The sequence below is a fragment of the Cricetulus griseus genome, chromosome 2, assembly GCF_003668045.3.
Source record: "Cricetulus griseus strain 17A/GY chromosome 2, alternate assembly CriGri-PICRH-1.0, whole genome shotgun sequence".
Taxonomy (NCBI): Eukaryota; Metazoa; Chordata; class Mammalia; order Rodentia; family Cricetidae; genus Cricetulus; species Cricetulus griseus.
Window position 1 is genome coordinate 368,576,796 of NC_048595.1, and position 60,635 is coordinate 368,637,430.

General features: G+C 44.6%; 2 protein-coding genes across 4 annotated transcripts; one reads left to right on the forward strand and one right to left on the reverse strand.

Moving 5' to 3' along the window:
- Positions 1 to 11,198: 11,198 nt before the first annotated feature.
- Positions 11,199 to 31,725, reverse strand: Trip13 (thyroid hormone receptor interactor 13). The gene is made up of 13 exons (XM_027400154.2): positions 31,472 to 31,725; positions 30,399 to 30,564; positions 26,865 to 26,994; positions 24,406 to 24,461; positions 23,685 to 23,775; positions 22,007 to 22,079; positions 18,916 to 18,979; positions 18,085 to 18,171; positions 17,742 to 17,848; positions 16,662 to 16,815; positions 14,381 to 14,493; positions 13,284 to 13,353; positions 11,199 to 12,120 (listed from the first exon to the last, which is right to left on the reverse strand). The coding sequence occupies exons 1-13, from the start codon at positions 31,561 to 31,563 to the stop codon at positions 12,025 to 12,027; spliced, it is 1,299 nt and encodes a 432-aa protein (XP_027255955.1). The 5' UTR covers positions 31,564 to 31,725; the 3' UTR covers positions 11,199 to 12,024.
- A 34-nt stretch (positions 31,726 to 31,759) lies between these two features.
- Brd9 (bromodomain containing 9) lies at positions 31,760 to 56,467 on the forward strand. Of its 3 annotated transcripts, none has more exons than XM_027400151.2 (16): positions 31,760 to 31,917; positions 32,497 to 32,711; positions 32,890 to 33,022; positions 34,540 to 34,600; positions 35,112 to 35,256; positions 35,938 to 36,048; positions 36,629 to 36,804; positions 38,801 to 38,933; positions 40,292 to 40,367; positions 41,763 to 41,858; positions 43,652 to 43,784; positions 45,826 to 45,937; positions 48,383 to 48,421; positions 49,269 to 49,371; positions 52,549 to 52,716; positions 55,845 to 56,467. In XM_027400151.2, exons 1-16 carry the CDS (start codon positions 31,866 to 31,868, stop codon positions 55,943 to 55,945), a joined length of 1,854 nt encoding a protein of 617 aa, XP_027255952.1. In that variant the 5' UTR covers positions 31,760 to 31,865; the 3' UTR covers positions 55,946 to 56,467. The 3 variants fall into 3 exon arrangements, with proteins under 3 accessions (XP_027255952.1, XP_027255954.1, XP_027255953.1); XM_027400153.2 differs by having other exon boundaries at positions 36,692 to 36,804; XM_027400152.2 differs by having other exon boundaries at positions 31,761 to 31,917; positions 36,689 to 36,804.
- Positions 56,468 to 60,635: the final 4,168 nt, after the last annotated feature.

Sequence of the window (60,635 nt, forward strand, 5' to 3'; positions counted from 1 at the left end):
TGTGAGGTCAGAGATTAGTCACTGCTCCATGATTTGGATGCAACACCCTTCAGGTAAAGGGACAGGAGTCAGCAAGGTTTGAGAGGGCCAGTCAGAGCCCAGTTCTTCTCACAGTCAGGTCAGATGCAGGCCTCACTGGGGACTGCGAGAGGTTCCCAACACCACTGTCTGGAGCAGAGAGTCTGGATTCGTGCTTGATAACACCTAGCTTCCCAAGGCCCCTGATGACTGAAGCACTGAGCTCTGTCAACAGGCATCAATTCCAGTTCCCACAAAGAGGAGATGAAGGATCTGACCGGTAGTTATTTACAATGTAAGATCAAAGCTTTTGATCATTTAAAACTGATAACTGGTCATTTATTGGCTGGAAGTACAGCTCCCAGCACTTAAACTCTCTTCTTGCATGTAGCCAATGAGCTCTTCCTCTCTGGAGTGTGTGTGTGTGTGTGTGTGTGTGTGTGTGTGTGTGTGTGTGTGTGTGTGTGTGTGAGTGGTATAAGTGAATATATACACAGGAATAGCTTTAGTATGGTTCCAGAAAGAATGGAGGCTGCCGTGACATTGGTGGCTGGCTTCTTGTTAGAAGTCCTGTCTCCTTTGCAGGATGTGGCGCATTCAGTTTCTCCATTTGCTAGGCCAAGTTCAGTAATAGGTTGTGCTTCATTTTCACTCTAAAATTTGAGCCAAACAAAAACTAACCAGATTACTTGGCACTTGTTCTCCAAAAGTGAAATACAAGAAAGCATTTCTCCCAGCAAAAAATAGAGCCCTGCCCTGAGTCAGCGCTGAGTCCAGGAATTGGCTTTTTGTTGGTGCTTATGTGGCTCTGACTCTCCTCCTCAACACTGAAGACCTGAGTTCTGTTCAACCAAAGTCGAGAGCCACCTGAGCTATGTTCCTCAATGGCAACACACTGGAGCTAGAGGTGGAGATGGATTCCTCTCAGCCAGACAGAGTAGCTGGGGAGAAAGGTTAGAGGGTAACCGTTGCTTTGTTGTTGTCATCTGATCATTACTGTTAATTCTTAGATCTGTAGATCTGCCTGGGATGTAGACAACGAGGCTGAGCACATGAACACAAAGGCCTCACTCACATAGACTGACTGATCCCACACCTATGTAGTCACCATGTGCAAACGCTACAAGTGCTCAGTAATATGGGTATGTAGCTGTCACATTCTTATAGTTCAGCTATCCTTACACTCTGAAGAGGAGACGATGGCTGAAATACAAGGGGCATACTACAGACTCAGGACACAGGACCAGAGTGAGTATGATGGTCATACTATCTCATACCCAACACCTCATTGAAAACCCAGCTATAGAAACATGATACCCCAGAGATTAGTCTATGTTGAGTCTACCAGAAAAGAAAACACACAGAGCCAGAAACAGCTACCTGGTAAATCATTGTCTCTTACTGCACTCAGCTATCCTTCCAGAAGCCCCCTATGGAAAAGATCCTCCTGATGAGATGTGGCATAACTTGAAACTGAGTGTGACCTGAAGTTCCTAGAAAAGACCCATACCTTCATTCAATATTGTACAAGAATGACTGGCCAATTTAGGATTTTGTGATTGTAGAAAGTTGAAATATTGAAGAGTTGGAGCAGTGGTTCTCAGCCTGTGGGCATGTCACATGGGTAGCGTATCAGATATCCTGAATATCAAGTATTTACATTGTTCACAACAGTAGCAAAATTACAGTTATAACGTGGCAACAAAATAATTTTCAGGTTGGGGGTCACCAGGATGTGAGGAATTGTATTAGGGAGGCTGAGAACCACTGATATGGAACAAAACCATTCTGGGGACTCTCTAGTCTCCTTTAAAGCCCCCTCCATTGTCCACTGCTGTGTCTGATATAGACTCTTTGCGACTGTGAAGTAAAATCTTTTGAAATGTAGTATCTTAACAGGTCACCAGCTTCTTCACTGGTCCAACCTGATGTTTACACCAACGTATTTGAAAAATACCTTGATTTATGACTTAAACTTTTTTTTTTTTTTTTTTTTTGGCAGCAGGTTGGGAGTGGGAATCCATGCTCTTGGGTCATGGTCTCTTATTTGGCACAAGAATGAACTCTTACTCCCTTTCAGGTGAAAGTGGTGTTTTGCATCAACATGAGTGATCTGCTTTAAAAGGGAGAATTGGACCATTTGCTTTGCTGATGTTTTCCTATCTGGGAAAAGAGCCAGTTCCTGAAGTCCACACCCTGCCCTCCAGAACCAGTTGGTGTACAAATGTTTGACAATGGCTTGCTGTTTCAATTCTGAGAAGCAGCAGCATCCTAAGTGTGGGCTCAGGCAGCCTTCTATCTCCTTTCATGACACGTGTGAAGGAGCTAAGACCATGCACCCCAAAAAGGCTCTGCTCTGGGTGCAGACCATGTGAAACCCAGAAATGACAGCTGCAACCCTGCCACTTCCCCATGGTCCCATTCTAAGAAAAGGATGTGACATTCCATGAGGGGATGCCTGAAACTGGCAAGCATTTTGTTGTTGCTGTTGTTTTCTAATCAGCAAGGACCAACCCATTCTGTTAAAATCACTTACCTTCTTTTAGTCTTCCTCAAACCTTGCTGGTCTGATTCGGCATATGGGCATTCTACTAACTGTGCCTTCAGGGCTCCATTTCCTTATGAAAGCTCCTATGCTTCAGGGGCACTCTAATGAATACACTTGCATGTTTGGCTTGGTCGTTTGCTTTCTTAACCCAAGTCTCCAGCCACCGGAGTTTCTAGGTGAGTGCACGTGTAGGTGGATGTGCTAGCGGCATTCCCTCCGGACACTGAAGACTTGAGAAGCTCACACTCCAGAGTTCTAAACTGTCTTATAGTCAACATCCTTTCGTAGACACCACTGATATTCACCAGCACTCTGTTTGTCCTGGGCAAATCTTCTAAGCCAGTGGTTCTCAACCTTCCTATCACTGTGGCCCTTTAATGCAATTCCTCATGTTGTGGTGACCCCCCTCCCCCATAAAATCATTTTCGTTGCTACTTCATAACTGCAGTCTTGCTGCTGTTATGAATTGTGATGTCAACCTGATATGCAGGATATCTGATATGCGACCCCTGTGAAAGGGTCATTCTACCCCCAATGGGGTCATGACCCACACAGGTTGAGAACCATTGTTTACATATATGGATATGAATTATGTAGTTCATAGGTGGCTATTAGCAGAATGAGAATTTAAGGTATCTCAGAAGAGGTTGCTGGTTTACACACATTTAAAAAAAACTAACAAATCAATGTAAAATAACATTATGTTAGAAGGACTCACTAGCAGCTAAACCAACTCTGGGCAGTTTTGGCCCCACAAGAAGTCAGCTGCCATTCTGGCTCCCTAGAAAAGGAGTGCTTGTGTTGGCAGAATGAAGGAGTGCATGCAGCAGCCAGGAGGAAGGGGAGGGAACAGCATTTTGGATCCAAAGCTACGTCTGCTGCCCACATGAAGAGTGGATCCCAGGCTGGCCATGAAGAGAATCATCAGCTGATGGATACCTCAAAGTCACTGGTGGCATCTGCCGCACCCACCCTGGGATGTATAATCTGCAATCTTGGCCCTGTTTTCCAATGAGGGTCAGCAGAGACCCACAAGAGGTTTGTATCAGATCCCAAGGATGTGAGTGTCAGGGCTATGGAATGTCTTGAAACCCAGGTTCTGTGCCCATACCCCAGGTGAGGCTGAATGAAGTACCTGAGTTTAATCTGCAGGCTAACTAAGCTGCCCTTGGTGACTTCTAGAGATGAAGAGAATGTGGAGATGTCAGAGACCAGCTATGCAGCTGCCAGAGGAATGAAGGACACAATGTGGAAGGCAACAGGTATCACTGGGGAACAGTGGCCACCAGGATCCTGAGGGGATTAAGAAACATGGTATCATGGCCCAAGCCTGTAATCCCAGCACTCAGGAGGTAGAGGCAGGAGGATAACACCAAGTTTAAGGCCAGTCTGGGCTGCATTTTAAGTTGTAAGGCAGTCAGAGCTACATATTAAGTTCCTGTTTCAATACAAACAAACAAAAAAGGGAGTAAATGAAGTGCTTTGTACTGCAAGAAGCTTGGAATATTGTGGCCCCTGAAGCCAACAAAAAGGCAAAGCAAGCTGTAGCAGGCTTTTTCTTTTAGGCCACCAACCAGCTCCCAGATCAAGACACAGGATTTATAATTAGTTATGAATGTGGCCTAGCTTAGGTTCATTATGGCTAGCTATTTTGGCTTAAATTAACCTGTTTCTCTTTATTTACCCTTTGCCTCTGGACTTTTTACCTTTCTTTCTGTCTGTCTTACTTTCACTGCTTCTTGTAGTTGGCTGGCTAGTGGCTGCCTGGCTTCTTGCTCTGGGTGTGTCCCTCTCTTCCCCCGCCCCCTCTCATTTATCTCAAGCCTAGATTCCTATTTATTCTCTCTGCCTGCCAGCCCCGCCTATCCTTTCTCTGCCTAGCTACTGGCTGGCCATTCAGTTCTTTATTAGACCAATCAGGTGTCTTAGGCAGGCAAAGTGAAACAAATACAACACAAATTATCTTTACATAATTAAACACACATCCTTACACTGTTAAGCAAATGCAGCATAAACAAATGTAACATACCTTTATGCAGATAATATCCTACAGCATAAACAAATGTAACACACCTTTGCCTAGTTAAAGTAATATTCCACAATGGGAAGCACCCTTCTACCAAGCAATGGTTCCCAAGTGCTGAAATTCCTTTCACTGGAGAAATACGATAGACCGAGGACCTCCCCTGAGCTTTGGTAGGCTCTTTCACAATTCAGGGTGGAAGCTCAACCTTAGGCATTTGTTCTGACCTCTTAATGACACAGCTGTGAATAATGGACAAGTCCTTCAAGAGCTAGTGATTCCCCTGACTAGGGAGTGTGAATTCTTAACTCCTGAGTGGGATGCAAGTGAGATAAGGAAGGGCCAGGACACTGGCATAGAAAACTTTAGTTCTTAACCATACTATTTAATGCTTCCTGTTGCTCGATAAATAAAAGACCCAGAGATTGATATTGGGGTTCACATTTCAAGCAGAAGACAAGAAAAACAGAGCAGCCAGGCATTAATTCTCACTCTACCTCAGACTGAAATGAAATCCTGGCTCCACCAAACCTCAGACTGAAGCCTCTCAGCATGGCTGGAGAATCCTGAGACTTCAATGTCTTCCTATCCTCCATGTGCCTGGAGAATGAATGCCTGATACTGACTACTGAAGTCCCTGTTTCTATCTTTTATACCCCTCTAGTGCTGGGACTAAAGGCATGTGATCCCAGGTGCTGAGATCATCTTAGCCTGAGTTGTTTCTCTTTAGGACTAGATCGATCTTGTACAGATCTGGGTGACCATGGATCACAGAGATTCCTCTGCCTCTTAAACCCAAGTCCTGGGTACTACCACCTCCTAGCTTCCGAAGGCTGCTGGGACTGAAGGTGTTGATCATCACTGTCTGATCTCTATGCTTGAGGCTGACATTGCTTTCTGAATGCTCAGGCAAGCTTTAATAAATCATAAATATCACCACACTTTTCATCTCTAGGAAACATTGTTGAATTAGGAAAGAAAAACAACCAACAATCAACCAATCGATCAAACCACAACAAAAAACCAAAAATCATTGCGAATTTTAACAAGCTTTGGGAATGTAAGGTCATCACAAAAATTCTTAAAATGCTGAACACTTTCCAAGTATTTATTGGCTAATTGTATTTCTTCTTTTGAGACCTGTCTACTGCATTAGTCTTTCAATTGGATGAGTTGGCTTTAGGTGATTAATTTTTGCTGGTGTTTGTGCACATGCACACACATATTTGTGTGTGTATACATGACACAGAAGACTTGCCCTGTACCACTTTATACCAAACTGACACAGGCAAATTTAATCCACCATAGTCCTTCTGATGCTCTTATGCACTAGTGTTGGTGCTGCTGAACACGGTCACTCTGAAAACTGCTTGGGATTGTCTAGAGAAGCTATCGTGAATATGCTGAAGGAGCTGAGGGAAGCATGAACACAATGGAAATAAAACCTTACTAAAAAGAGTAAAATATCCAGGCAGTGGTGGCACATGCCTTTAATCCCAGCACTCGGGAGGCAGAGGCAGGGGATGTCTGTGAGTTCGAGGCCAGCCTGGTCTCTAGAGCGAGTGCCAGGATAGGCTCCAAAGCTACACAGAGAAACCCTGTCTCAAAATACAAAACAAAACAAATCAATCACCATACAACTTAATATAGCCACGTGGAAGCCAGGCTTGGTAAACTTTGCGGCAGAAAAGTGGCAGCAAGTGAGTGATACCCTGAGACAAAAGGATGACCTATGAGACCTTCTTAGGGTCTAATCCTGTCAATGGAGACAGGAGAGAGGGAAAAAGCGGGAGACAGACAGGTGGTGGGAAAATGAGCAGTTCTCAAATATACACAAATGGACAGTGAATATTTTTAAAGTGTTCAACATCCTTAGCCATCAGGGAAAAGCAAATTAACACTGCTTTGAGATTCCATCTCACTACAGTCTATCATCATGATAATGACTATCATCAAGAAAACTAAGACAAGGGCTGGAGAGATGGCTCAGAGGTTAAGAGGACCCGCTGCTCTCCCAGAGGTCCTGAGTTCAATTCCCAGCAACCACATGGTGGCTCACAACCATCTGTAATGAGATCTGGTGCCCTTTTCTGGTGTGCACATATACATGGAAACAGAATGTTGTATACATAATAAAAAAAATAAAGAAAACTAAGACAAAAAAATATGCCAGCAAAGGACATTCATTCACTACCAGTGGGAATGTAAATTTGTGCATCTACTACAACTCAAAGTAGAACTACCACGTGACCCAACTATATCAGTCTTGGGTATACACCTGAAGTCAATGAAGTCAATGTACCAGAGATGCTTGCACATCTATGCACTATTCATAACCAAAAATAGAACCAGTTTAGTCATCCATCAACAGATGAATAAAGAAAACATTGTACATATACACAATGAATTTTATGTGCCCGTAAAGAAATTTTTTTTTAAACCCAATTCAGTGGCTGCCCTTTAAGCAACTGCTGTCCTAATCAGCAACTGCAACTATGCTGCTGGCAAGGGCTGGGAATTCTGTTCCCTCATGCACCAGTGTAAATGGAGTTCTTAAGTAATAAAAACCAAGAGTCAGATATAGAGGAAAATGCTGAGTGATCAGAGAGAAGGAGCAAACAGCAGCACACCTTACCTCCTTAGCATCTCAGCAGACAAGAGAGCAAGTTCCTGTTTCTCCCTGCTTATATGCTGTTTCTGCCCAGCTTCCTGTCTGTCTGTACAGACCTCCAGACCTCTATGGTTAACTAGTGGCAAGCTCCATTCTCTGACCCTCAGACAGATTTTGTTACGATGATAAATCTTTCTGCCAAAAGCCGCCTGAGCCCTACTGCCACGTGTGAGCTTTACGCCAGCCGCCCGCCTGAGTTAGGGCCCAAATTAATACAGAGAGACTTGTATTAGGTACAAACACTGCTTGGCCAATGACTAGGATTCTCATCTGTTAGCTCAGTCTTAATTATCATAAACCTATATATTTTATAAGACTTATCTTATCGGACGCCTTATCGGCGTCCCTTCTTGCCGGTGGATCACATGGTTTTCCGAGACAGGGTTCTCTGTGTAGCTTTGGAGCCTATCCTGGCACTTGCGCTGAAGACCAGGCTGGCCTCGAACTCACAGAGATCGCCTGCCTCTGCCTCCTGAGTGCTGGGATTAAAGGTGTGCGCCACCAATGCCCAGCTGAGCCACTACACTCTTATTTGTTTTGTTTGGAGACAAGGTTTCTCTGTGTAGTTCTGGTTGCGGAAGGGAAAAGAGGACACTTCCTATTTCTCCTTGGTTAAATATGAGTTTCCTTGCTATGTCACTTCCTGCCTGGATCACCACTTCTCTACTACATTTTCCAGAATCCTTTTTGACTCCTAGTCCCATCTAACTTGCTGTCTCATTGGCCAAACAAGTACTTTATTTAACAATCAACAAGATAAACATACACAGAAGTACTTTCCCCATCAAGGTTTTATTTGTACAAGCAAGATATCACCACACACCAGCTCTTCAAAGCCACTAAGGGAAACTTTATCTAGATCTCTACTCCTCTAAAGAAATCAGGATTCAAATTCTGCTAGCTCAGAGAGTGTGACTCGCAGGTAGCTAACCTTCTCTCCTTGATTGTGTCTCCAGAAAACCCCACCAGATCTTCCTAATAGCTCCCACTTAAGAATACTCTCCACACCTGGCTCCTCCCTGCCATTTCCTGTCAGCTAGTTGCTGACTCAGCCTCCTGACCACAGGTTAATTTTATTTAATCAAATGGAACATGTTTTTGCATTGTAAACAAAAGCAGCAGAAAGAAATGTAACACACCTTCAAAGAATATTTTACAAGAAAAATTAAACATGGCATTTACAGGAAAATGGATATAATTGGAAACCATTATGTTAAGAAAAACGCCAATTTCAAAAAGATAAATACTGCATGTTTTTTCTCATATATGGAATCTAAATAAATGACATATGTGCATATATGCATGTATTCATGTTTGTAGCTTACAGAATTAAAAAGTATAATAAAAACAAAGCCTCAGTCATAATTAATAAGTCAGGTAACAGAGAAAGAAGGAATCCAGTAATAAATTATGATCTGGTGACAAAAATGTCAGTCACAAAAGATAATTCAAGTGGTAAAGGTTTTTGTTCACAATAACTCTAATCCTGAGTCATTAATGACAAACAAATTAGTCACAGGTAATCTCTAGGCTAGTAGATAGGTTAGGTTTCTTGTTGGAGTTAAGTGTAACTCAGGTGATAAGACATTGAACATTTCAGTCAAAAGTGTCAGGTGATATCAAGAGAAGGAAGCTTTCCAGGCACAGATAACTTGACTGATAAAGGAAGTGTCTGGGGCTTGGAGGATCATAAAAGGCAGAATGCATACATAGCATGCAAATAGACCTAGATCCCATTGATAGCACCACAAAGTGGGGGGAGTGTTAAGTCATAAATAATAATTCATTTGAGAAAAAAGTGTTTGTTACAAAAAAAAGAAAAAAAAAAGATAAAGTTCCAATCACAAAGGACAACTCAATTCAAACATGGGTTCCTAAATAAACCAAGAGGCAAAGAAAAGTTTCAGTCACAAGTGACAATGCAGATAACAGACATAGTAGGTTCTAGGTTCAGTGGTTAAGAGTATTTGCTGCTCTTGTAGAAGATCCAGGTTTAGCTCCCAGCACCCATAGGGTGCCTCACAACTGTCTGTTCCAGAGGTCTGACACCTTCTGGCCTCTGCTGGCAGCAGGCACATGCATGGTACACATGCCCACATTCAGGCAATCACACATACATATAAAATACTGGAGGGAAGAGGAATTCATAAGCAAGATGCTCAGGCAACTTACAAGATTCCCATCTCCATCTCTGAGTTTATGGAAACAGCAAACAATTTCTAGTGTAACTTCCTGCAAGTTGCTCAAGAAACTCTAATGATACAGCCATGATCAAGTGGGGCTCTGAATGGTGATAGAGCTGTCTATGTCACAATTCTTCTGTAAGTTATCCCCCCAGTATTTGGAAATACTGATTTCCAAAGCTGTATTTAGATAAGATACTTTCTTCAATCATGCCCAGTCTGGGGTGAAAAGATGTTTGCTCCTATCTCCCAGGAAAACTCACACAACGCATATAGATGACCATCCATGCCCTTGCACTGAACACATAGGACCAGGAGGAGGAAAAGGCTGCAGCTGATGCCTGGGCTGAGACCCCCCTCCCCCCCTAAAAGTGCTCACCACTTCCTCCCTGGTCCTGCCCATTTGCAGAATGATACTGCCCTCTGCTGGTCTGAGAAAGAACTGTAAGATTGAGATTGTCAGACCAACTCTTCAGAAGGGCTCTTCCCTATCCATGCCTCCCCACCTCCTGTCCTTGCTCTTCTATCTAGTACCCTTCAGTCCATACTCTCACATCCTAACCTCTCTTCTCCTCAGTTCCCAGACCTCACCTTTCTCCCTGGACACTTGGATGCTGTATGCCTTAGTAGTATGAAGATTGTCCTTGAAAACTCTAGCTCCAAATCCTAGAGTATGGAACAATCCTCCCTCATCCTTTCCTTACCTTTGTACCTTCAGATCCCATTCATTGTCTCAGGTTGTGAGGAAGTGTCCAAAGGGTTAGGATACATCATAAGGGCTGGCGAGAGTGGAAAATGAAGGGGCCAGTAGCAAGCCAAGACAGGGACGAGGTCAAGCCAAACATGTTAAAAAAAAAGGTATGTCTTTCCATGCATTGTCTGCATTTGAACAGGTTACACACGTACCCCCAGTATCTGCTATGGTCATCAGGTATCTGCCCATTAGCACAGGTATTTACTCTAAATCATTTTCAGGACATTTCCTAGTCTTGCCAGGTAGAAGCAATCGCCCTGATTGCTTGGTCCTATGTTAGAGCTAGTCTTCAGGGTCCTGTCCTGGGTCCTGGGGACAAGGAGAAGCTCAGGAGTCCCCAACCACTGCTGGACTGCTGGTCCTGGTTCTGAGATGTTACCCTATTCATGATAATGACTGAAGCTTTCCAATTCTCTGTGTTTTTGTATCAAGACCATGCTGTTTTCTTTTGAACTGACAATTTCCCTTTTCAAGAATTTGTGTAGAGTTTTTGTTAGCTTTATTTTTTCTTTGCACTTTGTTAGAGTTAGCTTCTAAGGTAAGAGAATGGTTTAGAAGCTTCTCTTCACGAATGAGAAGAGTCAGAACAACAAAGGACAAATTTGTTCTAGAAGGAGGAAGAATACTGGAAATCATGAAACAGAACAGATCATCTGGAAACCCTGAAAAGCACAAATCAATAGGAAGGATGCAGAGAGAAGCAGGAAGTGGACCACTACCCCAGCCATAGTTCCATCCCCAGCTTCCCAGGGCAAAGTGAAGCCAAAGCACCCATGGGAGCCCCAGGAATCAATGTCTGTGTCAGGAGGTAGAGTTGAGTTGACATGGCCTGTGGTGTCTCAGAAACACTGCTCCTAAACTGAAGCAGTGTGGGTATGCTCCTGCCAATGACACAACTATACTGTGAGGTCCTTGGAACATAGCACATTTAATGTTGTGTGAGCACACCAGTTATTATTGAGTTATGGTCATAGCATTTGAAAAAGGTATCACAATAAAAATGAGAGCATTCTGTAAACAAGTTTAATATTTAAAAAAATCCCATGACAAAGGCAGCACTCCCTTTAAAAGTGGCTTCATATACAAGCATCAATGCCAAGCTACTTTTAGCAGAAGAGGAAGTAAAACATGATATTTTGTGAGGTGCAACACTTACTGACTTATTTATATTTGCCAACATGAATTTTACTTGAAATATGAAGAACATTACTGGAGAAATAAAACACTAAGCAGAAATGTCCACACATTGCCTGCTTCACTTGCCCATACAAAGTATGCCCTGCTCCTGTGAGCATGACATCTGATCATTGTCAAAGAAGTCCTTACTTTCAATCCTTTTCTCAATTTCTATATCATAGAAACCCACCTTTTCCACCCATTACATAGGATCTTGCGCTAAGTGAAGCAGACTCAGGCCAGAAAGTAACTGCTCTCTTCCAGCTTGAGCAAAGGATCTACCTTTTCAGTGTTGTAACTGTGTTCTTACTAAGCATCTGTTGTTCTGGATAGCTATTTTGACCTCCCTCTATTTAAACAAATTTTGTTTTCTGACAGATTAGAGTCAGGATGACAATCAACATTTACATGGGTCTTTACATAGACACAAACAGAATCTGAACTTTTAAAAACAGTGAAAAAGACAGGCAGCTTGCCTTTAAATACGCATTAAAATAACACAAAACAGTCCTTCTTTTGACAAAGTTTGCCCACACCTCTGTCTGGCTTGCAGACCTATATGGTTTAGTGTAATTTCTGATGCACCACGGTGAGGTAGGTGGTGTCACCTACTAGTTGTCCATTGCAAACCACAGATATGGATGCCTGGAATCAAACACAAGCTGAAAGCTTCATTTTCTCCTCAAACTGCTTGTCCACTGCCAGAGACAAGGCCTGGAGGAAACCCTCGATGGTGACGCTAGGAGCCTGAAAAGACACATGTTATTAATGAGTGGACCTGGGCCTCAGAAGGGTTACCTGACAGCTACTATCTATACATTTGTGGAGTTAGGAAGAGGCTCAGCTCTCTCTGGGCTAAATAAGCCCATGACCTCTCAGGCCTACAACAGGACACCCAGAGGTGGTTTGTAATGTAAAAGATAATGTAACTTGCTGTTTCCTATTGGTTAGAAAAGGCTACTGGAGTAGGTAGGTGGGACCAGTAGTCATCCACCTGTTAAAAAAGAAGAGAATCTGTTGGGAACAGAACGTAGGGCCTCAAGGCCTGCCATTTTGGAACCTTTCCCAAAGAGCTCACCCAGTGTCCTGGAGCTGAGGCACAGCATTACTGCTTTGTAACTGAGAATCACTACACAGCTCAGCACCAAGCTCTCCCCTCTGTGTCAAGCATTCATGTTCATGGCCCACGAGTGTTTCCTTGGTACTGAAGACCACACCTAGTATAGCAGCAGCAGAATGCCAGATAATGGATTTCAGATAAATGTGTGGCTGATGGGCTTGTGCTGGAGGACTGGTCCTGGGCAGGTAAGGGAATGACTCTAGGTCACTACTGGTTGTAAAGAGAACCCAGACTCATGGGGCATAAGTCTTGAGGAATATGAGGTAGGCTATAGACACAACTTTCCAACACACCACAGTACGTGTGTGCCTGTGAGTTATTGCAAATATATATATGTGAGCCATTTCTTCCCAAATACCCACTGCCTATGATGGGTAGTGTTGTCACCTGACAGAGTCTAAAATCACCAGGGAGACAGGCCTCTGGACGTGTCTTTGGGGAGTTATCTCGGTTACATCAATTGTGGTGAGAAGACTGGCCCACTCTGTTAGCATCAGGCCCTGGTTGATATCCTGGACTATGTAAATGGAAAAGGGAACTGTACAGCACCATTTCTTCATTGCTCATTCTCTGCTCCTGATTGTGGATCAGCAGCTTCAAGTGCTTGCTGCTTGGATTTTCACACCATGATGGTCTGTACTGTGAGCTAGAACAAACGCTTTCTCTCTTAAATTGCTTTTTAAAGAATATACCGCAGCTGGAAAAGGAACTAAGATGCTACCCCAGAATCCTGTGAACAGTGTGGGTGAGAGATCTAGGTATCCGGTACATAGGGCCAAGGGAAGCTTACCTGGATATAGAGTGCATGAGCCAGGAAAGGGAGTTTCCTCAGGACCCGGCCACTGAGGCCCTCGCTCTTCCTGCATAAAAAAATCATGTTCACGGATGTCAACTTCATATACAAATACACATGGTTCAGGGATAATTTCCCTCTTTGAGGTGAACTGTGTGACCCTGGGTATAGCCTTGGCCTCAAAGACTACTGTCCTCAAACAAACAAAGCTGAGCAGTGTTGGTGCACACCTTTAATCTGGGCACTTGGGAGGCAGAGGCAGGCGGATCTCTGTGAGTTCCAGGCCAGCCTGGTCTACAGAGCGAGTGCCAGGACAGGTTCAAAAGCTATACAGAGAAACCCTGTCTTGAAAAACTAACAAAAAAAAAAAAAAAAAAAAAGAAAGAAAGAAAAGAAAAGAAAAAAAAGGACTGCTCTCCTCTCTATTCCCCAACATGATCTGTCATCTTTGATTTGGTTCCTGCTCCAAGTGAGAGACTCTAGGACCAAGTGCCCACCTGGGAGCATCAGGTGTAGCCTAAGACACTGTGGCACAAAGCTGCCAGCAGCCAGCAGAATCCCCAACCAGGCCACTATGTCTTACGTTTTAATGAAATATCTAAAGTGTGTTTCTCCTTCTCGGTGATTTAAGTCTCTTCTCTAGCAACACTACACTCTTCATGTTAACTCAAAATCTTCCACATGTTTCATGGCTTCTGGATAAAATCCAAACTGACTAGAAAGTAAGTTTCACAGCACAGCCCCTCTGCCTCTCCAACACCGCCACATTGATCTGTGAGGAATGCTCCATGAAGATGGCTGCCAACACAGCACACTGCCCAGCAGCCTCCTCATGTTCTGCAATTATATATATAGCCTGTCTTTTGAGCCTCTATGTCAGACTCCTACCTTAGTCACCAAAGTTATTTTCCTTCTTATTTTCTTTCTATTAGTTGCAGCCCTCTGCTGCCCCTGCCAGCTACTCATTCCTACTTTTGCAGTGCCCTGATAGCTCACCTCCAGAGCCTTCTCTGGCCTCCAAAGGAAATCATAGTACCTAATTGCAAACCTCAGCAAATGATTTTTCTTAGGTAAAAAATTACATCAGTTTGTACCTTGAAATTTCACTCAAAAGGAGGCTTAGCTTTGACACGTTATTTTCAATGAAGCCAATCATTTCCAGCTCTCGGAGGGTCAGCAGCTGCTGACGAGGATATATGATCTGGCACTAGGGAACAAAGGCAGAGTAGTTATGACAGAATCCACATAAGAGAAGGTTCAGGCACCATGAGCAGAAGGGTTAGTTCTTCCAGAGCTATCAGAAACTTTTATGACTTATAGAAGTCCAAAACAATCACTCCAATACAGGCACTAGAAAACAGCTCTGCACACTCTTAACATACATATCTATGTTTCTTCAAAGATCAGTATGTAAACAATAAAATACAGCTCAGATACCAGTAGCAAGCCAGATGCTGAGTGTTTAGCCATGTTTAGCTTTGTTTCAGGGCTGGGGGGCACTGAACTGTTGCCTTAGTTCCAGAAATGTGTGTCAAGTGTACAGGAGCAGAATAGGAATGCAGAGCCAGGACCACAGCTGTCTTCAAAACAACAAATAGTCTTGGTTTGCTCCTCAGTTATGATGAGTACAATAACAGACAAGGCAGTAGGTTCCTGAAGCTCTCCCTCAAAGGGCTGCCCTGAGCTGTCAGTGTGGCACTGACTGCTGCCACAAAAATCCTTTTTCTGTATAATTTGGAGGTTTGTGGATAAAACAGGAAACAGGTTCTTGTCTGGGATTCTTACCTCTCTGCACAGCCAGTGAATTTATATAGGCAGGCATACATCACAAGAGCCCAGACTGCAGGCTCCTGACAGAGTGAGATTCAATGACAAAGTATCTGCCTTCAGGACCTGCCCACGTTTCATTGCAGTGTCTGAATCTCTTGTTATTTCTTTGCATATGTATGTGTGGTGTGTGTGTGTGTGGCCAGAGGCTGATGTCTTTCTCAATACCTTACCATCTTTCACTTGAACCCAGAACACACAAATTTGACTAGTTAGCTTGCCATCTTGCTCCAGAGATCCTGTCTCATTTCCTGACTCCTGGGATATAGGTGGGTTTGCCACATTTATGGGGGTGTTGGGAATCTGAACTCTATTCCTCCTGCTTGGGTGGCAAGCATTTTATCCTGAACTCTATCTTAAGTTTCCACAAATTACCAAATAAGAAACTGGCCTCAGCTCCCCCAAAATCTGTACCTCTAAGATAGATTCCAGAACATTCCAGATTCATGTTATAAGTGACAAATGTCCCATTATTAGGGCTAAAAGACACATCAAAGGCATCTTTGGCCTCTTAACATATCCAGCATCCTCACTGGACCTGCCTCATGTTAAGTCCTTTGGCAGTAAAGCAGCTCCACAGAGGCTCCCGCCCTTCTCCCAGCCAATGCCAGGATGCTAGATGGGATGCCGATACCAGAACAACACCGGCTTGAGCACCCTTATTGGGCTTCTGGCTGAGCTGGCTCCCTATTCCTGCCCAAAGGTCATCATGCTGTTCTTGGTGAAGACAGTGAGGGCCACTATTTTATCAAAAGTCAGGCAGTCATTACAGGATGTGAGGACAATTCCACTCTGCTGACTAGGGGCAAGGATTTCACCACAGAATCAGTATAAATCTCTGCCTATTGGCTTGCTTGGTTATTATTGTTCAAGTTCCCTATGTTCTTGCAGCATGAGCTGTCAGATGTTGTCAGAAACCACAACTTTCAGCCAGTCATCCATTGTCCTTTGTACAGGCTAAGAGAATGGCCACTTTCATGGCAGGCTCAGAACCAGGATGTACCTAATAGTCTGCCTACAACCCTTTTACCAACCCACTAACCTTCTACACACCGGTACCCCCCCCCCTTTTTTTTTTTTTTTTGGTTTTTCGAGACAGGGTTTCTCTGTCTAGCTTTGGAGCCTATCCTGGCACTTGCTCTGGAGACCAGGCTGGCTTTAAACTCACAGAGATCCTCCGCCTGCCTCTGCCTCCCGAGTGCTGGGACACCAACACAACACACTGGTACCTTAAACTGAAGTGTTAATCATACTGTATCAAAAGAACAGAAACATTATTAAGAGTATGGTATAAAAGTGTTCTAAAAAGGGGGGGGGGCATTATTTTATAGGCTACTTCAAAATTGGGTTTTTTTTTGGTTTTGATTTTATTTTTACTTTTATAGGAAATAAAGATAAAAAGTACTGAGTCAGCAGGCAAAATTTAGATGCAATATAACTATAGTTTTCAATGTAAGATAAGATGGCTATTGTACATTAAGCTATGCTCATTAACTACTGACATGTACAGATCCAGTGATGGTCAGGAGTGAAAATAAAGGAAGGTACCTTCATCAGTTCTTCTAAACAAGAGAGGTAGATTCTGAAGATGGCTGCTGTAGAAGGGGGCCCAATGTATTGCTTGATGTCAGCTCTGTCCACAAAAGCCACATCAATCTTCTCAGTGATGTTGGATGTGGTGAGAATCACCACATTGGAATGCCTGTTGTAGTGAATGGGCAAGAATAAGGCACAGTGTACGTTAGAGGCCCAGTTCTGTTCTGCTGTATGTGGAAGGCACATGGGTAGGAGGAACAGTGGGTCTGTGAGTGCAAGAGCCTATCCAGCTGTATTTCAGAGTAACCTTCCAACACAGCCTTCGTATTGTGAGAGCCCTGACTTGTAGCTGGTCTATGTCCAATAGACACAGTCAAGGCCTTTGCTTCTAGAAAGCTGTGGTATACTCTATTGCATTTGTCTCACCTACTTCAGCTCTGGGGAAGATCTCACTTTGTGCAACATCCCTGACTACCCACTAGGGGAACCTGAGGCCAGGGAGATTATCAGCCTTGAGCATAAACAAAGTAAAAGGCACACCATGGGGAAGTGTCCTTCTGACCCCACATTACCTTTTAACTAGTGGGAGGTGATGACTGCCTCTTTGGCAATGGGGGAAGGGAGGAAATGATCATAATGGGACACTCCAGGCAGGCAGGTGAGGAGGATCACAAGCCTTATAAGGGATTCTAAGCAGGCAAGTGTGAAGCCCATCAGTGTAACAGAAGACCTTGTGAAGGAGAGGAGACAGAGATCCTGGGTAGCGGAGTAGCTGACCAGTTTATTACAGGACCTAGGTAGAAATGTTTGAGACTTGGTATTTATCTAGAGTGTTTAGCTTAGTGTTTATCTGGTCTGCGATGGGAACTTGGCACACAGGACTGGGAGTGATACTGGAAGAAAGGGTGGTGAGGGTTTCAGACAGGCCATGGAAGGAACCTTCCTTGGAAGACTGTAGGAAGACACTGGCAGCAGAAGCTAAAGTGAGGGAAATGACTATAAAGCTGCCTGAGAGCAAGATCTAAAGCTATTTGATCATCACACTTCTTTATCACTACTCATGTGCACTCTCACTATTTATCCCAGTGTTACCTTTTAATCTGATCAATTTGAGTCAAGACAGCATTGACCACACGGATAGCATCTGATGGCTCTGCACCTGCCCTGCAAGCATTTCGAGCAGCTGTGAGACTCTCCACCTGCGGGGACAGAGCAACAGGTCAAAATGAAGAGTAACTGGCACTTCACAGGCAGCTATAGATTGTGTCAACTGACTGAATAAAAAGATTGAATGGGTCTATGTGTGCTACCTGCTCCCCATGCTCAATGCATTGGGCATCAGGAAAAGATCCACAGGAAAGAGCTTGCAACACAACCGACCAAGTGAGAGAGATCAGGCAATTCAGGCAAAGACTGGCTACCTGTGAGTGCCTACCTCATCGATCAGCACAAACACCAGAGCTTCCTTATCGTCAATCAAGTCCTGAATCTTCTGGAACATCCTAGTTACCAACTTGCCACTCTGAAACCAAAGCATTCTTATTAGTGGTGCCAATTTGTAGTCAACTGTTACAGGAGCACAAACGCAACGCCACCATGATGGCGCCTCAGAAAACTCACAGCATCAGACAGGATCTAGAGATGGCTTTAGAGATCAGCACAAACGCTACTGATTTTTAGGAAATGGAGACCTGAGATTGTATGTGCTATTTATTGTTCAGGGTGGCATAGTGCTAGCGATGCCACTAATGATCACCAATGTATACTTGCTACAAACCACTGACAGCAACACAAAAACTGATGAGGGAAAGCTCCCAGTTGCCTATATCCTGCTTAACACTTACTATAAGAACATACTGAAACGGGACGCCTTGGGCACACAGGCTTTCAGGGATTAGGAGCACCCACAACAACTGGGGTACCTCCTTAGTTCAGATCCAGAGTGCATGAGCCTGAAGGCTGCTTGGCAAAAGGGCACAGTCTAAATGAGACCACAGAATTTGGTACTTATTGAATGGGTGTCCTTCCTTACCCAATCAGAGGTCTGGGATATGACCCTGGAGGGTTTCTTTTTCCAATTTAGACTGCCTCCAAGTGCTCTAGCTCTGGAGTCCATGTCTGACCATAAGTCAGGTATCCTGTTGACTTTCTCATTTCACCTATTTCTTTCCAGAAGCTTCTGTGTTTGGAATGTTTGGTCAAGATAGAAGACACTGTTTTCCAATTATGGCTGACCATGTCAATAATTAAAACATTTAATACTTACTTCTGAAAACCACTTAGAAAATAGGCTGTGGCTGTTTATTTCAATCAACTGGCCATACCGGTACCTGGTAAGAAAAGGTAAGGAAACTACAATTAATACACTGCCCTTGACACAACATTCCTCCATTGCCCACGTTCTGAAAGTAAACTCCCACTCTTAAGATAATGCAGTTCCATATAATTAATAATTGTAGAAAACCTAATAGGATGTAATTAACAAGACCAGGTGATAGTAAAACCAGTTTTCTCATATTCTCATTTGAATCAAATAGCAAAACCTCTCATTTAATCTGCTTATAACTTTTATTTCCAATATAGCACACAAAATAAAATAGCAGCATCAAAAAATTTTGGCAGAACCTACACTTTCTTTTTTTTTTCCACAAACCTCAAAGTGTGATGATTTCCTTTTCTCACAGATTCAAAACCTGAAGTGCTGAAAGAGCCAAAACACACTAATGCTGCTGACCAGAGAAAGTCTAAAATGGCACCACCCCTCACTCAGAAATAGTACACACAAAGCCTCACTAAACAAGGGGAGAGAAGGAAGCTCCTAAAACACCCTCCCCTCCCTCTTCCTTCTCTGTCTCTCTCTGTCTCTCCTTTTGAAACAGGGTCTATATAGCTCTGGCTGTCTTAGAACTCTCTATATAGACTAGGCTTCTCAGAACTCCCATGTCACAGAAGAATGTCTTGCTTTTAAAAAATACCACTAGCATTCTATTTTAAAATCATAGCATTAATTACTTCTTACAAAGTGTAGTGAAGGGTGTTAAAAACAACATGACAAAGAGACTGGGGTGAATATTAAATAACATTAATTATAAAACAACAAATTATTGCAAACACACACACACACACATCCATTTCTAACTGACAAGATAAACACAATTCCCACATTTTTCTAAGTGAAAGTTAAATTCCTCGAAAGAATATTTTGCTTCTCTAGTGTTGTAGAATTCTGGCTTTAGAGGAGGCCTTTAAGGAAAAGATGCAAATAAATCTATCAGAACTGGGCCAAGTTATTAGACATAACTGTCTAATAAAGTATTCTCTGCATGTAAAAATACTCCTAAGACATTTCTCTGAAGAAGCAATATAGACATATAACAGTGAGTCTCATAGGAACTCCAACTCACACTGGAGTAGCAGTTGCCAAACTTATCCTGTTTTAGGCAATAACAAATTAAGACAAGATTAAAAAAAAAAAGTGGCATTTGGTAAAGATGTTGTTCAGACTAGTGAAGGTGACTCCCGAGGGAAATGCTCTAAGAGCTACCCTGGTTGTCCATCCAGGCTTTTTCCAACTACAACCCAAGAGCTGAGGAAATCAAGGCTGATGTTAGAGGAGAGGTGCTGAGGCTGCTGGGCAGAGTTCCACAGGGGAAAGGGAAATGAAGAAATAAATCCCTGAAACCAGCATGGGGACTCTGTTTCTGATGAATACCAAAGCAGGTGAGCAAGGAGAATCCATGAGGCTTGAAGGTGCTTAAAGCTCTTACAGGCTAGAAGAACCCAAGCTCCTATGGCCCAAGCGGAGAGAACACTGCCTTATCCTTCCAGGAGCTCCTAGGCAGAGACCCTAGGCAGAGCTAAGAGCACACACCAAGGACAAACGCAAGACTAAACCCAAACCCCATTCCCAGAATGCTGAAAACAAACCCTAGAAAGACACAACACGTTTCAAGCAGTTGAAAAGGCTACCAGAATCAAGCCAGAAAGTTTAAAAGGAATATGTAAACTTTAACCACAATGCTTAGTATTTATGCAAAAAAAAAAAAAAATTGACACATTGAATTAGTTGTTTTTTTTTTGTTTTTTGTTTTCATCATTGTGATCCAATACTTGACAAGAAACAAGTTAAAGGAGGAAGGCCTTACTTTTGCTCATGGTTCAGAGGAAGACAGTCCATCATGGTACAGAAGGCATGATGCAGAGTGGCTTGGCCCACAGCATCACCAGGAGCAGAGGAAGCAGAATGCTACCAGTCAGCTGGTTTTCTCCTTTCCCCTTTTATTCAGATTAGGACACTAATCTGTAGGATGGTGTTTCCTTTCTCTGCTAAAACTTCTCTGGAAACTCCCTCAAAGACAGACTGACAGCTGTGTCTTCTAGAAGGTGCCAAATCCATTCAGATTGACAATGAGGACTAAGCACACATGCCAGGAAGTAGAAACATAGACCCATTGCTAGATGAAAAGTCAGTCAACAGAGATACCAATGCAACTGATAGGCAAGACCATCAAAACAACCATAGACTGGCTCAGGACTTCAATAAAAACATATGAAGAAAGAAGAGAAAAAGAGCCAAAGGGAATCTTCACAGAAAGAAAAGAAACTGAGAAATAAATGAACTACTAGTTGGGAGTAAAAGCAGTCTAGACACTACAAAAAAATGCATGGGCTTAAGGGTGCAGCAATATAAACTGTTTAAAATTAAGTACAGATGATATTTTTTAAAAGATGAAAAAGGGGAGCTGGAGAGATGGCTCAGAAGTTGAAGAGTACTGGCTGCTCCTAAGACCTGGGTCTGATTCCCAGTACCTACATGCCTGCTCACAACCATTGAAACTGCAGCTCTTTTGGCCTCTCTGGGGACCATGCACACATGTGGTACATGCATGCAGGCAAAATACCCATATACATAATACAATAAAATATTTTTTTAAACTAAGAATCTAAAATACAAGGGCAAAGTACATGGGTGGTCTATGGAACAACACCTATGAGTCTAATACACTGAAGAACAAATTCCCAAGTAATGAGTCATCACCACAGTCTTCAAATTTGAGGAGAACCGAGACCCCAAACAGACAGAAGAAGACAACTGTCAAGGAAGGGCAGGTAAGTCCACAGGGACATTAAGTTCTTTTCCTAGTAAATGATAAAAGCACATGAACAGAAACAGCTTTCTTGAAGCCCACATGAAGTGGGACAGTGCCAGGCTGCCACCACTGGCTTCAGGGTAATTTATAAGACAGAATCAATTCCTACTGAGAGGAATGAACTGTCTTACACCCAAGGAGAGGAAATGTTTTAAATGTTACAAGTCCTGGACCTGTTGCTCTCCTCTCTGCTGTCACCAAAGTTACCTGTTTGACAGTCTGATGGTCAGTTTCTGTGCTAATGCCTTACAAAGGGATGTTTTTCCAGTTCCTGGAGGACCTGCAATAATAGCCAAGGAAGTATATTCAAGCCAGTGCTGCAATATTACTTTTAAACATAGTTAATCGCTATTGCTGTTATTACTATACGTATTCATTGTTAAGTTATAGTGTAAAAGCTCTAGGATCTGACTAGGTAGCTCTGACTGGACATCACTAACATGGATTTCTGGTCTCCCAGCTGACACACTGCTTCCTGGCTTCTAACTTCTCTAGGCATACTGCATATACACCACTTGTGGTCTACATCTTACTGACACAAACCCTTGTCTCCACACTTCCTCTATGAAGTCCACAACCTACTTTTCCAAGACCAAATACACCTTTCTTAGTAAATGGAGGTAGAAGAGTACCATCTCATTAGGACCATTACTGTAGTAGCATCTTCCACTGTAGATAAACAAAAGGGGGCTGTATTCCACATCAGAGCAGAAGAGCAATACCAGTTTAGAGCTCCATTTGTTAGATCCATTTGTTAAAGGTCTGGTACCCAGTGGTACTATGGGTGATTGCAGAAAATGAGAGGTGAAGTGAGGTTTTAGGTCAGTGGGGGTATGCGCCTGAAGGGGACTGAGGGACTCTGGTCTCTTCGTCTTTTTCATTCTTGGCTATGATGTGACTGCTCTCCCATGTGCTCCTCACATAAATATGATTCACCACAGGCACAAAATAGCACAGCTAATTGATCATGGAGCCAAACTCTAAAACTGTGAACCAAAATACATTTTCTTTTTCCCTTTTTTGAGACAGAGTTTCACTATGGAGGCCCGGCTGGCCTCAAACTCCTAGATCTGCCTACTTCTTCTGCCTAAGGACTGAGATTAAAGGCCTACTCTACCACATCCAGCTTTTTGGTTCTTTCTTCTTTCTTCCTTTTTAAGATTTATTTACATTTTATGTGTAGAATGTTTTGTTTTTACCTGCATGTAAGTGACCTCAGCGGTCAGAAGAGGGTATTAGTTCTCCAGGAACTAGAGTTACAGATGGTTGTGAATTACCATGTGGGTGCTGGGACCTGAACCCTGTCCTCTGCAAGAGCAACAAGTTCTCTTAACTACAGAGCCCCTTAAATGACACTTTTTAAAAGATCTTGGGCAATCTCACAATTATAATTTGCATAAACAGGTTAATTATCCTAAGCTGCTCCTTTGCTATACTGTCTTGATTTTGCTCCATCTCTATGCAGTAATGAGGGTGGGGTGGGGGTGGGGTACAAATCAACGATATTTCCTTCTGAAGGGACCTGACAGAATTTCTTTTTAAAACATGGCTTCTGTAGTTCACACTCACAAAGCAAAGCAGAAACTATTACAAAGAATGGAGACTTGTTCTACCCTAAGCAATTATGTTCAGCTGGGAAAATTAGGCAATCATTTTATATAAAAAAAAGTTAGAGGGAAGCAAACAATTTGTTCCCTAAAAGAAAGTCAACTAGCAAATTTGCCAGACTTAAGTGAATTGAATCGATGTCACAGATGCGGAATATTCAAGAACAATTTTGACTCTTTCAAACACAAAGAGCTATAGTATTGTAGAAGGAATAGATGTAAATTACAAATCAATTCCAGGCCATTCTTTTTGTTACATGAAAACCCGCCCACCTCACCGTGCAGCAGCACTACCCGGTTCCAGGTGATAAGGTTGCTGTCCACATTCTTGTCTGAGAACAGCAAGGCGGTCATCACGTAGTCAAGGAGCTGGTACAGAAAAGCAGAAAGGCAGCTAAGGGACCTGCAAGGCAAAGCTTCCCAAAAGCATGCTTCGAATTCCTGCTTCTGAACAAGAGAGGGGAGGCCAGCATGGCCACCCCTGAAAGGACTGTCACCTTCTGACATCCAGAGACCTCCCATCAGTTGCTATCACTCTAGAAGGCATCTTTAAAAGGTTAAGAAGGTAAAATACCATTCAGTACCATTCTAAGAGGAGAAACAAAGTCATTACCTTTACTTAGGTAAAGGTTGACAATATCCAATAAGATGCCCAAGGTGCTTATCAGATAGAAAACAGCATACCACGTAACTGGGTAAGCATACAGCGTATCTGTCAGAAGCCCAAGGAAGTGCCTTCACCAAGTGACAGTTTTCTAGTCTGTCCCCAAAAGGGCTCACAGGAAGAATGCAATTCAAAATAAATGTCATCCTCTTCTAGTCTCTGACCATTTCCTCTCTAAAGGATCAATTCTATGCTAGGGGACCTCTGATGGACTGGCATTCAGGATGCAGGCCACTGGTAGACAGGACTTCCAAAAGTCCACCTGAATCAAGGAGCATGGAGAGGCTGGAGAGCAAGGCAATGAGCACATTCTGAGAAAAAGTACAGCAACTTACATGTGATTTGACCTCCACGTCATACACGAGGCTGTCCCAAAGCCCATGAAATTCAGCTGTGAGGGAGAGTAAGACAAAACTCAATTTTAAGAAGACCTTGAGCCCACTGCTTCCAATTGCAGATCAAGATGGATACAGCAAGTGCAGCTTTTTTTCCCCTCAAAGTTCAACTTTTCTTAAAATTACAGATACAAAATAAATGTCAGTCATATAATTTTGACAGATAAGTGAAGTACAAGCATTATTCTTACCAAGCTCAAGTCTGTACTTGAGAGACTGAGGGAGGAAGATCACAAGTTCAAGGCCTGCCAGGGTTAACAGTGAGTTCAAGGCCAGCCTGAGTAACTTAGTGAAACCAATCTCAAACAAAAGCAGAGGACCTGGCACGGAGCTCTGAGATAGGCCGCTCATCTAATTTAGGTCAGGCCTTGAAGTCAATCCCCAATGTAATACAGAAAATGAATTACTCTTCATGTTTTGGGGACAAGTGCTTTTATAATGAATCCTCCTCCCCATCCTTACCGGCTAGCTTGCACAGTGCTAGAAGGGTCTATGCATGCTACTGCAAAAGAAGGTTAGCAACAGTCTTACACAGATGTGAGCCGTGGGAGGCACAATAATGACCAGCCTGGCAAGATATGCCAACTGGTATATTAGTAGACTCAATGTTATGGCAGTAATCAACCACTTTCCAATTGGATTTTAAGCTCACATCACAGAATGGTGCTCAATTACGGTACCATTAACTGGACCAAAACTCCATGGCTACCTAGGTTGTAGGTCCTAGGGGAGAACCTAATACTGTTAAATAAACTGCAGCTCCCTCCTACCCAGTTCTTCTCTTTTCACACCCAAAGATTAGTGCATCTTCCAACCATCATCAGAGAAGCCTCTTTTTGTAATAGATGTAATCTCCATACAGAGGCAGACAACTGGCCAAGGTGAAGAATAAGAGACTGTGGCATTCTTAGCGCTAAATGGGACATCTATATCACAAATCTCACCCTCAGGCTCAGGAATTGTCAACAAAGTGGGAAATCTTTTTAAGAGCTAGAAGTAGTGGATGTCGAAGCATAACAGTATTTGTTGGACACGGCTCATGAGATTCCACCCCTATCTCGGGAACTATGGGCAACTGATGGGGAAAGAGTCAGCTTTCTTCAGAGCTGCAGGCCCTTCCGTGCTACAGCAGAGGTCTCATACCCATGCACATGCAGGCAGCACAAAGTGGATTCAATGGATTAAAGGAAAAAAAAAAATACATGATACCGGGAGGCAAAAATGGTGGTGAGGATAGGGGAGGAATTGGAGGGAAGGGGATGGGAGTTGATTTGGTCAAAAATCCCATTAAATGTATGTATGAAGCATCTAACACTAAAAATATTTTTCAAAAAAATTTTTTCATTGTTTCATTACTTTGAATTTTGCCATTTCCGTGATATCCTCTTGCTTCCTCTGGGTTTAGCTTTTTCATCAGTTCCCTCTTTCTAAAGGAAAAACCCAGGCTGTTGGCCTAAGATATTTCTTATTTCAAATGCAAGCCTATAAATTTCCTTTTTGGGCTAACGTATTTCCATAAATATTGGTACTCTGTGTTTTTGTTTTCATTGAGTGCTGCATTTACATTTCCTCTTAGACTTGCCTCTTAAGCTACGTATTTAAAGTGTGTTTTAGACAAACAAAAAACAAATGGACTCCCTCTACATGGCAAAACATAAAACTTTTGGTGACCACCTATTGGAACCTAGTAGCAAAGTCTCTAGAGAAGTACTGATTATCATAGGAGGTCAGGACTGACCAGTAGGGGAGACCAGCTGGGCGGGGACAAGGAATGCAAGTGACATCCTTAGTTAGACACAATCTCTGAGGAGCTTGTCTAAAGGAAGGACAGTCTTAGCCTAGAAATGTGTTCCTTCCTTTTCAATCACCACCAGTCAAGTCTGTAGCATTCCCTAAGGGCCCACATGCTAAAGGCTTGATCATTAGAGTGATGCTATTGGGAGGTAGTGGAGCTTTAGAAGGCAGTGCCCAGAGGGAAGTCTAAAATCATGTCCTTGAGGAGGATAGTGACACAGGTCTCTTGCTCTCTCTCCTGCATCTGGCCATGAAGAGAATAGGATTCCTGTGCCACTCTCCCCTCCCCCAGTACAGTGCTTTGTCTTGCAACAGGCTGGAAGCAATGGAGCCACTCCTTCATGAACTGAAACTTGGAGCCCAAACAAACTCTTCTCCTTATGCTAATTGTCTCAAACATTTACTATAGTGATAGAGAGCTAATGCAGCGATACCTTTTTGTCCATTTCATAAGGGATCAAGCATCCTAAAATGTTATAAAACCAAAGAACCAAATCTTCTCACTAAGTAACTCGGCATTAAGTGACCCGGGTGTCTCAAGCTTCTGACCCAGGCCTTCCTTGGCTGCCTCCCTCCACTACTACCCACTTATCAGGACCCTGTACCTGCAGGCAAAACCCAGTGACTTGCTGCAATTATATTTTCTGTTTCTTCTTCCAAATTTTCACTGGTGGGGCCATCTTCATTCAATTGGAAGATGTGAAGAGCGATAGTGCATGCACTCAAATCGATGGGCTGTGGGTGAGATTAAAAAGTAAACACATCTGTGGCAACTCAGAACACCTCCTTCTTCACTACAATTCTGTATGCTGAAGTCCAAAATAAAGACCAAGATATACTGCTGTTAAAAACTGTTCTCAGATTAGATGAAGTCTAGCATCTCATTTCTGATCTAGGATTGGCTCTTAAAGTGTTTATCCATTTCTCTCCTTTGAGCTCATGACCCATCCATCCCCATCACACCCCCTGAAACAGGATTCATAATATGTAGGGCTATCTGCCTGCAACTCCTTATATAGACCAGGCTGGCCTCAATGGAACAGAGATAGAACTGCTTCTGCCTCACAAGCACTGGGATTAAACAGGTGTGCTCCACCATTCCTAGCAAACCTAAGTTTACGTGATTTTTTTTCTTTTAACACTGTGAAGTAACAGGTGAGGAAAATACCAACATTTATATAAAGAAGAAAGTCCCCGATAACCAAACTCAGAGATAGTACAATTACTCATATGGGCTTGAGCAGAAATGGTTTTCCATACAGTGTTCTTTCCATTTCTTTTTCCAGTAGGTTATCTTTATTATGTCTGTCCTTCTTTTAGAATGACTCACAGAGTAGGATTCTGAGTTTCAAAATTAGAAATAAAGTACCACCTCACCATGACATCATGTCAAGACACAGGATGCACACAAAGTGACTGATGACTTTAGCCCTAACCAAGGCTGAGAAATTAATGATATTTTTGTTCCATTTTCTAATTTATCAGTTTGGTGTTACCTAGTTTGAAGTGGAGGAACTGGATAGGTGGCAGTGATTAAATGCTTCCTCTTGAAGGGAAGCCACATATATTTTATGTAGAAGTATCCCACAAAGAATATCTGTATCTTTCCCTCACTTGCTTATTCATCATTTACTTGTATCACTACGGACTTTATGTTATTTTGGGTCACGATTCAAAACTACATTATCCATTACTACTGTCATTGTTCTAGATTTGGATACTGGGAAAAAACTTAGATTCACCCTGGTGTTCATGTGAAACATCCTTATCCTTTTGCTTAAATTTAAATATCTTGATAATGTTCTGTCACTACAAGACAACTCAGTCTAATTTTGTAATTTGCCTGCCTGATTCTGGATTTAACTATGTAATCAAGAAACCTAAGTATCTATTATTGGATAATATCTAGGACATATCAGTGGGAAGCTGAGCCTCCACTCCCTCCTTCTATTAACAATACAGCCATGATGAGAAGGGCCCAGTAGGTCCATGAACCAACAATTGAACAAACATGCACACTGAGGTGAATGGTATGTTGTCTGGAAGTTAATAGCTACTATAGTCCTACAAAATGGACATCTCCCATGAGTCTGCTGTTATGTAACTATACTATCATATAATCTTTAAGGTTATCTGTACTTTTTTGTTACTAGCCTAATTTATTCCTTAAATCCATAAAGCTAGCTAGTAATTCTTTAGACTGGCAATTTTTAATTTAAATGATCACGCTGTGTTTCCCTTCTGGTTGGATTCTAAGTTTATAGACACGAGGTTAGTTGTGTTTTAGGTCTTCTCCGAGACCTTTAAAATGAACCAGATTATGATCATGACTCCTCTGAAACAGGAAAAGATAGGACTAGAAGAATTTCTGAGTTTTGGGCAGGTGTTTGACAAAGAGATATTATAGAATATTTGGTTTTCATTAAAGTGACTGAGTGGCAATGAAGAGAACTTTGGTATGACAGAACTACATAAAAAGTGTGGGTGGTCTGTTAAATATTCTAATGCAACGTAATTACTAATAGTTCCTTTAACTGATATCAAAAGATTCAGTTAAGGATCTGAGATATTTTAAGTAATTTTATTATATAGACTGTTTCCTTGACCATGAGTCGGTTCCCCAACTAAGTGCTTGGTAAAAGTGTTGCTGTAGACTGGTAGACTGCAGGGGTCTAGAAACCACATAGTTATCTAGTTGGACCTTTATCTACTTATTATAGCTGCAGATATTAAAAAAAGAGATTTATTTTTGACATGTATGAGTGTTTTGCCTGTGTGTGTGTCTTGAATATATGCTGGTGTCCTCTGAAGTTAGAAGAGGGTATCAGGTCCCTAGAACTGGAGCTATGGATGGTTGTGAGTCACCATGTGGGTATTGGGAACTGAACCTGTGTTTTCTGTAACAGTAACAAGTAGTCTTAACCTCTGAGTCATCTCTCCAGCTATAACTTGGAGACATTTTTACATTAATAAGTAGAAATCTATTTCTTCTTTTTAATGATGGTATCGTTCGTATTTGTTGTATATGTATCAAATTTGTTTCATCAATCTAATTGATAAGACTATCTCAGAGTGCTGGCTAGCTATAACGTGCAACACACACACACACACACATATATATATGACTCATTATCAGGGAAGAGAAATTCCTATAGGTGACTCTGTAATCAGGTTGTTGGAACTTTTCAGAGTACCCTGAAATTAATCTGTGCTAACCTACCTTCTACAGCAGCACTGAAGAGCCCCATTCCATCAGTTCCTAACTCCTAGCCAAGTCAAGGATACCAGATATTTTAGTATTCATAAAAGTGGACAATATCCACACATTAGGTTTAAGCAAATGAATGAAGTCTTGTCATGTAGCCATGGCTGGCTTAGAATTCCTTATGTAGACCAGGCTGGCCTTGAACTCACAGAGATTCTCCTGCCTCAGCCTCCTGAGTACTGAGATTAAAGATATGTACCACTGAACAGGGCAGAAACAAATTTTATGCCTAGGGCTCATTTTTCAAAATCAATTTTCTATTTTATTTATATTTACATATTTATTTTCTCTCTACAACACTAAAGACTGAATGCAGGACCTTGTGCAAACTAGGCAAGAGCTTTACCACTGGCTCTATCCCGGCCATCAAACTCATATAATGCTCTCTGAAGCTTCTTCCTTAGGGATATACTTCCAATTTTTATACCGGTGATAGACTGTCCTAGTATACAACACTGTCAACACAAAGTTCCCGATTGCCCATAAATGACATCAGAAGATAGTAGGTAAGTCATCTGTATATGACTTACCTATCTTATTTCTATAACTTCCACACAATCTACTGTCCTACCACACTCCGAGCACACCATGACACCTGTTCATGGACAAAGGGGAATTCTGGTATTCAGGCACAGTCTGATATCCCATAGCTCCGTACTCCAACTCTCAGATTTTCATTCTATTTGTTCCTGGCTCTGTCCACAGCATACTGACACATGGTATCCTTACCAGCACCTAGCTCTAGTTAAGACTTATCTATCCACCAAAATCAACAGATAAAGAGCCTGCTATCAATGTCAATATTTGTTATTTGTGACAATTACCTCATACTTCCTAGGGGCTCAGTGACCAGCACTGTGAACTAGGAATTTACCTGAGGGTCCTTGGCCTTTAGTTCTGTGTCAACAATAGAAACTGACTGAACATTTCTGGCCAGAAAAGGCTCATCAAACTCAGTCCACTTGTAATCTCCAAACACAATGTTATGCCTGTTGAGCAGTTTGTGAACATGCAGCTTTATGTCTTCTCTTTTTGCAGTACTAGAAAAATAAATAAAACATGCATAAAACATCTTAGTTTAAAAAACCAGTACAGTACAGTCAGGTGCAGTGGAGGTATGCCTGAAATCCCAGCGTGCAGGAGACTGAGACAGGAGAACTTGTTTCAAATGAAAAAAGCAAATAACAAAACCAACCACAAGCTCAGGCTTGGCAGTCTAGGGATCAACTGTAGGGACCTGGGCATGCAGTCACACCACCGGCCACCCTCAGCTCCTCATTAGAAAAAGGAGGTGACACTACTTCTTGACATGTCACTATGAAGATTAATAAAATTCAGTGCTTGGGGCAACCTAAGGAGCATTCAATCCATGTTAGCAGCCACTGTTAGGGAAGGGATGAAAGTGCAAAGCTGTAGAGTTTAACTCAGAGTATGTTCATCTTTGTAATAGGAAATCTACCACCAGATACAGGCTTAGTAAACTAAACACTTATTCTCCTCCTTGCTCTACTGACACTCCACTTTCTTACACCCCTGACTGTCTGGAGGTCACCCACTGTCCCTCAGCAGGTGCAATCCTATTGCAAAGGTGCTCCACAGGCTTGTCAGTTGAGAGCTGTGGGGTCCTATCAGATCATGTGGCATGGGACGGAAGGGTCTTGATGGGATATGCGGTGCTGTGAGGAGTGAAACCCAAGAGTAGTGTGGGGTGGGGTGGAGTCTCGTGCAGGGTACAATAGGGAAGGAGGTGGGGGGCGGGGGGAGTCGTGTCGCGTCCTACCGGGTGGGTTAAAGCCAGGCTGCCCTGCCCGTGCTATGTAAAGAGCGGTCCTGCTGAGGACTTGGGCTGCTGTGGGCTGGGGTCCTGAGAGGCGGGGTGACGTAGTGCCGTTCACAGGCACGCGTGGTGGGGTCGCGCCCTGCGTGGTCGCGCTCCGTGTAGCTCACCTGCTGCTGCGCTGCAAAACCTCCACATGCACCGAGGGCGACTCCGCCACGCAGGGAAGCGCTTGCTTCAGGTCGCCCACAGCCTCGTCCATGGCGCCGCCGCCGGGAGCCGAGGGAATGCGGCGGAGTGAGGGCGCTGTCGCCGCCACACGCCTGGTGGAACAAGCTCCCGAGCCCGAGACTGACCCACTTCCGTCGCGTGCGCCACGCCGCGCCGCGCCGCGCCGAGCCTCGCCCCGGGCCCCGCCCCGTCCCGCCGCGCTTCGAATCTGCCGCGCGCTGAGCACCGCCCCCTGACCCGGAAGTACTCAGTGGTGGCGGAGGTGCCACTTCCGACTGGCGCAGGTCGGGCTACGGGCAGCCGCTTCTCCCCCGATCCGCTGCGATCGCAGCCATGGGCAAGAAGCACAAGAAGCACAAGGCCGAGTGGCGCTCGTCGTACGAAGGTGCGGAGCCCGCGGGCGCGGTCTAGGCTGCGGGGACTGGCGGGGGGACCGTGTTCCCGGGAAGGGCGTGGTCTACGCTGGGCGGGGTTGCGGAGGAGGTGCCTGAGACTGGCCGGGTCCTTTGAGAGGGAGGGGCTTCAAGCCGGGTTGCTGACTTTCGTGGGAGGGGGCGGGGTTAGGCCTGGGGCAGGGCATCGACTGCTTTTCCTGGATCACAGGAAGAGGCCATGGGCTTCTGGGGTCCTGTGTCCTCTGTGGACCTCCTCTCTGGCACCAGGAAGCTCACAGCAAAAAGAGGGTCTTACTTCCGCACAGGAACTGGGGTTTTGGGTCTCAGGTCGGGGTGATGTCCTTTCTCCTGGTAGGAAGCATCACCTGAGTAGCCTCAGTGGTGATTATGTGATTTGAAAGAGGACCCGAGCACAGCCCTGTCAGTTTGAGAGTACGCCTTCCCCCGTAGTTTTTACAACTCCCTACTGTCTAGATTCATCAAGACCAGACCCCTACCCTTGTGATAGCCACAGGGTTGCAGTAGCCCCACGCAGAATTTTGCAAGTTTGACTCACGGTCTGTGTGCAGATTACACAGACACACCACTGGAGAAGCCTCTGAAACTGGTGCTCAAGGTGGGAGGAAGTGAAGTGACAGAGCTCTCGGGATCTGGCCACGACTCCAGCTACTATGACGATAGGTCAGACCATGAGCGTGAGAGACACAGAGAAAAGAAGAAGAAAAAGAAGAAGAAGTCAGAGAAGGAAAAGCACCTCGATGAGGAAGAGAGGAGAAAGCGGAAGGTAAAGGTGCAATGACCTGGCCATACCTGGGCTTCCGAGGCATCTTTGGCCGATGCCTACAGAGTGTCGGGAATGGGTCTTCTTCCCAGTCTGCGGAAGGCAGAGGTGTGCAGGGCCTGTGGTACCAATCTAAAAGAGCTCCTGCTGTCCTGTGGCCTCTGTTATTTGATACTCACAGGAAGAGAAGAAACGGAAGCGGGAGAGGGAGCACTGCGACTCGGAAGGGGAGGCTGATGCCTTTGACCCTGGAAAGAAGGTGGAGGTGGAACCACCCCCAGATCGACCAGTGAGGGCCTGCCGAACACAGCCAGGCAAGACTCTGCCCCTGGACGAGTTTTCTATCTTGTCTATAGCATGGTTATCCACTCTTTGGGGACATTTAATAACATAAGCACTGATGTCATAGAGACCAACTATATGTATCCCACAAAGCCTACAGTATTGTTTGTTTGTTTTTGAGATAGGGTTTCTCTATATAGCCCTGGCTGTTTTGGAACTTGTTCTGTAGACCAGGCTGGCCTCAAACTCAGAGATCCGCCTGCCTCTGCCTCCTGAGTGCTGGGATTAAAGGTGTGCACAGCCACCACCACCCAGCTTACGGTATTTTTTTTTTTTTAATCTGGTTAAAGTTTACCAATTTTTAGTCTAGAAGTTTGGCTTTATTTACTTTACCATTCCAAACAGCACCATCAGTTTAGTAGCCCTTCGTGAGTCACATAGGAAACACATATGGAAGCATGGGAATTCTCCTTAGCAAGAAGAGACCCCAACACAGGCTCTCATGGTAGGTCTGGAGTTAGTTAAAGTGACCTCAAGATGACATGTAGGAAGCTAGAGGTCTTTGGGGCAGCCCGTGCCAGGAATGACATTTCTTGGAGTCTCAGTCTTAGCTCTTGGATTCCCTGGCTCCCAGATTTCCTGTATAGGACTCTAATGGCTCTGTTTTTAGGCAAGAATGTTTCTTCCTACATGGAGAGAAACTGGGGAGGTTGGGTGTCAGAACCTGGGTTATCAGGAAAGCTAATACTAGAATCAGATTGTGATGGCTGCAGAAGAAATGTTCATGCTTGCTCGGTCTGCATGGGGATATTTCTCTTCAGAATTTTATCCTTTGACTGTGGGTTTGACAACCCCCGATTTATCATGGACCCTTGAGGTAACAATTGTAGTCCTTGTGGGAAAGGGCTCTATTTGCTAGTAACTCCCACCCCTGAGCAGCTCACTATCATAGTAAATCTCACTATCACTATCATAGTAAAACGAAACAACAGTCAGGCACTGTCTTCAAAGAGCCTCTGACCTCAGTGAACCTGAACGACACAATGCAGTCACTGTGACCTTTAGAGGGACTGAAGAGACTAGTGCCACCTTGGACATACCCTGGACAGTCAGAAACAATGCTGTTAGGCTGACTGTGAGCTCAGAGACTCAGCTGATACCCACATTCCTCATGAGGTCTGTGTGTGTCGTGTGTCTCTTCTCCTTCCCAGTGAGAAGCAGGTACTGATAAACCATGAGAAGTCTCAGTGAAGTACTGACCAGGGAGTCCAGCATGAACTCTACCCACACTTTTGCTTCCTCCACATCTTGTCCAGAGTACCAGACTGGATTGTGATGGGAACTGGAAATAGCCTATGGGTCTTGAGACATGCTATGTAACCCTTTGCCAAACTGCCTATGTCGAGGGAGCTGTGCCCCCAGGTTCTCAGTTCTTCCTTGGGCTTCAGATGCTATGAAGTTCCACAAGCAGATGAATATGGAGATTTCTAATGAGGGGAATGAAGTCTTGTTTGATTTTTATTTCCTTGCTTTCTCTTTATAAACTCAGCTGAGAATGAGAGCACACCCATCCAGAGGCTTCTGGAGCACTTCCTCCGCCAACTACAGAGGTAACCCCGTGTCCCACCTGTCATCTGTCACCCATGAGACAGAGACCCCACCTTCTCCAGATGCTCTGAACCCCATGTCCCACCTCCTGCCTCTACAGGACACTCCCCCCACTTCCTCCCCATCTTGAGACACTTTGAACCACAGGGTGTGTGACACTTCACCTTCCCTAGGCATTCCCAGTCTAGCAGGGTGTGGACAGACTGCGTGCAGGCCACAAGTTTAGGGCCAGGGAGCTCATATGCTGCATTCCAACCTGTCCCATCTGAAGTTGGTATTGTGGTGCTACCTCCAGAGGATTGCCTGTCAGGGACAGAGCTGGGACAGTCTCATTTTTGTTGTATGTAAAATATGTGTTACAACCTTAAAGAGGCACATATGTTTTTCCACTGAACTTTAAAGAAGAAAATTTAAAATTTAGCTATATAAATTTTTTGGTTTGTAAAAATTTTCATGCCACTTAGAAATTTAGACTTTAGAATCTGTTTACTTCGAAGATGTCTTTGCTTTCAGAAAAGATCCACATGGATTTTTTGCTTTTCCTGTCACGGATGCAATTGCTCCTGGGTATTCAATGATAATAAAACATCCCATGGACTTTGGCACAATGAAAGACAAGATTGTAGCTAACGAATATAAATCGGTCACGGAATTTAAGGTAAATGAGTTTTACTATCTGAAATAATGTTGGTATGTACGTGTGTGGGGGTGTGCTTGTGCCCACTTACATATTTAATGCTGTATATGTGCCTCAAATCATTTTTTAATAATTTCTCTTAGATTATTGTTTTTATTTTATGTGTATAAGTGTGTATGTGCACTACATGTATGCCTGGTGCCTTTGGAGGTCAGAAGAGGGCATGTAATCCCCTGGAACTATAGTTACATATACTTGTGAGACACCCTGTCAGTAATGTGGAAACCCTCCATTTCTCACTTCTGGTTAAAGAGACAGACATGTTGCTTCTTATTCCTATTTATGTCTGTGTTCCTACCAGACAGGAAGGAGGGCTGGAGGAGAGAAGGGCTCTTAGAATATTTGTACAGTCTTTCTCGTAAAATCTACTATTAACATACAAAAGAAAATTCTGTATTTTGACCAGATTTTGACTAGACTTTGACTAGATTTTCACTGGGAAATGCCTTATGTAAATAAAAACCTCATGGATTATTATGAAAATCTCTCTTCAGTTATTAAATATCTGTCTTCCTAAGCTTTTTTTTTTTTTTTTTTTTTTTTTTTTTGCTGAATTTCATTCCCTCCCATTTGGCATCATTTAAAAAATTGGGAGAACTTTGCTGTTACTTATATGGCAAATTCCTTGTTTTTCCTTCTTAGGCAGATTTCAAATTAATGTGTGATAATGCGATGACCTACAATAGACCAGACACCGTGTACTACAAGTTAGCCAAGAAGATCCTGCACGCGGGCTTTAAGATGATGAGCAAAGTAAGAAACCCACTAGAGCAATGGCACTGAGCCGAAGTCTTCTAACTTTCTGTGCCTCACAGGCTCACAATGAATGACACGCTTCATCCATCCGCCACACCCAGGTGCTGACCCCTGCTCTAGACTGCCCTGTCCTCCAGGCACTGCCCCTGTCTGCACCTTCACACAGCTTAGAGGTGCCATTATATGGGGCTGGTGAAAAGTTCTGGATCTAGGGTCAGTCTTGCTGGATTGCAGCCAGCCTTGTGGTTTTGCTTTGTGGGGGCAGCCTGACTCACCCTCAACAGTACAAGCCTATCCTTCGGCCATTCCAAGTGGCTTCCTAGATCTAAGCTGTAAGCCGGGCTGTATAAGTCTCACCTAGGCAAGGGACACTTGCTGGGCTCCACCATCCCCTCACCACCATCTCTGTGCCATACCTTGAATGCGGAGCCCTCGCAACCATTCCCGCTGCAGCGTCTGGGAAGGTGGCGATTAGGCCAGGTGAGGCCGTGGCCATCCCATGCCATCCCATCGTCACGGCTCAACCCGTGGCTGAGGGAGAGGTAAAGTCCTGCTGCTCTGTCCTTTCTGATTCTAGGAGCGGCTGTTAGCTTTGAAGCGCAGCATGTCGTTTATGCAGGACATGGATTTCTCTCAGCAGGCAGCCCTCTTGGGCAGTGAAGACCCAGCAGTTGAGGAACCTGTTCCCGAGGTTGTCCCAGTGCAAGTAGAAACTACCAAGAAATCAAAAAAGCCGAGTAGAGAAGTTATCAGGTAAGGCTTGTGGAGCTGCTGCCTACAAGCAGGACAGCAGTGCTTTGCCCAAACAAGGCGAGGGGGACCTGTGGAGCATCTCATCCTGGATGGAGGAGCATGGTCTCTAAGGATTCTTAGGTTCCACGGAGCCCCTTGGTGCAGCCCAGAGGCCTTGAACTAGATGCCTTCCTGGTGCTAGAACTGGAGAGGGAAATGGCTACCCTGTTCTGCCTGCCCCAAAATGAGGTGATTGTGTCTCATAGCTGACGCTAGCCTATCACCTGTGTATGTTCGCAGACTCTGGATCTTGCAGGGCAGTTCTGTGGGGTAAGATAGTCACTCACTACATGCTGTCATTGCCATCATCTCAACACCTCATGCTGCTGATGAATGTGAGATGCAAGGGTGCTGAGACCACCCTCCTGTGTGCTATAGCCACATGCACTAGGATCCACTGCTGTTCTTGCAGTGCTCTTTGCCAGTCAGTCATTACTATATGATATACATTCTATTCGCTAATATTCATCCCTTTAGTACATGCCCTCCACATACAGCACCGGCAAATGACCTGTGCAGAACACAATTGCAGTGAGCCCACCCCTGGTCACCAGCACGCAACCATGAAACAGTGTCTGAAAGCTGACTACTGTAGTACTATAGGGAGATGTGTAGCCTGGTGATGAGTATCAGGAAGGTTAGGGTGCTTCAGACACAGCTCCTGGAAGCTTTTCTCCTGTCCATCAGGCCACAGCTAATTAAGGGACCTTCAGAGGGCATTATCTATATATATCCCATACCAGAAGATTTTCGTGGTGCCCCTTTGTCTCGTGGATAGTGAGCTGAATTGATGTTATGTTTTCAGTATCAGACCCCAAGGAGCGTGTAGGCAATCATAGGAAGTTAGAACCCTGCATGGTTTCTTTCCTTACCATCATTGTCCAGCATGTGGCTGCCCTGACTGTGGTTTGAGCTGTGTTGGGTGGGTAACTGAGTAGCCTAGAATGGACTGATGAGTACCACACAAGTGATAGGTGGGAGGGAGGTCTCATTGTTACTTATGCAATATACCTCTCTGAGTTAGTGACCAACCTGTGGCCTAGGATCATGTGAAGTTGGGAGAAGGGCACATTTTCCTGAGGCAGGTTCCTTCTCAGCAGACAGCTCTTTCTGGTGCACTGCCCATTGTCCTCCCTAGGGACACCTGCTGCCCTCATATGTACCTGGCCTCTCAAGTTGCCTCAGATTCGAAGAGTTTTTAGTTAGTAGCCTTGGTGTAGATGGTCTTGTCACTAAGATTCTACCCTCATCTGTGGGTTCTACAGCTTTTAGATAGCATGGATAGTTTGTGGAGTTTTTTTTTCTGAATTCCCAGATGTCAAAGTCTGAGTTTCTATACTGTCCATCAAAAGCTACAGATTTGACTTGACTGTCAGTGCCAGTGCTGTGGGACTCTGCTAAGAGGCACCATTAGCCCCAGGCTACATTTTTAGGGAGCTGTTGTGTTAGTTAAAGGTGATCCTCTTGTTGCATCGTCTCTTTAGCCATTTGTGCCAGGGCAGAGAGTAGCCTGTCTGCCCATTTCTACTGTCTGCAGGGGACAAGCTAGTCCCACAGTGCCAGAACTTCCCACTTTGAGTCAGAACTGTTCCTCCCTGGGGAGCCCAGGGCTTCTTGCAGCTTTACTGCAAATATGATACTCCACATAGAGGGGACTTTGTCACATTTCCTTTAATATCTATGTAATTTCTGTCACTGTTTTTTTTTTTTTTCTGTTTGTAAGAAGACAAGTGTTTCTCTGAGATGTGGAAAGTATAAGGGGTTCTATTTGGTTTGAATGTTTTTACTCTAAGTATAAGGACATGATTAGAGAATATAGGAATGCTATGAGAAGTGGAAGGATTAAACTCTATCTAGTACTTCCCTGCTGGCCTCTGCAAGGGGACTGTTCATAGAAGCTACTGTTAGGGAGCAATGGGAAGTGCCTATGATGACACTTGGTTTCCGTGCCTTACAGCTGCATGTTTGAGCCTGAAGGGAATGCCTGCAGCCTGACAGACTCCACTGCAGAGGAGCATGTGCTAGCCCTGGTAGAGCACGCAGCTGATGAGGCTCGGGACAGGATTAACCGGTTTCTCCCAGGTGGCAAGGTAGTATCTGTGGCCCTCCCCTGAGGGCCATGCCACTTGGCCTCAGACACTCAAGCCTTTGCAACCAGGTACCACCATCAAAATTGCGAGTACAGGGGTTCATGCCAGAGCCAGATCAGCTATTTGATTGTCTTGCTCTTATCTCCTCGAGGGGTCTGAGATCGATGTGCTGGCAGGGCCACCCTGAACACAGAATATGGTATTTCCCCACTACATCCAGCTTGGGTTGGGGCCAGGGTTTCTCTGTGTAGCCTTAGCTGTCCTGGAACTAGCTCTGTAGACCAAGCTGGCCTCAAACTCACAGAGATCTGCCTGTTTCTGCCTCCTGAGTACTGGGATTAAAGTGACACTACTTCCTGGCTACAGCTGGATCTTATAGAGGTATTTTCTTAATTGAGGTTCCCTCCTTTCAGATAAATCTAGCTTGTGTCAAGCTGACATAAAACTAACCAGGACAGATATCCATGTGGTAAGTAAAACGCTGTCAGGTAGAGCCAGGAAATGTACCTATGTGGATACACACCACGTGTATATATATATATACAACTTCAAGTAGCTATGTTGGTAACTGCATTTGCATATAATGACATCTTAGCTGTCTGGTGAAACTTCCTGTTTCCTCCAAATGCCACAGGCCACATCATGTCTCTTCCTTTTTAGTTTGCAGTACTGCATTGAGAAGCCTGACCCTAGTATCCTGGGTATATTGTTGGTCCCCTCTCTCCAGGGTCCCACCTCTCCTGCCTCTGCCCTACTTGTTATGTTGCTGACATTGTCCCAGGGGCCTTTACAGTCACAAGAGCTTACTCTTCATGCATCTGGCCAGTTCCTTGCACATTTCATCTGTACATGTACACATTCCACACCCTGACATACAGTCCCTATATGAGACTGCAAGTCACTATGGGAAATAGTCAAGGCCTTTTGTGGAAGATTCTTAGTGGAGTAATGTCTCTACCTAATTTAGAGATGGAGGTGCAGACCTCTGTAGTGTGGTGTGATCCTTTTACTACTTAGCTGGCATTCTTCATCTCATTTTGTTCAAGCTTAATGGATGGTTTTTAATTTGCTTCTGGGACACGGCTTTTATTTCAGAAACTCTTTGGAAGGGGTCATGTGCCTAAGTAGTGCTTTTGACCACATATAGGTGTCCTGGGTCACAATCAGGTATATTTAATCATGAGCAGGGGCCATCAGTCACAAGCAGGCCTATCTTCAGTCCCTGCACATGGGGGAGGGAGGGTCTGGTTCTTTCTCACAGTGAAACTGGTGGAGGAGTGACTAGCGTGTCACATGTATCTAGTAGATAGCACAAGGTTTCCCCTGGGGGATGACACTTGGCTGCCACTTCCTTGCAGATGGGGTACCTGAAGAAGCTTGGAGATGGAAGTCTGCTCTACAGTGTGGTGAATGCAGCTGAGCCTGATGCTGATGGTGGGTGCTCTGTGCAGGGCCTGGTTGCTTGCACATTGTCCTCTAAACTCTGTACGTGCTCTGAAATGCAGAGCATGTATAACACATTCGAATGTCACCACTACTACAGTAATGAGACTGCAGGACAGTTGCCACTGGCCTTTCCATTTCTGCATACACCCTTGGTGGCATATGTGTGCACAGTGGAGCCTGTGCGTATCATGAAAGGGGCTAGGATGCCATTGGACCGACATTGGGTTTCTTAGGGTGGTGATAGATTCTTAAGGGCTGACTTTCACTGATGATGTAGGAAGGTCTCATCTCTTGAGTTCTGCCAGTACTGCTTCCTCATGGTCCAAATGCTGACCTACATACTTGAAGCTCAGAAGTATTCTGGAGGGAAGGTTGGGTGATCATGTCAGGGTAGGTCTTCATGGAAACATGAATGCCACCAGGTGCACCAGCCTGGAGGGGTATTTCATTCATTAGACCATCTTGAGGAGATAGCAGCTGTGCCTGTGATTGAGTCCCTGGGATTTCGGTATGCCCACAGACACACTTGGAGAGGGTGAGACACAGTGGGCGTTGGCTCACACTTTCTTGCTTTGCCCGAGTCTCTCTTGCACAGGTGGACATCTCCCTCAGCTCTTTGGCCTCTTGACATTTCTTTCTCCCAGCCCTCAATCAGCCCTCAATCAGCAGGTTGTTTCACTGTCTCTAGTGTGTATAAGACAGATATTCTGGTTTTAACTGTTGGTGGAAATAAGTCTCTGTGGTCTTCAGGAGAACCTAGGTGAGGTAGCCCGTACTTAGGCTAGGAAGTCAGTGTAGAAACCGAGGTTCCTGCCAGGAGTGGAGAAACGATGTGCATGTGAAAATCAGTAATCAGATGTGTAACCAGATGAGCATGTAGAGGACGGACAGTAAGCATTGTTAGCACTTGCATATAAGTGCTGAGTAAGCAGTTTGCAAAGAAGAAAGTATTGCTGGCATGATAGCCCACAGACATGACAAGCACAAGAATGTATCCATTTCTACTTCCCCAACACTGGGATTGTAAGTGTGCACCATTGTGGCTTTTTTAAATTTAATTCTTTAAAGTACAGATTTGTGGGATTGAACTCAGAAGTTCATGCTGACAAGGCAAACACTTTGCCAATGGAAACATCTGTTTAGCTCCAGACATTTTTTTATTTTTCCCCTCATGGTGTTGACTTTCGGGTAATTACAAAAGCAAATTGAAATGGTATTAGTTTTAAGAATTGTATTTTGCTTTTGCAAAATCATTTTTAAATGGTCATTGTAGAGTCTTTATGCCTCCACCCCTCCCTGTGCGAGGTGCTTAGAGAACATGCTCATCACTGCTGCTGAGCCATCAAGCTGGCTTGATCATTCCCTCTCGTTTGTCTTCTGCAGAGGAGGAGACACACCCTGTGGACCTGAGTTCACTCTCTAGCAAGTTGCTCCCAGGTTTTACGACATTGGGTTTCAAAGATGAAAGAAGAAGTAAAGGTAAGCACAGTGACTGGTGGGAGCTCCTAGGAACTGACGGGTGGTTTGGCTGGCAGAGGGGATGATGAAATTGCCCATTCCTCCTCCATGATTTTCTTCATGGTTTTACTACTGTGACTGGATTCAGATTTTAAGACAAATGAAGGTTAGATCCATTAAAGTAGGTAGATTAAAGTCTTGTTGGAAAGTTCCTGCTTGCATTCAGCTTCCACTAAGGGTGAGTTCAGACTGAGCTCCTAAGCTTCCTCACACAGGCTGCCATTCCCTCACTCCCCAGGAGCCTTGATTCAGGCTCCTGCTGGTTCTTATGGAGGGGTTCGTTTCTTACATCAGACTTACATTAACCATTTGGAGGGTGATGGAGCTGCCTGGCAGCCAAGAGACCTAGACAAGGTGGTTGTGGGTGGCAGCATGGCACGAGGGAGGGGCATGTATATTTGTGTTTGTGGGGGTCTACATTTATAATGGATCTACTAGTGCATTTTGGAATGTGTGTGGTTGTACATATGTGGTGGTATGTGTGCTTGGGTGCTTATAGGGCTTGCTTTGACCTGTTTGTGTTTTAGTGTGTGTGCGCCAGGCTTGCTTTGGGGTGTGGGTATATATATACCCACCACAGATGTATGCTTTAAGACTGGAGAGCATTCAAGCTGGTATTTCTCTGTGGGTCTCAGCTGAAAGTAATTCCAGTTCCTTCCTCTTGAAGGCGCAGTAGCCATTTGTGGTCTGAGCCTAGATGTGCTTTGATGATATTTCTTCTGCCTTTTCTTTTAAAAACATGTGGACCCCTTTAGCATGTTCCCCCTAGACTTGGCATTTCATTATATTTCCTGTCTCTAGTTATTCAAGACACATTGTTTCTTGAGTGGTGGTGTAGGGGCAGGGGTGGGACTGTCCTTTTCTGTGTCATTGCTTTTGTTCTTCTTTGTTGCTTCCTGTGGCCCTTGTCTTTACTGTGGCTCTTTGGAGAGCCAGCTCAAGGTCACCTCTGCACCATAAGCTTCTGCCATACTTCCTTATCCCCTTGAGTCATTCACATCATCTGTTTTCCTTGGTATTTACTCTTGGCACAGGGAGGCTTGGTACAGCCCCAGCAGAGGGCATTTTCTTTCTGGAATGATAGCTTCTACATCTCTGGATATTAGAGACCAGCCTGCATTTGGACCTTTGGTTAAATTGTGCCTTCTGTGATGTGCGATCTACTCACACCTGCCTCTGTCCCAACCACTCCCTTGATATTGCTCACACTTTGCTTTTGAGATGTTGCTTGTCTTTGGTTCTCAGCTCAGCAGTTTTATCCCCCAGAGGCATTTTTACAGGGAAAAAGAGGGTGTGCTGCTATTGCGTCCAGCAGGAGAGAGAAGGAATGCTATAGCATAACTTCTACCCATAGTGGCTGTCAAGAGAGATTGGGAAATGCTGAGCCATGTAGACATAACCTGGTTTACTATTAGAACCTTGGGTAAGAGTGTATTCTGTGTTGGTTCAGCTCCTGGTTCTGTCAGAGGGGGTTCATGAACTTACTGGTCCCAAGAATCATTTCTTCTTGTCCAAGCTCATCTCTACCCAAGGGTCAGTCTTTGCTTTGTAGCCCTTGGTCCACAGGTGTGAAATGGGGTGCTGAATAGACAGTGCATTTATCCATGGGCAGTTTCTGCTATTGCATTTGTGCTCAAGCAGGAAGAAAAAGGAAGAACCAGGCATGGGCTCAGGTTTGAAGGAGAAATGGCTGTGGTCATGCCGGCTGTGCATTGAACATGACTCTGACCTTCCCTCTGCTTCCTTCTCTTTAGTTACATTCCTTTCCAGTGCCAGCACCGCACTTTCAATGCAGAACAACTCTGTGTTTGGGGACCTGAAAGCAGATGAGATGGAACTTCTGTATTCAGCATATGGAGATGAGACTGGTGTACAGTGTGCACTGAGGTAAGCCAGGTCACACATATATGTGAGAGCTGTTCCCTGGTGAGCAGCTTGGCATTACTGTGAGCTCTGGGAAATACAGCACTGGCAATAAGGTGGTGTCATCAGAAATTCCAGTACGATTTGCCACTGTCCATTCCTCTGCCCTGGGCCTGTCTTGCAGTTCAACACAGTTTGAAGAAGGCAACGATCCAGGCTGTAGTATAAGTATGTGTTAGCAGACTTGTACACTTACAAGAAGCTTTTTCACAATTGTTTTGAGATATGTTTCCTGGAGACTGTTAGTCATCTGAGGCCATAGTAATCAAGTTCCAGCACCAAGGACTAAAGAAGGCCTCACTGTGCTGAAAGCTGGAGGTCTGAGGCCCAAGATTTGGTCATCTTGCTTCAATACAGACACTGTCATCTCTCCTGTCTTCACATAGCTTTCCCTCTGCCTGGTCTCCTCTTCTTATGACACCAGTCAGATGGGATCAGCAACTACCATAGTGGTCCCTTTTTACCTTAATCACTTCTCAAAAGACTCTGTGCTGAGGTTAGGACAGAAACTGATGAACTTAAGTGGGGTGAGGTGGGATGACATAGGCAAAATTCAGCCCACAACAGAGCCTAGAATGTAGCATTAAGCTACATTGTGCAGCTGGAGAGATGGCCTAGTGACTGAGTCCAAACTGCTCTTGCAGAGGACCTGAGTTCAGGTCTCAGCATTCATGTCAGGTACCCCATAACTACCTGTAACCTCAGTTCCAGAAGATCCAGCCCCCTCTTCAGCAGGCATCTGCACTCATGGTCACACGCCCCACACAGGCATGCTTGCACACATATAATTAAAAGAAATAATGTTTTTAAAAACACAGATGCAAGACTGCATCTCCATATTGTCTGTATTTTGTTTTGTTTTCTGTACAAAATAGAAGTGGGCCATCTTTGTAGAATTAAGTTTTTAAGGATAATTAAACTTTGCTAGCCTCAAAAAAATTAGAATCTTTGAAAACACAAAACAGAAAAGTTCGATTTAGTCCTTAATAAATGAATACCTGGCCCAGATTTTTGTGACCAAAGAGGCTGTAAAAATACAGAAGTGAAAGAAGTGTTTCCTTCAGGAGAGAAAAGTATGACAAGTCAATAGGTTAAGTTCCATAGTTAGTACATGCTGCCTGGCAGGCCCTTCCTTATCTTCCTTATTTCCTATACTGAGCTCTATTCCTTGAGGGCACTGGGAGTTAGTTGTCCCCAGGCAATACAAAAACAAATGACCAGGCCTGTGGGGTCATCAGGGTTGGTCTTGAGCACTTTAAGACTCCATCCTCAAGATCTGCCCACATGGTCCAGGGTATCCCAGATACCCTGTATTCTATATTCTGTCAGCAAATGGGTTTATCTAGCTTTGGCTCTAGGCCAGCAGCTTTGCTTCTCTCTCTGAAGGTCTTCAAGGTCTAGGAGTCTTATGAAGTCATCCTTGATGCTTTATTCTAGGGGATTTTTGTTCTCTGACTACATCATAAATTTTATTTATTTTTAATAGTTTGATTCAGAAATCAAAGTGTACCAGAAGGTGTGCCCTGAGTCTTACCCCCACTCCTCCATATCTACCCACTTACCAACTTCTCCATCTCATGTTGCCTATATTTTTAAATGTCAGACTGGCAGATACAGACAGCCTTCTTTAGATTAACCAGTATGTCTTATAATTTTATGTGGATTGTATGTATGCCTGCATGTGTTACTATCTTTTGTTTTTGTTTTGTTTTTCCTTTAATTTTCCTGGAGATCTTTCAATCTTTTTTTTGTTTTGTTTTTTTTTTGCCATGAACCACTTTGAAAATTGTTAGAGAGCTGTCAGTCCAGTAGTGTGTGTATGTATCCCCACCACCCCACCCCTCACACCACCTCCCCGATCATGTACCTGGGAATCTCCAGAGGACTGAGGAGAGGTGTTGGCAGTGGACTTCTGGAATCAAAATCATTGTCACTGTTGGGCATGAATCTTGAAGTAGGAATGTGATGCTTTTTCAGCACATTCCCTCACATAGTTCCCTTCTAGCCTGCAGGAATTTGTGAAGGATGCTGGGAGCTACAGCAAGAAAATGGTAGATGACCTCCTGGACCAAATCACAGGTGGAGATCACTCAAGGATGATCTTCCAGCTGAAGCAGGTGGGATTATTTGAAATTGATGTGTCTTTGTGGGTATAGGCTCTTGGTCTAACTCTCAGTGCTACTCCAGCGCAGAGAGCCCATCCAGCCCACTAGACTCCAGGGAGGCAGACCCTTAAGGTCATTGCTGGCTGTTGTTGGCTCATTGAGCTTTATGCTATGCTTTTTAAAAGGAGTCTTAAAAAGATTTGGCAGTTGCTTTTCATGTCTTTCTTAACCTATGCCCATGGTTTTTCATTGGCCATCATTATTCCCCCCACCCCGAAAAAATGTTGTTTTCTTACAGCACAGATCTGAAGACTGAGCTCTTCTCAGCTTTTGTATATCTGAACATCTTTGCCTTTGTTTTCTCTTGGCACGGGCCTAGGTGGACTTTTCCCTCTACTGTAACAGAGACTAGCATTGTTTCTGAAGAAGCACCTGTGGCCCTTCGTGTCTTTACTATGTTTGTGATGTGTCTGTCAAGACTAGGCCTGACACACTGTAACCTCAGGCCAGCTCAGATGCACAGTGTGTATGTTCACAAGCCAAAGATATGTTTATGTTCAAGTTAGACATGTGTGAAGTACAGTTTCTGCTGGGAAGTACTGGTTTGGTTATTTTTTTTCCCCATTACTAGGGATCAAATGCAGGACTTTTTACAATCTAGACAAGTGTTGTACCTCTGAGGCACATGCTAGCCCAAGGATGATTGGATTTTGTGTGTGTGTATCCGCGTGCGTGCGTGCGTGTGTATGTGTGTGTGTGTAGTGCATGTGGACTCTAGAGGTCAGCCTTGGGTGCTGTTCCTCAGGTACTTTATTTTGGGTTTATTTGTTTTTTTGTTTGTTTGTTTTTGTTTTTTGTTTTTAAGATAGGGTCTCACTGACTTGGAACTAGCTGGATTAGGCTGGCTGGTCAGGGAACCACAGGGATTCGCCTGTCTCCATCTTCCCATTGCTGGGACTATAAATATACACCATGTCCAGAATTTTATGTGGGTCCTAGGGATCCAACTCAGGTCCTCATACTTATGAGGCAAGTACTTTACCAACTGAGCTATTTCTTGAGTTCTGAAGATGTTTTTTCTTCATTTGAAGAGCATTGATCTTCATTTTTGCCAGGAAATTACTTGTGATCTTTGGTCTAGGGCAGACATCATTCCAGGACTATGTGACCATAACCCCAAAGAGTGGTGTTTCTGTGTCTCTTCTCATGGCCAAAGTTTCCCAGAAGGTCTCTGCTCTGACTGGGTGAACTTATAAAAAATCTGTCCTGAAACTATATTGGCCTGGTAGCCGCCTCTTTGTCTGAAGAGATGAGCAGAGAAATCTTGAGCAGAGAATTCAGCCCTACCATCATGTGCTTGGCTCTTGTTCTGGTCTCCATTCTTCATATGTATTTGTTTCCAGGCAAGAAGTTAGCCTTAGCACAGGCCATATATTTAAAACCTTTTCCTTACTACTTTGTGGACGTGTGATGCCTGGTGCACACATGAAGAAAAGATGACAGTTTTGAGAGTCAGTTACCTTCTTCCACTGTGGATTCCAGGGACAGAACCCAGGTTGTCAGGCATGAGCATCGAGTGCTTTCACCTGATGAGGCATTTTGCTGGCCCAGCACAGGCCACTTCTAGCTACATCTTGTCTGGTATGGCAAGAAATTGCTCTCTGTGTTCCCGAAATGAGGTTGTGCTGTTGGTGAACTCTGGATTCACTGTCTAAGGGTGAGTTGTTGTGTCATTAGGGTTGGACAATTTCACATACACACAACAGTAAAAATGGCGCTAAATGTTCCAAGGTATAGCTCTGGAAGAATCTTCTGCAAGGAACAGATGGTAAAATAAAGGTCATATTTCTAATTAAAAGTTGGTGAAAATAATTGCATAATCAACTCTCAGAAACATTGGGACCAAATTCATGGATGTGGAACTACATACCAAACGATCCTTTTTCAAGGAATGTGCATAAAAATCGGGTGTTTTTAAAGGCATGCTCTTACCAGAGCACTGGACAAAGGCACCATGGGGAATGTGTAGCTCATACCATTTCAGCAGTGGGATGGAGTCACTGCTGCCTCCTTCACACCACATCCAGTCTCAGGTACTTAGTCATGTTCCAGGCTAAACATCCAGGCCTGTCTTTCTCAAGCTGTCCATTTTGGTTTGTTTTAAACATTGGCTTTGATATACATTTTGGAATCCTCTTACCCATATCCCCCTTTACCCCAACCCCAGCATGGTATTTGAGCACTTGGCTGATAAGGGAATGCATTGACCAGTCATGGTCTAACTTCACTGCCACCTGTGAAGAGTCCTGTAAAAGCCCTGCTTCAGCTGTGGATATAGTGAGGTTGCAGTGAGCAGAACCCCAGGCAGTGAACAAGCCACTGTTAGTGTAATGTAAACGAATTACCCTGTAATGTAAAATTGATGGAAAAACTTGTTCCCTGTCTTGTTATTTGCAGAGGAGGAGCATCCCTATGAGACCCGCAGATGAAGTGAAGGTGGGTTTCCCAAGCATGTGAATAGAAGCTCAGCCTCTGGGGTTTGTGTGGTCACCAGTCGTTCCAGTGAGTGGCCAGACAGCCTCTTGTCATTCCATTCGGGAGCTGCTAGTTTCAGAAGAGGGACTTCAGTGGCGCTGCTTTCCTGTCATCTACTTGCCTTAGTGACCTGAACAGAGGGCTATAACCTTCTAAGCTCAGAGACAAGTTCAAAGCAGTCAACTAGGCATTGTCCTCAGGGAGGGTGGGGACCCCTTTCCCTATGCGACTTGACATGGTAGGCAGCACTATGGGCTTGTGCTGCAAAGTATATCCACTGCCAGCAGAGGCCTGTGTACCTTTGGGGTTGAATCTCAGATCCTGGGATGCTGTGAGTCCTTAGTTTGAGGATACGATCAGAAGCTGGGCATCAGGAGCTCCCAGAGCCCTGGGAATCCGCAGACTCACCCTTGCTGGCAGACTCACCTTTGCTTTTGGCATCTGCCACATTGCTCCTGAAAAAGGTAGTGGTGGGCCCTTGAGTTCCATGTGTTTACTTGGTCTCCCCGTGGTCCACCTCCCATGTTCCCATAGTTAATTCCCTAAGAAGTTAGCAAAAGGTTGTTTGCTCTTAGTAGAGAGAAAAGTCAGAGGTGTGTCTATCTGAGTAGGTCCCTGGAGTGGATTTGCGCTTCCATTAATAAGCTTGGCTTCCATGTTCCTTGGACTTCAGCCTCTAGAATAGTGCACATTCATGTTACTTACTGAGAGGTGGGCCCAGATTTAGCTCACCTTGTTGACTTACACAGCTGACATCAGCTAACATTTGTGCTGTCTGTTTAATCAATATTTTTCTCATCTTCTGCAGGTTGGGGACCCACTGGGAGATAGTGGTGGCCCTGTTCTGGATTTTATGTCAATGAAATCGTACCCTGATGTCTCTCTGGATGTGTCCATGCTCAGCTCTCTGGGTGAGACATCCTGGGCACTGTTTTATGTGTCTTCTCACGTGGGCTCCATCCCTACCTGTGATGTGTGATGTAGTAAGAAAGCATCATGTGGTCTCTGTGTTCACAAGCTGCCCTGGCAAATGACACAGCCAAGGAGAACCTGTGGGGTTAACTTACCACTAGTCAGAACAAGAAACACCCTGGAGCTGTGGTTAGGGCCTAACTGCACAGCATATGGGATCAGATTCTGTCTCCAGGGGACAGTGTCAGAGCTAGAGGACAAGGACACCCAGGTGATATCTGCAGGTTTCCCTATGAGTTAAAGACCCAGTTAAGGCTGGTGTCAGAAGTACTGTACAGCTCAGTGGTAGAGTGCTTGCTTTAGCATGAACAATGCCCTGGTTTCAATTCCTTTCACCAAAAATAACAAAAACAAACAAACAAAAACCCCAAACCAACCAAACAAACAACTTGCACTGGTTTGTAAGAAACCAGGAAATAAAACTTAAGTGTGTTTACTTCAGATTCCCTCGGTCAGACTTCTAAGCTTGGCTGAACAGAAATGGCATCTGTCACTGACCCTAGACAGGTCTGGTGCATGCCACTCGGAAGAGACGCTGCAGTGAGCCTCGGTGCTGTGCCCCCTATGCCTTTCTGACTTGAAGCTGTACCTGTCTGGTAGCTGAGATGCTTGGGTGCTGATCAGGTACCTGGTGTGTCAGCCATGTGTCCGTATGTTCATGCCCTGCAGGATAAGCCCTCTACTGTTAGGACATGCTGTCTTCCATGGGGTGTGTAGTGTGATCCTTCACCTAAGACTGAAGACAGCTAGGTCCCTTGACTGTTTTGTGTTGTACCCCTTCCTTGCTTCTCCTTGCATGTACCTAACTAGCCTTATGGTCCCGTCTGGAGTGGTGCCTGGAGGCAGGTTAAGTGATTGCATGGAAAGGAGGCATATCTTACTGTGAAGATGGCCCCAGTGTCAGCAGTGTCAGGCTGAGGAATTAGAGTTTCTTGTGAACATTATAAAGGTAACATAATGAAGTCTGTCTAGCCTCACACTGCCACAGTTTTTAGAGGTTGGGTTCAGATCTGGCATTGTCTTTTGTCAACTCTGCCCTAGTCCTCACGATTCCTCACGATGCCTCAGATGCCATGCCTGCTGGGACTCAGGGCTAGGATCTTTTATGACAAAAAAACAAAACAGTCATAAGAGGGAGAAGGCACAGAGGGAAATTCCAGAGGGAACCAGATACAAGCCCCCAAGGAACCATAATCCCACCGTTACAGGGAGCATGTTTCAGTCCTTTGATGAGCTGTTACAACATGCTTGGTATGTCCCCAGCAACCGCATTTTGATTGGGTGGGGGCTGTTTAGGTGCCACTACATGTACTCCTGGCTTGGCCTGTATTGGTTATAGACCCCATAAAGGTAGTTTTAACCATTCTCTGCGTAAACACTAGTGTCCCTTAGTGATGGCGACTCCCTGCCTCCCTGAAAACAAACAAGCCTGAATACTAGCCTTTGTAGGGACAGTGGCCCAGGCTTCTTGATGCATTTTCCTGCATATAGACCAACTTCATCTTGGTACTAGTAAGATTTTTCTTTCCTTTACAGCTTTTTAGAAGTTGTGTTATAATGCACTTTGGTTTGCTTTTCTATTAGATTTACTCTTCTCAGACCCTGGGGTTTCCATATCCTTTACCAAATGTGGAAATTCTTGGCTATAATTCCTTCAGTTGCCAGCCTACCATCTTATACAAGTAAACTCCCTGGTCAGTGTCCCCTGCTTGCTGAGGCTGACCATGCCCTCTGCTAGTTGAGCATCTGAGGGCTCTTCTCTTCTTTGCTCTGGTACTGTCTCAACACAGATGCTGTTACCCTTATCTTGGGAAGGCCCACTCAACTTGTCTTCTAATACTCCAGTGTATCAGCCCCAGGCACTCTGTTCAGTGCTCTGCCTGCTAACTTTATCTCAGTTATTTGTACCTTTTAACCCCCAGGGTGTGGAACATGTTTTCTTGCTGCTTTATAGGTTCATTTACGGGAGTCAGAGTTCATTTCCCAGGTGCTGGGTTGGATGGTGCTTTGGATTGTGGCACCCTGTACTCTGAGGCCAGTAAGTGGTTTGGACCCCATGAACCATTCCCAGGTCTTGTTGGGAATGGCCCAGGGACACCTTTTGAGTCTGTTTCTTGGTTTGTTTTGAGAGCTTTGTTTGTTTGTTTTTAATGTTTCATTTTATTTTTGAGATTACAAAATTTCTCCCTCTCCTTTCCTCTCTCTAAACCCTCTCATTTATCCATCTCCACTCTCCTTCAAATCATGACTTTTTTTTCATTAACTGTTCTTACATGGATATAATGAATATGTAGATACATATATATTCCTAAATATAACCTGTTCAGTCCATATAGTGTATCTTGCATGTATGTTTTCAGGGCTGACCATTTGGCATTGGACAATCAGTTGAGGTTCTCTTCCCTGGGAGAGACCACCTCTCCCCACTTGCAGCTTTCCTTAGTTGCCTGTAGTTCTTTTTGTAGAGTCGAGGCCTTGTGGGCTTTTCCTTTTCTACTTTGACATGACCATTGGCATTGTCCTTGTTCAGCCCTTGTTTGGGCAGTCATGTTGGTGAGACTATGGGTGTAGTTTCTGACACTATTAGTAGACACCGTCTCCCAGCATACTGCCTGATCCTCTAGCCCTTACAGTCTTTCTTCCTCCTCTTCCATAATGTTCCTAAGGCCATTCTCTTAGTACAGGGCTCCTCTGACTAAGCTGTGTCCTTTCACAGGTTCAGGGTAGTTCTTCGAGGAGACAAGTCAACACTGGGCCCTAGTCTGTTCCTAGGCTTGGGATCTGGGTGGAGACCCTGCTCAGTGTACTTATTTGCATACTCTGCCCGCTTTTTCTGGTTATGGCAGGAGGCCAGCATCAGACAGACACATCCTTCCTGCTGACAAAGTTGTCCATAGTGTTGGTGCATTGGGTGGCTGAGATTCAACGTGCCATTCTGCTTGAATGAGAGACTCTGGGTCTGCTCCCTTGCCTACTACCAGCCCTGGTCTGTTGTCAAATGGGGTTCTCTCTGCTGTGAGCTCCTCCAGCAGTGATCTTAGACAACAGCTGTGCTCTACATCTAGTCTGCATGTGCCGACTATGTTTACCAGCATTGCATCATTTTTGTCATATAGGGAAAGTTAAGAAGGAGCTTGACCATGATGATAGCCACTTGAACTTGGACGAGACAACTAGGCTCCTGCAGGATTTACATGAAGCACAAGCAGATCGAGGAGGCTCCCGGCCATCCTCCAACCTTAGCTCTCTGTCCACCGCCTCTGAAAGGGAGCAGCACCCTCCAGGTAAGGACCTCACATAGGCAAGTAGAAGGAGCCTGCATTGAGTTGGGGAGATCAGGCCTACAAGGCCAAGATGGTGGCCTTTGCACAGTGGTTTGTTTATTCTGGGAAGTCTCTACACGCTTGTACATCTGTGGGGGCCAGGGTATTTGTTTTTATTACAGATTTGTTGCCACCTGTCATCTGCCATTCCATATTTTATTCCTTGGCTGTATCAATCAAAAGATGCTCATTTTCTATTGGGAGAACATGTAACCATCCCTGGTGAGGGGATTCTTCGTTTAAGGAGAGATGAACCTCAGCACTAACACTCTTGCGTATCCCAGCCACATGTAGGATCTCAGATGCTGGCTCTGTAATTCCTTAAAAATGCCTGAGTGTGTTGTATGAGTTTTCCCCAGATGTGTCACTGACAGCAGCCCAAAGAAACGATTTTACCCAAGTGTAGCTTAGTGAACCAGTGAGTGTATGTTTCAAAGGCAGGTTAATAGGCATATCACATCCATTTAACAAAGCCATGGTAGTTGCTTCCCTACTGAGGCCTGTACCCTCTCCAGCCACTGGCTTTTGCTCTGGATTACAGTATATACGTGAGTTTCTTCCTGTGTTAGTTCAGTCAGAAAGTAGACTGTTGCACATAAGTCCTGTCACTCTTCTGTCACTGGGCACACCTTGCATGGTGTCTTGTGGTGGTAGGCAGGTAGGTAGCCATGACACTTGATCAATAGCTAAGAGCTTACATCTTCAACTACAGACAGGAGAGAGAGATACTGGACTTGGCATGGGCTTTTGAAACCTCAACTTGCAGTGATACACCTCCTTCATCAGGGCCACACCTCCTAATCCTTGACAAATAGTTTCGCCAATAGAACCAAACATTCAAATATATGTGCCTAGTGGACCATTCTCATTCAAACCACCACACACAGCATGTTGGTACTGTGGCTGACAGTTCATAACCAAGCAAGACAGTTCTGCCCTGAGTAATAGCTCACCTATCTAAATCAACCAGCAGGAAGAGAGCTCGTAGCTCAGTCTCAGCCTGATTTTTCCATATCCTTCAGCCACTTTATGTGTGTCTCATCAGCAGTAGAGAGTTACTGTCTCATTCTGGCATGCAACTAACAGCAGTACAGTGGTTTGAGGAGCCTCGGGGTCTCCTCTCCAACAACTCGGGAATTGTTAGCCCACTCTGGGTTTTTCACCCAACAACCTTACGGTTTCCGTCCTAGTTAGCTTTTCTGTTGCTGTGATAAAACACTAACCATAACTTGGTAACGAGCTTACTGACTTCATCTTAAACTTCACAACATGAAGAGAAGCCAGGGCAGGAGCTCAAGGTAGGAATCTAGAGGCAGGAATTGAAGCAAGACCATGGAGGAATACTGCTTACTGGCTTGCTTCTGGCTCCCTCAGCCACCTTTCTAATGCAGACAGGTCCACCTGCCCAGGGTGGATAGCACCCACAGCAGGCTGGACCTTCCTGCATCAACTAGCAATCAAGAAAATGACCCACAGATACCCGCACAAGCCAGCTGAAGTTCCTTCTTCCCAAATGACTCAAATTTGGGTCAAGTTGACAGAAACTAACCAGCACGGGGCCCTCATTCAGACTCTAACTGCTGCTTTTCACCTTCCAAGTGCTCTTCCAAGTCTGTAAAGCACTCAGCCATTGCATAATGAAAGCTTTTCACAGACTAGGAGCAAGCTCTCCGAAGGCCTACCTCAGTCCACTCCAAACAAGTCCCGATTGGTCTTGGCTGGCTAAAAGGCAACTAAAAAGGAAACATTATCAAGGTCCAGCACAGCACAACACAACCTCATCACTTGTGTTGTTTCGCCAGAACAATGTGTGGGGGTAGCGTGGATGGAGACTTTATCCCATCTAGACCTCTGTAAGCACAGTTGTTTTCCATGAGCCTTTAGCCCCCTTAACCCTGGAACAGTGCTGCCATGGAGCCACTGTGCATTTCCCTGCCCCAGACCGTCTTGGTTGGGCCAGTTTGTGTTGCTTGTTCTGGCATAAGACCAAGGGAAATCAGGACTGTACTCTGGCTGCCATGCCTGCCACTGGAACTAGATACCAAGTTCTGACAGGCTCTGGGCTAGCACCAATGTCTTTCCATTGGCCATACTTAACTGTTGAAAGGACCAGGTCTGGGTTTTAAAAAAACAAAAACAAAACAAAAAACCCTCCACCCCAAGTGTCCTTTGTTGCAGGAGAGAATTATACACAATAAACTTGGGGGGTGGGGGGAGTTATTTACCCATCTCTAGGACAGCTTAAGTTTTTTTCATTGGAAGTTTTAGCGCTTAAGTCTTCTATGAACTGTTGCTTAAGCTTTAAAGCCTCCCAGCAGCTTACTAACAGAGCGTTTGATTTTCTGTCAGTTTTTTTCCCTTATGAATTCTGGCTTGACACAAATCTTACCATATTTGCCTTTGAGTGACCTAGACAGATTCCTCTGTTTGCTTTTCCTTTTTCCCATCACCTCTTGATTGCTTTTGCACTTTAAAATGAAGGTGCTGATATGAGTCCTTCACATAAGCAGAGCCTCCTCTTCCCACACGGGTCCCATCCCATCACAGGACTCAACAAAGCCATTCTAGCTCCATATCAATCCTGAGATCTCTGCTCAGTCAACCTCTTCACTTTCAGTCTGGTGAACACGGCATCACACACTGCATACTAGCTTCTTCGGTAATGCCTGTCTTTTCTCTGTGTTCTTCTAGTCTCTGGTGTTTGTGGGAACCTCAACTATAGGTAACCAAGTCTGCCTAATAGAGCAAGTGAGCTAGGCCTTCAGGAATGACTTTCCCTCACCTCCTCTGCCATTGTTCTCCTCTGACCTCATACATCCTGCTGTGTACAGAACGAATCCTGATCTTCTGCAGCAGCCAGAAGAAAGACTTAAGATTTGTTTTTTATTCTGATCACCTGGTGATCAGGGTATCAAAGTAGAGCCTGAGGAGGTTTCAGGCAGCCCCAATTCAGATTGGGATATGAATGCACCTGTGTGTGGTGCCAGGGAGGACATTTATCTCTGTCGATGTCAATCACAGATGTTGGTTTCATAAGCTTTGCAGATCTGTTTGGTGTGCTTAAACGCTATGTTCTTTTAAACCCACAGGAAGTCCTTCTCGCCTGAGTGTTGGGGAGCAGCCGGATGTCACCCATGACCCTTACGAATTCCTTCAGTCTCCAGAGCCTGCAGCTTCTGACAAGAACTAGCTTGTGGGCTTCCCAGATTTTTTTTTTTTTTTTTAAGTTTTATTTGATATACAGTTCTTTGTCACAAGACAGAAACTTTTGTCTCATCCTCTCTGGCATGTAGCCTGAGGAAGACGGTGGCCTGTCTGTACTGTCATGTCCACAGAAGAGGCCCAACAGCACCGAGTGGTGTCCCGAAAGTTCTGAGCAGTGACAATAGAACACAACAGGGTTAGTCTCTTCTGAGCCCCAGAAACCAAGCTTGTTTATGATGATAATGTGCACACAGTCACTCTACACGAGTCCTCAACAGCTGTCCCGCAGTTCTCAAAGGGGAGCCTGCAGAACAGGTCTTTTTCTATTTGGTCACTTGAGGATGGAGTTGTCTCCCTGACAAATAATGAACCACCCCACATTTTAGAATGAAGTATTCAGAGCCATAAAATGTTTCAAAACTGGATGTGTTTGCTGAGTTCCTGTTTGTATTTACAAAAGCCATGAACACGGGTCCTAATAAAGGAGATGCCGAAGGTGGTGACTTTATGATCATCTTTGTTGTGATAGTGGAGACACCTGTTGTGTCCTGAAGACCAGCTGGACACCCTGCTCCTTTTCGGGAATAAAAAAAGCAAAGAAGACCCCACCTTCACAGTCCAGATGCAGAAGGAAGTTAAGTTTTGAAGGGAGAAGGGCTGTGGCTGTAAGGGCATAGTAGGTGGCATTCCTGGCATAGGCAAGCAGGACTGGAAGCAGCAGGGGTCTATGGGAGTCCTTGAGAGTTGCCACAGTCATTGGCAAAGGACAGAACATCTCACATCTGGATAAAGCCTTAGTTAAATGATTGCAGCCGAGTCTTGTTTGAGCCAGGAGCAGCACTTGTTAAAGACTGCCTGCTTCCAGGGACCAATGCCTCTTGCCTTGAGATGGCCACCTCTCTGTCTAGGCTAACTTAGCTCTGGGCCAGTACCCCCACCAGGAGGGAGACTGGAAAGGTTGATTCTGGGTCCACAGCATCAAGTCATGTGCTGTGCCGTTTCAGTCTTCATGCGGCCTGCAAGCCCAGGCAGTTCTGCAGCATGACTGAATAGCAACCTCATAGAACAGAGCTTTTCTTCAGAGCCTCTTTCTCACTGGTGCACTACCTTAGGTCTTCTACCCATGACCAAGGTGGCCTCAATGTAGTGAGCTAGAATGGGAGCCTGGGCTAGCAAAGGGCATCTGGGTTGCACTCTGGAGGTCCATGTTCTGTGGTCCCCACAGTAGGAGGATTACACATGAGCCTTGGGAGATGCTGTTTCCTGGGCCTCAGCCTGAGGTACAGGTAGAAACATGGGCACATGGGACATGGGCTGTTCTGACAGTTGGATATTCAGCCACCTTTTCGGAGGAACAGAAGAAAAACAACCCAGTGCCTTCACTGTTGAAAGACCTTTTATCTTTGGTGAAATTAATGTCATAAATCTAACCATTTGCCATTTATATAACACATTTGGTACATTCATATTATTATGCAGCCACTACCCCCATTAAGTTTCAGAATATTTCTGTCACCCTATAAAGAAACTCCACGCTCACTGAGGCCACTAGCACGTTCCCTGGATTTGCCAGTTCTGGGTATCTCATAGTAGTAGGATCTTGTGTTTGCCTTTCACCGTTGTATCTTTTTTTTTTTTTGGTTTTTCGAGACAGGGTTTCTCTGTGTAGCTTTGGAGCCTATGCTGACACTCTCTCTCTGGAGACCAGGCTGGCCTCGAACTCACAGAGATCCGCCTGCCTCTGCCTCCCGAGTGCTGGGATTAAAGGCGTGCACCACCTACGCCCGGCTTCACCGTTATATCTTGAAGCACAAACTTACTTAGGTGGCCTCCCCTCACCAGACAAGATACTGCAGTCTGGCCACTGTTCAATACTGGGTACCAGGGAGGCCCTGGAGTCCAGATATTCCTGACCAAACCAGAAACTCATCCTAACAGCTGACCAGGCACGGTACAGGGTGAATCTTCAATCCCACTGGCTGAGTGTCACCTATAGAATTGCCCAGGACCTGCTTCTCACATCTGGGAAACCAACATGTCAGGAGAGGAAAAGGTGAGATGAAGATGTGAGATAATTGAGATCCACTTTGCATCTCTTCTAGACTGGAATGTGTAAATACAGCACAACTCAAAAGGGAGGAGTGTGTGTGCACAGATGAGGGTGTATACTGATGAAGATGTGTGCAGGTGGAGGTATGCATACGTGTGTGTGTGTGTGTGTGTGTGTGTGTGTGTGTGTGTTTGTGTGTGTGCAGGTAGTGATAAGCACTGGAGTGTTTCCAGGTGGGGATTACACAGGTGAAGGTATAGACCACTGTGTGCAGATGAGAGGTGTGCCAATGGGCTACATACAGGTGGAGACAAGCAGTCAGGTGTGTGTGCACAGGGTAATTGTCTTCAAATCTTCAGAAGGAAAGAAAAGCAGCACTGGCATCCATCACCTTCAGCTCTAACATGAGGGACAGTCCCTGCAGAACTCACTCTGACATGAGGGACAGTCCCCGCAGAACTTAGCGAATACTGGCTAGACTTTGGGTTCAGCAGGAGGCAGCTGTTTTCCTTGAGAATGAGGAAGTTTTAACAAAGTTTAACTCCTTTCCAGCCCTGCAGAGGGGCTGCAAATACATGGCAAGAGAGCCACACAGTAATTCTAGGAGAGATGCCTTCTGGGAGGCTCATTGGCACCCTTTGAGAGTCCAGTAGCACATGCTGGAGCTAGGATCTCACCACCACTCCCAGCCCCAGACTGTCCTAAGCAGATTCTGACTAGCAAGAGTTATGGTTGGTGCCACATCCTACCAGACTGGCCTTCCCTCCAGCCGTACTCTCTATCATGCTCTTAACCCGCCCTACCCAGTGTCTTCAGTGTCTCTTAATGATGTGTTTCCCATACACTCTGGACAGTGGCTTCAGGTGAGACTGTGGACCCTGGTCTATGTGGACAACTGGCTGCAGAGCCAGACACAGCATCCTTCAGCCACCACAGCATCCTGCCTGCAAGTGGCTTTCTGGGGGTGATGCACACCACCACAGGGGCTGCTATGGATGTAAGGGATGTATCCTGTCCGTCCTATCACAGTCCAGGGATGCATCAGCAGTCAGCCCATACTGGGAGCATCCACGTCACTTTAGGAGTCCACAAATAGGAACTAAACATTTCTTTTTTGTTGTTTTTTATTAAAAACAATCTTACTTTACATACCAATCCCAGGTCCCTCTCCGTCCCGTCATCCCATTCCTTCCCACACACACTATCCCCCCATCCACTCCTCAGGGAGGGTGAGGCAAATAATCCAATTAAAAATGTGATACAGATCTAAATAGAGAATTCTCAAGAGGAATTTCAAATGGCCAAAAGGCACTTAAGAAGTGCTCAGCATCCTTAGCCATCAGGGAAATGCAAATCAAAACAACTCTGAGATACCATCTTACACCTGTCAGAATAGCTAAAATCAAAAACACCAATGACAATTTATGCTGGAAAGGATGTGGAGAAAGAGGAACACTCCTCCATTGCTGGTGGGAGTGTCAACTTGAACAGCCACTTTGGAAATCAATATGGCCGTTTATCAGGAAAATGGGAATCAATCTATCTCAAGATCCAGCAATTTCACTCTTAGGCATATACCCAAAGGATGCACACTCATACCACAAGGACATCTGTTAAACTATGTTCATAGCAGCATTATTTGTAATAGCCAGAACCTGGAAGCAACCTAGATGCCCCTCAACCAAAGAATGGATACAGAAAATGTGGAACATTTACACAATGGAGCACTACTCAGTGGAAAAAACAAAAACAAAAACAAAAAACAATGGAATCCTGAAATTCATAGGCAAATGGATGGAACTAGAGGAAACCATCCTGGGTGAGGTAACCCAGACACAGAAAGGAAAACATGGTATGTACTCATAAGTGGATATTAGGCATAGACCAAAGGATTCATAACCTCAGAGAAGCTAGTAAACAATGAGGACCCTAAGAGACATGCATGGTCCCCGGAGAAGGGGAAAGGAACAAGATCTCCTGAGCAAACTGGGAGGGGGTGGTAGGAGAAAAGGAGAGGGGGAGGAGAACATGAAGGATCAGGAAGATCCAGCTGGGGAACAACAGAGGAGAGCAAGGAAAGAGAGGGAGCCGTTATGGGCTTAATGAGAAACCTGGCACTAGGGAAAACTCCAGGAATCAACAAGGATGACCCCAACTAAGAATCTAAGCAATAGTGGAGAGGTACCTTAAATACCCTTCCCCTATAATGAGATTGATGGAACTAAACATTTCTTAAGCTAAAATTTGAAACACGGAGGGAAAAGACTCAAGTAGGATTGTGTTTGGAAATTCTCAGGAGAGCATGGGGCTTCAACTCACCACTCAGCATCCAGAGTCTAGGAAACATCACTGGGCCATCCAGACCCATGGCTACCAGAGAGGAGTAGTCTGCAAGCAGTAGTGGTTAGGCTCAAAGTTTTGCGTTTCTCCATGAAGCATGTGCCCCTCAGCTTCTACAGCAAAAAATGCTGGGGATCAAGTGTAAAGAAGTTGGAGTTAGAGGTGCATGTCAGAGGCCCACACACAAGCTGATGGCCTTCAGTAAGAGGTTACAATAGTTTTCTAGTAAAAACTCAGGACCATGCAAAGCCAGTTCAGGTGTGGGTAGTAAAGCTGGGCTCTGCTA

What these genes read in the sequence shown, in the direction of transcription:
- Trip13 (XM_027400154.2), bottom strand. Translation starts at nt 31,563, where the DNA reads ATGGACGAGGCTGTGGGCGACCTGAAGCAAGCGCTTCCCTGCGTGGCG. An exon ending in ACGTGGAGGTCAAATCACAT is followed by an intron (nt 23,776 to 24,405) that starts GTAAGTTGCTGT and finishes TTTCTGTACCAG; the next exon opens with CTCCTTGACTACGTGATGAC. An exon ending in TTTCTAAGTGGTTTTCAGAA is followed by an intron (nt 18,172 to 18,915) that starts GTAAGTATTAAA and finishes CTTTGGTTTCAG; the next exon opens with AGTGGCAAGTTGGTAACTAG.
- Brd9 (XM_027400151.2), top strand. Translation starts at nt 31,866, where the DNA reads ATGGGCAAGAAGCACAAGAAGCACAAGGCCGAGTGGCGCTCGTCGTAC. An exon ending in GTGGCGCTCGTCGTACGAAG is followed by an intron (nt 31,918 to 32,496) that starts GTGCGGAGCCCG and finishes GTCTGTGTGCAG; the next exon opens with ATTACACAGACACACCACTG. An exon ending in GACCCGCAGATGAAGTGAAG is followed by an intron (nt 48,422 to 49,268) that starts GTGGGTTTCCCA and finishes CATCTTCTGCAG; the next exon opens with GTTGGGGACCCACTGGGAGA.